Genomic DNA, 72,089 nt, shown 5'->3' on the forward strand with positions numbered 1-72,089 from the left:
CATGTATCGACATGAATGCATTTCAAAATCATAATAGTGAGAGAACCAAGTCAGACAAAACTATATGCCCTATGATACCATTTACATGAAGTTCAAAAACAGGCAAAACTAAACAATGTATTGTTGAGGGATATTTACATAGACAATAAAACAATACAAAAGATAGAATGACTGGACATCTCATTATTGGGTTGGCGTTTTTTGTTTTGTTTTTCAACCTGGGTAATGGATATTAATTTTATAAAGTATTCTTTAAACTCAATCCATTATATGTTTTATGCATGCTTCCCTATGTGTATGTACAAAGATAGACAAGGGGTGGGGGAGAGAGAGAGAGAGAAAGGCGTGGAGGGAGCAAGGAGGGGAGGGAGGGAGGAAGGAATGAAAAGGAGAGAGTGCAATAAGCAAAATCATGAAGGAGAGAGTATTGGAAATACCAAAGAAATAAATAACACGTAAAAAATAAAGAAAACGCGTGACTCCATTTCACAGGTCCTTTTATTTCTATGGGCTTTCTGGGTATTGCATGCAAATCTCCATGGTCTGCAAGCAATCACACATCACATGTGTGCTTTACACACATCACCATTCAGCCATTGCTGACTTTTCATTTGTCTGTCTGCCTGCTGTGTTCTTTAGTTTCGAAATCTCGTAATGGAAGACTCTATTCAATTTTGCATCCTCGGCACCTCGCATGGTGCCTGGCAAACAGAAGAATAAATATAATTAAATTTAAAAATGCATAAAAACTTTAAAAATGGACCAAAATAATGGGAGGAAATGTTGCCTTATTTTTAAACTCTAAATTAGTCCATGGGGAGTGTCCCACCCCACACCACCCACCGCACTCCCCACACACACTTATAATAGCCTCTCTTCAAGACACAATCTTAATTTATACATAACCAAACTAAAAGAAAACACAACTCTGAAAACGTGAAAAAACTATGCCCCCTCTTCTAGGTCTTATTATGTTCTTTTCAATGTTCAAACACAAATTGATTTGGCAACCCACGTTTTCTTAAAATTCCTAAGGGCGTTTATTTAACCGAACCACAATAGCATGCCACTTGCATATATTTGTATATTTGGATTCAGATAATGTTTTCCATTTACTTTTAAATGATCCCATATAATGTGCATTATTCAACTGTACCCCCACTGAATATAAATAATTTAATGTTCACATTTCTAATGCTTGCCAGCGGAAGCAATTTTTTCCCTCAAAATGTGTAAGACAGAGTAGGTTCTCATGCTTAATGCAAACAAAAATGGCCTGAAACTATTTATTTTTCATTTTAGAAATATTATTTCAACATAGACAGAACATAAACTCAGTACTTAACAGAAAATTAATATAATTTTAATGTCCTGTTATGATGATTTCTATTCTCCATTGCTTTTGCACTTACGAAGAGTTTGGAATAGACTTTCCATAAAATGTAAGTTCTCAATTTGATCCTAAAAACTATTCAAAGAATCGACCAGCATTATATAATAGCACAGATGTGACAGTCCAATTTTTTAAAGTTACAAAAAGAGACCAGAAATCACTGAAAAGAGGCAAAAATAATACTATTTTAGTTTTAAATTGCTGATTTTTCTTTTCCTTTTTTGATTTAGACAAAGTTTCCCATTCCATAAATAGTTGATTTTTACTACAATTCAGGAAGAAAGCTAGTTCCAAAATTCCTGATCCTTAAAATAGCTATATTTTATGCTTAAACATTAACATACATTACTAAAAGTTACAAAGAGCTGGTTAACATATGAAATTCACAAATATAACCTTTCTGATTTTCTTCTTCTTTACCAAGAAATCCTCTTATGTCACCAAGTCAGCCCCATTGCTAAATGGAAACAGTGTAAGTATTTTTACATCTTCACCCACTATTCCTAGCTGACTCAAGACCTTGTTACTAAAATGCTTATTTAAGAGAAATATTTCTGGTTAGAAATGGTGTAATAAAGTCCATCTTGAACTCTCCTCTACTTGGAAATCATTTCAAAAAACACAATAAAGGTGAAAAACAGAAACACTGCCTTCCTCTTTATGAGAATAAGAGATAGAAGATATTCAGAATCACAAGCAGTAGAAGCCACACAAGGCTGTGGAAAGAGACAGAGAAAATAACCCTGGCTGCAAATTCTAATATCCAGGAAAAATCAGTTCTCCATGGAAGGAGAAACCAGAAGTCCAAGACAAATATTTCTTGTTGGCAATAATGAGGAAAGTGTGCTATAGACTCATGGTAAGAGCTCCTCTGCAACCAGTCTAAATTCAACATTTAGAGAAAATGGTGTTGAATGAGAAATCACAGAGACAGCCATATTTGTAGGAAGCACCTCATGACTGAGGCAAACCAAGGATGAAACACGAATGCAGGGTGCAGCTGCCTAGCTTTTTGGGCAAAACAAAAAGGTTAAAGATAGTACTGGGAATCCTATTCAGTGGAAGGAAGGAAGGAAGGAAAGAAAGAAAGGAGAGAGGAAGGGACGGAGGCAGGGAGGGAGGGAAGGAAAGGCATATATTGGAATGAAGTAAAATAGTTTTTATTCATAATGACATGATCTTGCATGTAGAAAATTCTCTAGCATCTGCAGAAAAGCTACCAGAATAATAAATGGATTTAGAAGGTCACAGAATACATGGCTTATTTTAAAAATTAAATTAGGCTGGGCTCGATGGCTCAAGCCTGTAATTCCAGCACTTTGGGAGGCCAAGGTGGGCAGATAATGAGGTCAGGAGATCAAGACCATCCTGGCTAACACGGTGAAACCCCATCTCTACTGAAAATACAAAATAATTAGCCGGGCATGGTGGTGGGCACCTGCAGTCCCAGCTACTCAGGATGCTGAGGCAGGAGAATGGCGTGAACCCGGGAAGCAGAGCTTGCAGTGAGCCGAGATTGCGCCACTGCACTCCAGCCTGGGCAACAGAGCAAGACTCCATCTCAAAAAAAAAAAAAAAAAATTAAATTATACCAGTAACAAAAAGTTGGAAAACAAATTATTTTAAATGTCATTTACAATAGCAAGTAGTACTGAGAGACAGATTTAGCAAATTTATGCAACACCTGAACACTGAAAGTTTTTAAATATATATGTTGATGAGAGAAATTTATGAAGACCAATACACAGAGAGATATATCATTTCTATTATTTGAAAGTATTGGCATTGTTAAGCTGATAATTTCCTCTTACTTGATCTACTGATTCAATGAAATGCCAATCAATGTTTCATTAGGATTTTTTTTATATTGACAAGCTAACTCCAAAATTTACCTGCAAATGCCAAGGACCTAGAATAGCAAAGTAATTTAGATAAAGAACAACAAAATTAGAGCACATATGCTTCTTAAGTTCAAGATTTACTAGAAGGCAACAGTATCAATGTCATGTGTCACAGGCAGTAGGACAGACAGGGAAAACAATGATATAAGATAGAACCACACATCCATGGTCAATTGACTCAATGTGGAAATAATAAGCTTTTCAAGAAATGGTGTAAGAATAACTGAGTATTCTTTTAGGAATTTAAAAAAAACCCTTTTTTCACTATTTAGAAGGTTTTATCAAAATGTATCATAGACGTAAATGAAAAAGCTGAACTATTAAGCATCTAGGTGAAAACACATGAACAACTCTTCTTGAACTTGGTATAGAAAAGATTTTTCAGGGCTGGGCATGGTGGCTCATGCTTGTAATCCCAGCAATCTGGGAGGCCGAGGCAGGCAGATTACTTGAGGTCAGGAGTTTGAGAACAGCCTGGCCAACAATGATGAAACCCCATCTCTACAAAAAAATGCAAAAAAAAAAAAAAAATTAGCCTGGCCTGGTGGCATGCACCTGTAATCCCAGCTCCTTGGGAGGCTGAGGCAGGAGAATTGCTTGAACCCAGGAGGTGGAGGTTGCAAAAAAAAAAAAAAAAAAGAAAAGAAAAGAAAAGGTTGTTTAGATAGGACACAAAAAGCATGAATCATAATATTTTTAAAAATGGATGAAGTGGACTTTATCAAAATTCAAAATTATCTTTAAACAACATCATTAATAAAAGAAAAGATAAGCTGCATACTGGGAAAAAACATTACATAAAATATATATTCAGAATATATAAACAACTCAATTACAAAAGACAAGCAACTCAACAGACTACTGACAAAATATATGAACAAATACTTCACAGAAAAATAATACACACACACTCACACACACGGAGCCAATATGTATATAAACAAAAATACCATCATTATTAGTGATCAGAGCACTGCAAATTAAAGACACAATGAGATATCCCTACATGACCACGAGCATAAATAACATTTTCAAGCTTGACAATAACAAGCACTAAATATAAAGCAACTACAACCCTCCTACATTCTCAGGTGCAAAGTGAAACGACAACTTTTGAAAAACAGTGCAGCATATGAACCTAAACATGTAACCAAGAAAAAAAAAAATAGAAATAGCCTATAGACAAAGACGTGTCCACTGACACCATGCATTTTTATTCATAATAGCTCAGACAGGTAAATACCTCCATTGTAAAAATAAATAAATAAATAAGCTATTCCACTGGGATTATGAAATTTTTTAAAAATTTGCACAGTCTCATTATCCCTGTGCATTTGATTTTCTCCTCTGGGAGCCTGCAGCATTTACCTTGGAAGTGCCCCAAGCAGGTGACTAAGCCAGTTTCACTCACCTTTGGTTGACCTCACCTGGAAATGAAGGGGAAATTGTATTTTTCTCACATTCTAAGCACACCTGGTTGACCTATGATGCAATAATAATTACATAGTTGGGTTCTCTGCACCAGATAGCTCCTTCCATTGCAAAAACATTGCCATTCATGCATTTTCACCCCTCAGCTAGACCTCACATGAAGGTCTAAGAAAGAACAGTAGATTGTGTCAAAAATCATTGATTTCTGAGTTGTTGGTTTTTTTTTTTTAAATGCTAGTGTTTGGTGCCATCTAGTGGGTTCAATTTACTATTTAAGCCACACAAAAAAATCACCATAACAGAGGGAAGAGAGAGGATCCTTTTAAAATAAATGAAATCAAGAATTGCTTTTCAAAAATAAGTGTGGGCCGGGCGTGGTGGCTCATGCCTGTAATCTTAGCACTTTGGGAGGCCGAGGCGGGTGGGTCCCTTCAGGTCAGGAGTTCAAGAACAGCCTGGCCAACATGGTAAAACCCCGTATCTACTGAAAATACAAAAATTAGCCGGGATGTTGGCGGGCGCCTGTAGTCCCAGCTACTCAGGAGGCTGAGGCACGAGAATCGCTTGAACCCGGGAGGCGGAGGTTGGAGGGAGCCGAGATCACGCCACTGCACCCCAGCCTGGATGAGAGAGCGACACTCTGTCTCAAAAAATAAAAAACAAAAAACAAACAAAACAAAAAGTGTGGACTAGGGCTCAAAATTCTGATGCCTTTTTTTTTTTAATAATTAACTTTTGCTTGATGAATATGGGGGTGATATTCTTTTTTGAGGGTGATAAAAATGTTCAGGGAGATGGAGATGATGGTTGTACAATATTATGCATGCTGTGTACTAAATGCCACCGAATTCTATGCTTTGAAATAGTTAAATATATGTTAGAATAATAACATTCTAAGAAAACATGAATTTAAAGTGGGAGGCATGGTAGATAACATGACTGCCCACACATAATCTTTAAATCTGCCCAATATAGTCCAACATTGTTTCTTCAGATGGCTATACTTTATTTTACCTTGTATTTTATCTACTATGTCACTTTTTCCCCCACTTTCTCACCTCAGCTATTCAAACAGCCCCCTGCCCAGCCTTCTAGCACTCAATCCTGTCTCCCGGGATAAACGGCATCCCTCCTAAGCCATCCAAGACATGGTGTCACTGCACTTCTGAATGTTCCTGGATTTTCCCCAACTTTTCCCAATGGAAAAGCCCTGTAAGGGTCTCTATGGAAGTTTAGTAGGGTTAGGGGCTAGCACCAGCTGTCCCCACTGTTGTAAACCCTCTCATCCCTCTGGGTGGCAATTGGGGGGTGGGTGATGGTCTGTGGACCAGCTGTGGGGAGCTACCCCTGGAGTGCAGAACCTACGGATGCAGAGAAGAGGTACCTCCTTCTTGTACAGAACGGGTGTGCAGGGATGCCTGAAATGGGGAGAGGGCAGAGTGCCGGGAAGGAAACCCAGCACTCTTATGGGTTACACCGTAGGGATGGCAGGGAAGGAGGTGGGAAAGATGATTTCAGCAGGGGACAGGAGTTAGTGGGGGAGGCTTGCACCCTTCCACGATTCTGAGAGTGCACTCACACAGGCACATGCACTCACTCCCATGCACACACTCCCACTCATTCATGTACACACACTTGCATTCTCATGCCCTTTACACTTGCCCTTGCACACTAGCACACTCAGGTCCACACCCAATACACATACACAGTCATATACTGAAAAACACAGCCACACTCACACTCGTGCATCACAACCCTACACTTACACCATCACACGCACACTCATACACTTACATGTATGCACCCACATACACATGCATACTTTCACATGCTGTCATTCATAAACACTGACACAGCCACACAATGTCACAGTACACACACACTGTCACACTACACACACACTTTTACATGCTCTCACACTCATACCCACTGGCACACACTCATAAACACACCCACAAGCAGTCACACTCACACGCTCACCCTCCCACACACATGCACTGCACACTCACATACTGACATACTACATGCCTTCATAGTTTACACACACACTTCCATGCACATTCACTCCATACCTTTTTGCACACTCATACGCTCATTCATATTTCCATCATCACAACACTGACACACTTCTGCCTGTCCTCACACACCTACACACTTGCCACACACACACTGACAGTGTTCCATACACACTCATACATCCTGCGCATTCAGTCACTAACTTACCCTCATGACCCCCCCCCCACACACACACACACACACACGCAGGCTTTCAAATGCACTCATCCACAGACACATATTCTCATATGCGTACGCACTTGCACACACACCCTCGCACGCTTGTTCACACTCCCTCACATGCAGTCACACTAGCCATCACACTCGTGCTCACACACATACACACAGCCCCTTTGCACACACACTTCCCCCACCCGCTCACCCCAAGCCCACCTGACAGGTGACACACTTTACCTGCGGGCTGGGATGGCTGGTCCTCTGCCTGGGCTTCGAGGTTCCTTGGGGGCAGCGGCTCATGCTGGTTTTCCCACTACGGTGTCTTCTGTGGCTTCAGCGTTGCCTAGTGCAGGCTGCCATTCAACAAACGCATTGTCAACAGTCAACCAAAAGAAACCCATTGGCCACCATACGCTGAGGACTAACCCTGACGCAGATGCCCTCAATAGTCTAACTGATTCCATCGCCCCAGCCTTGGGGGAGAAGCACTGCTGCCTATACACTCCATTTACAGATGAGACTGGGAGAGGTTTAGGGAGTGGCCAAGTCCCCTGCCTACACAGCTGCCTCCCAATCTGTCTTCTCACCCTCCCCCTTCTCAGGCTAAAATCACACTCGATGTTTTTATGGGATCATTTGATCTGGACATTGTCAAAGAAAAAATTGCACCAGACAAGTTAAACCTTCAAGGAAGGACTCAGTCAGGACTACTGCGATACGGAAGAGAGGAGCTTAACTTTGTTGAAACAAAAGGCTGGAGAGTTTTTAAGTGCCGGGGTGAGATGCTGAGAAGGAACTGGAGACATCAGAAAGAGGTTAGGAAATGCTGTAAAGCTATCTGCGTTGGCTCATTGGAATTTTTCAAAACTAGGAATCTGCCCTTCTACAAAAACTGAGACACAGATGTATCATCTCCTTCAATAATTGCATTTTAAAGGGATGGCTCTGAAGTCTTGAGAAAGGCATTCCTGGGTTGCAAAACTAGGAAGAGGCTAGAAGAAAATTTGGGAGAAGATTTGCCTCTCAAAGAGGTAGAGAAAGAACTCACAATTGCAAGTTTCCTAAAATAAATCCTCCGTGAAAAAAGGAGGCCTGATGGATGGAACTGGAGGTCATTATGTTAAGTGAAATAAGCCAGGCACAGAAGAAAAATACTGCGTGTTCTCACTCACATGTGGGAGCTTAAAACCTGGATCTCATGGAGACAGAGAGTAGATTGGTGGCTACCAGAGGCTGGGAAGGGAGCAGAGAAGGGAGATAAAACTAGTTTGATTAATGGATGCAAATATCTTAAGTTTTTTTGGTTTTTTGTTTTGTTTTTTTGGAGACAGGATTCTGCTCTGTTGCCAGACTGAAGTACAGTGGTGCGATCATAGCTCACAGTAACCTTGAACTCCTGGGCTCAAGCAATCCTCCTACCTCAGCCTCCCCAGTAGCTAGGACCACAGGTGCATGCCACCATGCCAGGCTGGCTTTTGTGTTTTTTTTGTAGAGACAGGGTCTCACTAGGTTGCCCAGGCAGGTCTCGAGCTCCTGAGCTCAAGAAATCCTCCCGCTTTGCAAATATACACTTCGATAAGAGAAAAAAGACATAGTGTTCAATAGATCAGCAAGTGACTGTAGTTTACAATAATCTATTGTACATTTCTTTTCTTCTTCTTTTTTTTTTTATTTTTATTTTTGAGGCAGAGTCTCGCTCAGTCACCCAGGCTGGAGTGCAGTGGCATGATCTCCACTCACTGCAGCCTTGACTTCCCAAGCTCCAGAGATCCACCCACCTTAGCCTCTTGAGTATGGGACTACAGGTACACAACACAACACCTGGCTAATTTTTGTATTTTTGTAGAGACAGGGTTTCACCATGTTGGCCAGGCTAGTCTCAAACTCCTGGACTCAAGTGATCCACCCACCTTGTAGCAGGATGAGCCGCAGACAAAACCTCTCAGACCCCGAGTTGTAGAAGGAAGGGCTTTATTCAGCTGGGAGCATCGGCAAGCTACTGCCTTAAAATCCGAGCTCCCCGAGTGCACAATTTCTGTCCCTTTTAAGGACTCACAACATTGAAGATTTCACATGAAAGGGTCGTGATTGATTTGAGCAAGCGGGGGGTACGTGACAGGGGCTGCATGCACCGGTGGTCAGAGAGAAACAGAACAGGGCAGGGAGTTTCACAATGTTCTTCTATACAATGTCTGGAATCTATGAATAACATCGGTTTCTAAGTCATGAGTTGATTTTTAACTACTGGGTGTAGGCCAGGCAGGCCCAGGCCTGGTTTCAGGCCTGGCGCCGAGCTGCCTGTCTTTGGTTTTACTTCCTTGCTGTTTTTGCTTAAAACAGGTACTGAATATAAAACAATATAAAATAATATGAGAGGGTCTTTCTCTTCCTTCAACCTCGGCCTCCCAAAGTGCTGGGATTACAGGCCTGAGCCACCGCACCCAGCTATCTTGGTGTTTTCGACCTTAATAACGACCAAGTGCATCCTCGATATGGTCTCATCCCCCTTGCTGTAAGCACGTTAAAATGCTGTTATGACGTGCATTCAAGTGATCAAATGGTGCTAACATCAATGCCTTTGCCTGCAGAATTAATTCAGGGGTTTATTTGAAACTCAATAAAAAAGGCCTAATGTGCAACATTCGGCAGACAAGAAGCCATATGCAGACACTTTCTTTTAAAATAACAGGTCATTATTTGGTTCTTTCTCATGTGAGAGTCAGATGACTCAGAGCCAACATAAATTCCAAGTGGTATGCAGAAAACCAGTGCATAGCTGGAGAGGGGAATGAAGGTTAGTATCTGCAGTAAGGCTGAGTCGATGCGAACGGCCACACGGTCATGGATTCACAATGATCTGGGTCTCCATCATCCTGCAAACCAACACCTTGCACAGCCTTCAAACACCAGCTGGGAAACCAAAAGTAGCATGTGCAGTAGCAGGAGATCTGTTCACCCTCTTATTTCCTCTCGTCTCCATGCAGCAATCTGTGAACAGAGAGAGAAGCCTTTAAGCTCTGGGGTCTGCTGCTCTGCAGAGACAATTTGCATTTCTCTCACCACCCCTGGAATTCTTACTGGGAAACCCAGGGTACCTGGGAGCTCAGGCCATCCTGTGTCCTTTGGGATGTTAGGAGGAAGCAGAATAGCCAGCTCCCAAATGGAATACTGCAAAATGCTCACTTCTCAAGGGTCTGTTTTGGGTTTTGTTTTGTTTTTTTTTTTTTTGAGACAGGGTATCTGTCACACAATCTGGAGTGCAGTGGCGTGATCCCGGCTCACTGTAACCTCCACCTCCCAGGTTCAAGGGATTCTCCCACCTCAACCTCCCAAGTAGCTGGGACTACAGGCACACACCACCACACTCAGTTAATTTTTGTATTTTCATTTTTGGGGGTTTTTTGATAGAGACAGAGTTTCACCATGTTGGCCAGGCTGGTCTCAAACGCCTGACCTCAAGTGATCCGCCCACCTCAGCCTCCCAAAGTGCTGGGATTACAGGCATGAGCCACCGCGCCCGGCCTCCTTCAAGGGTCTGAATCCAGCCAGTGAGCTTGCCCTACATCATGCCTGCTTCATCCTATGCAATGGAGAGAGGCCGAGATTTTATTTTAATGAGAAAATCTATTGAATTGCATTACATTAAACTAAAATGGAGAGACACAAACATAAAAAATGAAATAAAAATCCAGAAATTGCAATAGTAGGTAACCCTCCAAAATGTGGCAAAGCTCTGTGTATATTAAAAGTGTACTGAGGTCGGGCGTGGTGGCTCACACCTGTAATCTCAGCACTTTGGGAGGCCAAGGCAGGTGGATTGCCTGAGCTCAGGGGTTCAAGACTAGCCTGGGCAAAACAGTGAAACCCCATCTTTACTGAAGTACAAAAAATTAGCCAGGCATGGCGGCATGCACCTGTAGTCTCAGCTACTCGGGAGGCTGAGACAGGAGAATTGCTTGAACCCAGGAGGCGGAGGTTGCAGTGAGCTGAGACCTCTCCATTGCACTCCAGCCTGGGCAACACAGCGAGAGTCCATCTCAAAAACAAAACAAAACAAAAAATATACTGAAACATGCAACATCCACCTTTTCATAATAGTTCCCATGGCCTACACAAGTGAGTATGAAATACTTAATATTTTGCTTGCCCTACATTCTCTTTTGCTGGAAGGGTGTTTCTGAATAAAAACTTTTTATTTTCCCGTTCTTTGCTTTTTCATTAATGCTATTTTCTTTGCCCCAAAGTTATAGAGTGGAAAAACTCCCAATCTCTTTTCCTTCTCTCTTGTATTTTCAGGTAGATGCATTCTATTACTATATTCTGTCTATCCGTTCATTCCATCTGTAATCTATCATCTATTCCATATATCTATCCACCATCTATCTATCTATTCCATCTATCATCTATCTACCTACCTATTATTGTCTATCTGTCTTTCTATCATCTATTCATTATCTATCTATTCTATCTACCTATCATTAATCTGTCATCTATTCCATCTAACATCTGTCTACCTATTGTCTATCTTTCTATCATCTATCGTCTATCTACATTTACCTATATTGTTCTCTCTGTCAATCATCTATCTATCCATCTATGTATATATGTATTTATGAATGTATGTGTGTAATTTTCTATCTTCTAGTTATCCATCTGTCTATCTATCCATCCATCCATCTATTTCTCTTATGTATACAGATAAATATATAATCTACATATCTTACATCTGTAACATGTTCTTTTTACTTTTATACATCAGTGACATTAACTAAATCCCACCTAATAAAAATTGTATTCTAAAATTTGGTGTAGTAGGAGGCTAAATAACCTGACCCTAGATCAAGTTACACATTGTGTGGCTGAAAATCACCTGGCTTTGTTAGACTTCATCTTTCTCCTACATAGGACTTGGTAGCCAGCCTAGAAAATCTCAAAGGTGCCTTACAACCTTTGAATGCATTGGTTCCATGGAAGCAGGAGGCTTAAGCTCTAGACCCATGGCTGTTGTAATTACACATAACTCAGGCATTGCCATAAGGGACCCTTAGGATGGCAGTACGACACTTGTTCCTCAGAATACCCTACATGCAAATTTGCTCTCCCAAGAGCCATATTTGACAAAGTGATAATCTTGGGAACATGGTCCACCCAAATGCCTCTGCCTGCAGTGGATTTCTGCAGACTTCAGACAATCTGGGCACCATCAAAGCCAAGCACTCCCTGGTGTAGTGTCTAATAGGGACCATGTAATTAGGGCATGTTTTACGTGAGATTCTGTTCAAGAGATGTAAGTACAAGAAAAAGACAGCTTTTCACGGCAGAGATAAGATAATTGAGCTGTCTGCCATAGTGACTCAAAACCATTGAAGGTTCTAGTCAAATTATTCCTCTGGTTTTGACTTTTTAAATGGCTCTTTCACTGTTATTGCCTCTGGCAACTACCATTACAATTGGAGGAAATTTTGTTCCGCCAAGAGGCTACTCCATTTACAGACTCAAGCCACACCAAAATAATGAAGCTCTCTTATAATCCCGGTATGTTTCCTGATCATTCCCATTTCCCTCTCTGGCTGTCCAGAAAGAGAATCTCTTCCAAGGTATCACTTTTATTTATAGCCAATATGAAGGTCTTGTAGAAAAACACTGACTTCCAAAAACAACAGACGCATGTTGGCAAGAGTACAGAGAGAAGGGAATGCTTATACACTGTTGGTGAGAAGTAAATTGTACAACCTCTATAGGAAACAGTATGTAGATTTCCCAAAGAACTAAAAATAGATCTACCCTTTGACCCAGCAACTCCACTAATGATTATCTATGCAAAGGAAAAGAAATTATCGAAAAAGATGCCTATGCTTACATTTTTATTGCACCTCAATTCACAATAGCAAAATTGTGGAATGAACCTAAGTGTTCATTGGATGAAGAAAATGTGGTATACACACACCAAGGAATACTATGCATCTATAAAAAAGAATGAAACTATATCTTTTGCAGCAACATAAATGGAGCTGCAGGTCAATATCCTAAGTGAGATAACTCACACAGAAAATCAAATACCACATGTCCTCGCTTATAAGTGGGAGCTAAAAATGGGTACACATGGACCTATAGAATGGAATAACAGGCACTGGACACCTTTAAAAGGGGGAAGGTGGGAGGGGATGAGGGTTGAAAAATTACCTATCTGGTATTATGTTCACTGTTTAGGGGACAGAAGGCCAATCCCCACCACTAGGCAACATATCCATGTAACAAACCTGCACCCTTATGCCCTGAATCTATTTGTTTTTTCGACATTGACTTCCATGGTCACTATTTGTGAAATCACTCCTCATGAACCAGGACTTGCATGTTTTTTTGTTTCTCAGGTGAACTGTCACCCCTACAACTCAGCTTGCAACCAGCCCTGGCCACCACCGGTTTCCCCACACTGAGCTGAATATTGGACATGCCCATCTTAGACATTCCAGCCCATTCTGAAATTCCACATCGATTCACCCGACAAAGTCTGAAGTTCCAGGGCAATTTATCTGGAAAAGCTCACCTGGAATCATGTGTCATTTCAACCAACAACTGTTGAAGAGGACGTGGCATCAAAACCAAGGTTATCAATTATTTATAAGGGCTGTGTGCTGGTTGGTCCAAGCATCTCTCCTTCATGCCATCACTCCTTTCAAGAGCTGCCTCTATTTTCTAATTTAGCACAGGAATTTAGATGCCCCTAAATAAGTAGGCATCCAGTATCTGCCCACACCAGTTTTTGTGAGAGTACATATGGAGACACTACCACCACCCCTGCTCTCCTACTGCATACCCCACCATGCCAAAGCATGGTGGCTCACACCTGTAATCCCAGTGCTTTGGGAGGCCAAAGAGGAGGAACACTTGAGGCCAGAAGTATGAGACCAGCCTGGGCAACATAGTGAGACCTCATTTCTATAAATAAGTAAAAAAAAAAACAAAAAAATAGGGGATAGTGGTGCACATGTGTGGTCCCAGTTACTCAGCAGGCTGAGGCTGGAAGATCACTTGAGCCCAGGAGTTTGAGGCTGCAGTGAGCTAGGATTATGCCACTGCACTCTAGCCTGGGCAACAGAGAGAGACCCCATCTCTAAAAAGAGGGAGAAGAAGGAAGGAGGAGGAAGAAGAGGAAGAGGAGGAGGAGGAGAAATACTGCTCTTTCTCAGGCCCAAGGTAAAAAGGTTTTTGGTCTCATGTTGACCAGAAAGACATTGATATTTAATTAAGCAATATAAAAAGGCTCATTGTTAGGATTAAAGAGTAAGTAAAATCAATATTGAGATAGGAGGATGGAGGACACCAACTGAGTTCCGATCCCAATGAAGAGGAGAAAAAGCTACAACTATCTAGGTGAAATATCTAATTATCCTAGAAGAAGCCTTTTGACAGCAACATAAAATTCATACCTATAGGTTTTTAATTCCTATGGATGCCGTAGCAAATAACAAAAACTCGGATGGCGTAAAGTAACAGATGTTTATTCTTTTCCAGTATTGGAGACCAGGAATCTGAGATCAAGGTGTGGGCAGGGCTGCGCTCCCCCTGGAGGTTCTAGGAGAGGATCCTTCCTGCCTCTTCCAGCTCCTGGTGGCTCCAGGTGTCCCTGGGCTTGTGGCCACATCACTACATTCTCTGCCTCCATCTCCACGTGACCTCTTCCTCTGTGTCTGTGTCTCCTCTTCTGTCTCTTAGAAGGACACTGGTCATTGGATTTAAAGGCCACCTGGGTAATTTATAGTGATCTAATCTCAAGAATCTTTCCTTAATTACATGCAAATACTCTTTATCCAAATTAGTTTGCATTCACAAATTCTGGAGCTTAGTACTTGGACATATATTTTGGGGGGTTGATGGTTGGAGGGGCTTTTATTCAACTCAGTACATCTTAATAAGGAATTAATGCCCCCCAACTTGCCTTACAAGTCATATATTAAAAACAATGTTGGCCTGGCGCAGTGGCTCATGCCTGTAATCTCAACACTTTGGGAAGCCAAGGGAGGAGGATCACTTGAGCCCAGGAGTTGGAGACCAGCCTGGATAACATAGGGAGACCCAGTTTCTACAAAATATTTAAAAATTAGCCAGGCATGATGGTGCATGCCTGTGGTCCTAGCTATTCAGGAAACTGAATGCCTCAGACATTATAACCAAATAATGCCTGGCAAATCGACAGGAATTTATGTGAAGCATAAGCCTTTAATTTTTTTAAAGAAAAGTAGATTGCTGTTTTTCCACATCATTTCAGAGTTGTTCTCTAGTTTTGCATGCCCTTTACTGCAGAACCATACAGATTTTGTTCTCCATTTCATACATCATTTGTTGAAATGCCCTTTAAAATGTAATGGAATATAGAGCTTTATGGGAAAAAATGCTGTAGAAAATAAATTATCTTCTCTCTTTGTATTGGGAACCAAAAGGTCTCACCTTATTAATGACCACAGAGACTCTCCTAAAGCAATTCTGGAAGTCAAAACAGCTGGAGTCTAGTTTAATGGGAACCCTCATTAATTAGACAAGAACACCAAGGCTATGACCACAGCAGCTGGTAGCAGCAGCCCTGCAGTGAAGTAGACTCTCAGAGGACACAAGGAAAGAGTGTATTGATAAGAAATCTACAGCAAAGGTGTAGCACATCATCATTTGATCTTGATACACTTGACTGTGGGCAAAGTACCTGTTATGTAAACCATGCTTTGTTAGTTAGGGCCATGATAAGCTGCTTAAGCTGATGAATGAACACCAAATCTCAATGGTTTTTTTTGGTTTTTTCTTTTGAGACAGAGTCTCACTCTGTCGCCCAGGCTGGAGTGCAGTGGGGTGATCTCAGCTCACTGCAAGCTCCGCCTCCCAGGTTCATGCCATTCTCCTGCCTCAGCCTCCCGAGTAGCTGGGACTACAGGCGCCCGCCACCATGCCCAGCTAATTTTTTTGTATTTTTAGTAGAGACGAGGTTTCACCATGTTAGCCAGGATGGTCTCAATCTCCTGACCTCATGATCCGCCCGCCTCAGCCTCCCAAAGTGCTGGGATTACAGGCGTGAGCCACCGCACCCAGCCCGTATTTTTTTTTCTAACAAATACCTGGTGTTAAGCCCAAAGTGTGTGTTTCTGGTTGGCTGGTGATGCTCTTTCAAGTCCTGAATCAGGGACCCAATAACTTTCAACATTGTGGCTCAGCTCTCTTCAACAGCTGCCTCCAAGTTCTCTTGAGATATTGGTATTTATCAGAGGAGAGGGGATGGAGAAGGTATATGCCTTTGCTAGAGCTGCCATAACAAAGGACTGTAGACTGAGGGGCTTAAACAACAGAAATTTATTTCCTTACAATCCTGGAGGTTGGAAGTCTGAGATCAAGGTGTGGGCAGGGCTGGTTCCTCCTGAGGCCTCTCTCCTTGGCTTGTAGACTCTGTGTTCTCCCTTTGTCCTCACACAGTCGTCTCTCTGTGTGTGTCTGTGTCCTCATCTCTTCTTATGAGGTGTCTTAGTCCATTTCAAGCTGCTATAACAGAACACCATAGACTGCAGGGCTTAAACAACAGACATTTATTCTCCCATTGTCCTGGAGGCTATCTATCTACCTATGTAGCATCTATCTACCCATCTATCTATCATCTGTGTATAATCTACCTATTATCTATCTATCTACTTATCATCTACCTATCATCTATCTATTTTTCTATCTATCATCTATCTACCATCTATGTATCTACCTATCATCTAGCCATCTGTCACCTATCTATCATCTATCACCTATCATCTATCTGTCTCACCTATCATTTATCTATGTATTTATGTATCATCATCACCCAGCTGTGAACTATCTATCATGTATGATCTATCTATCATCTATGTATCTACCTATCTGTTATTTTGGTGAAATATACATAATATAAAACTCACCATTTTAACCATTTTTAAGTGCACGGTTCAGTGGCATTAAGTGGATTCACACTGTTGTGCAACCATCACCACCACCTATCTCCAGAACTTTTTCAATATCCTCAGTGAGATTCTGTCCCCATTAAACACTAACTCCTCATGTTCCCTTCCCCCAGTGCCCAGTGCCCACCATTGTCTCTATGCATTGGATGACTCTAGAGACCTCATATGAATGGACTCATAGAGTATTCGTCTTTTTGAGCCTGGCTTATTTTACTTAGCATAATGTCCTCAAGGTTGATCTACATTGTAACACGTGTCAGAATTTCCTTCTTTGTTAGGGCTGAACAATGTCTCATTGTATGGATGGACCACACTTCGTTTATCCATTCCTCTGCTGATAGACACTTGGGTTGCTTCCACCTCTTGGCTACAGTGAATAACAATGTTACGGACATAGGTTTACAAGTATCTCTTTGAGACCCTGCTTTCAATTCTTTGGAGTATATACCCAGAAGTGGAATTGCTGGATCCTATGCTAACTCTGTGTTTAATTATTGGAGAAACCACCACACTGTTTTGCACAGGGGCTGCAGCATTGAGCATTTTCACCAACAATGCACAAAGATTCCCATTTCTCTACATCCTGGCTGACACCTGCTATTTTCTGGGTTTTGTGAATCGTAGCCATCCTAGTGGGTGTGAAGTGGTACAGCTTTTATTTAACACTGAAGGACACAGCACAGCAAGAGAGAGAAAAAGTGTGTGCGCAGGCCAGCATTGGGATACAGAGACACCCTTGTGCAAGATCCCAGGGTTCGTATTGATGCATGAATTGAACCACCTAAATATAGTGAAGCCATACTGACTTCACAAGTGGTTAGGCCAGTTGCAAGCCATCAGTAAAGAAATTGACCCTCAAGGGATTTCTTTCTTTTTGAGATGAAGTTTCCCAGGCTGTAGTGGCGTGGCATGATCTCGGCTCACTGCAACCTCTGCCTCCTGGGTTCAAGCAATTCTGCTGCCTCAGCCTCCTGAGTAGCTGGCACAACAAGTGCGTGCAACAACACCTGACTACTTTTTTTGTATTTTTAGTAGAGACGAGGTTTCACCATGTTGGCCAGGATGGTCTTGAACTCCTGACCTCAGGTGATCTGCTAGCCTTGGCCTCCCAAAGTGCTTGGATTACAGACGTGAGCCCCTGAGCCTGACCAAGGGATTTCTTAATTGTACATTTTAAAAGAACTTAAAGAATGTCATTGGATTGTTTGTAGCTGAAAGGATAAATGCTTCAGGGGATGGATATCCCATTCCCCATGATGTGCTTCTTTCACATTGCATGCCTGTATCGAAACATCTCATGTAAGGCTGGGCACGGTGGCTCATGCATGTAATTCTAGCACTTTGGGAGGCCAAGGCCAGCGGATCACTTGAGGCCAGGAGTTCGAGACCAGCCTGGCCAACATGGTGAAACCCCATTTCTACTAAAAATACAAGAATTAGCTTTACATGGTGGTGCACACCTGTAGTCCCAGCTACTCAGGAGGCTGAGGCAGGAGAATTGCTTGAACCCAGGAGTCAGTGGTTGTAGTGAGCTAAGACCACATTACTGCAGTCCAGCCTCGGTGACGGAGCCAGACTCTGTTTCATAAAAAACAAAAACAACTCAAGTACCCCATAAATACATACACCTACTATGTATCTACAAAGATTAAAAATTAAAATTAAAAATTTTAAAAAAGAAATCTTATCCCACCATGCAAAGCAAAGAACCACTCTATTCTACAATTACCAAGCCCAGTATGAGACTTTAAGCAACATCTCATAAAACCCACTGACCACGGGTCAAAGACCAGACCTCTAGTAGTTGCAAGAGATAGATAGAGCTTGTCCAGTTCAGCTATAAATCAATTTTATTTCCACAGAGGGTCACACAGCCCTTTCAAAAACAACCATATTGGATCAAACACAAAATTCGTAAAAAATATTCCTCCTGTTCCCCCAACCTCAAAATATATGTTGAAGGTCATATGGCCAGGGGCAATGCAGATTCAAAGCCACTATTGTGAGCTGCATTGACTATACCACCATGTAATTCATAATGTGTTGAAAATCAAATGCTCATGATAAGTGATCATTGATTAGGGCCCCTAGTTGTGAGTGTACCTATATTTTTTCATTCTATAAAAGCAAATATTAAATCAACATGAAGAGTAAATAATTACCCATGTTATATTGACAGGCTGAAATTGGTTTATATTCCATATGGAGTTCAGTTGATCCTTATTTTCATCCTTGACACTTGGGTTTATCCATTCTCCAAACCACCACTTTGGAAGAGCAAGTTAATATACAATTACTGCTAAAAAAGGTACATACCTCCAATTCTGTGTTGTGTTGACAATTCTACTTGTTTGTTCTGTCCTTCTGATTGGGAGTATTATTTTCCTAGGTCTGTTTTAACAAAGCACCGTAAACTGAGACACTGAGTGAGTCTGAATAAATGTGCATTCTCACATTTCTAGAGACCAGAAGTCTGAAATCAAGGTGCGGTCCGAGCCACACTCCCTCTGAAGGCTCAGCCTGGCCAACATGGTGAAACCCCATCTCTACTAAACATACAAAATTTATCTGGGCATGGTGGTGCGCACCTGTAGTCCAAGCTACTTGGGAGACTGAGACAGGAGAATCGCTTGAACCCAGGAGGCAGAGGTTGCAGGGAACAGATATCGTGCCACTGCACTCCAGCCTGGATGACTGAGCAAGACTCCATCTCAAAAACAAAAACAAAAACAAATACAAAAACAAAAACAAAAACAGAGACTGATGCTCGCAGATTGTGTATTCCAGACCACCAAGTTAATTCAGCATTGGCAGTGACATCATGTTCTTCCAAACAGCATCCCCTTTCTGCTTCTGGGTACTGAATTTTTGTAAATGGCAAATGAATTCCTTCATTAAGCCACAAACAGTGACATGACAGCTGCAAATTCAGCCATCTATAAGGTTTCCAGATAAAAGACACAACACCAATTAAATGTGAATTTCAGATAAATACTGAATAATTTTTTAGTATCCATATGCCCCCAGTATGACATGGGGCATACTGATACTCAAAAATCTGTTACTTGGCCAAGTGCAGTGGCTCACACCTGGAATCCTAGGACATTGGGAGGCTGAGGTGGGGGGATTGTTGATCCCAGGAGTACAAGACCAGCCTAGGCAACATGGTGAAACCCTGTCTCTACAAAAATACAAAAATTAGCTGAGCGAAATGGTGCACACCTGTAGTCCAACTACTCAGGAGGCCGAGGTGTGGGGATCGCCTGAGCCCGAAGAGGTAGAGGCTGCAGTGAGCCGTAATCACACCACTGTACTCCAGCCTGGGCCACAGAGTGAGACCCTGTCTCAAAAAATAAAAATAAAAAAGTAGAATAAATATAATTAAAATTTAAAACATTTTAAAATGTGTTATCTGAAATTTAAATTTATTACAATTTTTATTTGCTAAATGTGGCCACTCCAAGTGTATGGAGTATTTATTCTACCATGCAGTTTTTAACACCTGCATCTCTGCATCTGCTTCTGTTCCAGGACAGAGAAAAACTAACACATTTCTGCTGTATCTAAGAATAGGTAGATATACCTGTGTTTTGATTCTTTCTGATTTCAGTACTAAACATCCCTCATTATCATTCTCAGGGAAAAGATGAATGTAGAATCTCTGCTGAGCTAATATTTCCTGACACCCTGTTTATGTGCCTTGTGAATTGTGGGCATTGCCATGTGGGTTGTTTCATTTCATCTTCACAATCACCCTCCAAAAGTAAAAAACAAAGACTGCCTCACTCAAATGTCCACTGCCATCAGTGCCCCATGAGTATATATATGGTGCCAAGCTCTGCCATGATCTCTCCAGAGAAGAGGAGTAAAACCAAAGAAGTGAAGACGTGTCTGCCTGGAAGGGAACATCTGTGACACCTTCTTTTCCAAATGTTCTTAAAGTTTAAGCAGATTATTGTAAAGGAAATATGAAAAAGTTAGTACTTAAAAAAAAACCTCCTTGTATCAAAATGTCCCATTCCCAGCCTCTATTCAATTTCAATCCTTTAAATGTTTGTTTTCATATTTACAATCATGGTGCTATGTAATATTCTTACACTACAGTTTCAAGATTTGTCAATTTTGTGCCTTATGGTTATTGAGGATTTGGTCTTGAAACTGAGATTGCAGAATTATAAGAAATGTGAGAAATCTTGGCTGGGCGCGGTGGCTCATGCCTGTAATCCTAGCACTTTGTGAGGCTGAGGTAGGCAGATCGCTTGAGGTCAGGAGTTCAAAACCAGCCAGCCAACATGGTGCAACTCCGTCTCTATTAAAAAAAAAAAAAATTAGCCGGGCATGGTGGCGGGTGCCTGTAATCCCAGCTACTCGGGAGGCTGAGGCAGGACACTCACTTGAACCCAGGAGGCAGAGGTTGCAGTGAGCTGAGATCGCGCCATTGCACTCCAGCCTGGGCAACAACAGCAAAACTCCATCAAAAAAAAAAAAAGGAAAAGAAAAACAAATATGAGAAGTCTAACGTGACTGACTCCATCTTCCATCAGACCTCACAGGCTAAATTGTTTTGTTTTGTTTTGTTTTGTTTTGTTTTTGCTTATTCTAGTGTGGCAGCCAAGATAACTGCGTGAGGAAGTTAGTTTATAGTTAAAATTTGAAGCCAGGTGTGGTGCCACCCAGCACCTTGGGAGACCGAGGCAGGAGGATTGCTTGAGCCCAGGAGTTGGAGAACAGCCTCAGGAACATAGTGAAACCCCTTCTCAAAAAAAAATTTACAAAAATTAGCCAGGCATGGTGGTGTGCACCTGTAGTCCCAGCTACTCAGGAGGCTGAGGTGAGAGGATCGCTTGAGCCCAGGAAGTTGAGGCTGCAGTGAGCCAAGATCACACCACTGCACTCCAACCTGGACAACAGCAAGATTGTGTCTCAAAAAATAATAAATAAATAAATAAATAATAAATAATTGTGTATATATATTTATACACACACACAGAGAGTGAGAGAGAGAGAGTTAAACTCTGAGGCAAGGAAACTGACCCCACTCCTTGACTGCAGATTAAAGCCACATTCAGAAAACAAGGTTAGAATTACTGTAGGGGCTTGAACTTTGCTAAAGAATAGGCATAGTTAATCAATGACCTGCCATCACTTAGTGTGTTTTCATGTAAGTTGTTCACTGCACCAGAGTCATGTAACCAGGGATCGCAAGATGTATAACTTCCCAAACTACTCTTGTAGATAACATTACTATTGTAAAACCTAAACAATGGTCTTTGAAATATTTTTCAGATTTAGCATTTTGGCAGACCAAGAGATGCCACCTGGTCCTGAGATACCCTCTCCTGGGAACTAACTCACCTGCAGAAAGACAGTTTTAGACACCCCTGAGATTTCATCCATAGTCAATCAATTGTTGCAGTTCCCCAGCCTTCTGCCCACACAAGTACCATGAAAAACCATAGTTTCCAACTTTTTAGGGAGACAGATTTGAGAAACCTCTCCTATTCTCCTCAATTAGCTGTCCCTGCAATTATTAACCTCCCTCTTTGCTGCAACATCTGCTGTTCTCAGTGCATTGGGTTTTTGGGGGGCAGCAGGAAAGAAGAACCCCTCAGACTGTGACACTCTCCTGCCTGCCTTTCCATCCAATCACAAATGTCCTTTCCCTCCTACCACATTCTTGTAAACATTTAGGTCGCAATATTTGGTTTAAGAAATCATCAGTGTTTCCATTATAATGACCGTTGCAATGATATTCAAAGATGAACCAGTGACTACAATGATTATGTTTTCTTTCTTTCCTTTTTCCTGGAGTTAGTAATTGCCTTTTTATTTTTTGGAGGCAGGGTCTGTCACCCAAGCTAGAAGGCTGGAGTGCAGTGGTGCAATTATAGCTCACTGCAGCCTCAAACTCCTGAGCTCAAGTGATCCTCCCAGCTCAGCCTCTGGAGTTGCTGAGATGACAGGCATGAGCCACTGCACTGGGCTGCCTTCTTTTTATATAAAATTTACTTAGTGCCTGAAACTATTTTATCCCAGTGCTCCAAAAGGCCTACCATGTGCCCCTAAATTCATCAGTTTTTCTAACTCCCATACTTTTTGTCCATTCATTCCTGCTCTTTCTTCCTGGATGGCTCCGTCTAGCATCTCTTGAACCCCATCTCCAACATGAACTGTTTGCCTATGGAACCTGGTGAATGGCTGTCACCCTGGCCACCAAGTGCACTTCTCTCCTCCACCGGATCTCCTAACTTTCTGAATCCACGTCTTACTTGTTCTCAGTTTGCACCATCCTTTTTCTGAAGAACATCTTGTAGTAGCTGTCTAAGAAAAGGTGTCAACAAAAAGAGTCAAACTCTGTAAAATATTTGAAGAAATTTATTCTGAGCCAAATACGACTGATCATGGCCCATTACACAGCCCTCAGGAGGTCCTGAGAACATGTGCCCAAGGTGGTTGGGGTGCAGTTTGGTTTTATACATTTTAGGAAGGCATGAGACAGCAATCAAATACATTTGAGAAATACATTGGTTTGGTCCAGAAAAGAGACAAGTAGAAGTGGTGGGCGGGGGCGGGGGCGGGGGGGTGGAGGAAAGGGGGTTCCAGGCTGTGGGTGAATTTAAACATTTTCTGGTTGACAGCTGGTTGAGTTTATCTGAAGACCTGGGATCACAGAAAGGAATGTCTGGGTTGTGATAAGAGGTGGTGGAGACCAAAGTTTTACTATGCAGATGAAGCTTTTAGCTAGCAGGCTTCAAAGACAAGAGAGAATAGGTTGTAAAATGTTTCCTCCCTCCTGAGTAGCCGGGTCTGGACCTGTGCGCCTCTGCGCCTAAGAGGGTCGGGGCGGTAGGTCGCGGTGAGAGGTCGTCCTGGGTGCCACCCGAGGGGCGCCTCGGACGCGGAGGGGGTGTGAGCACCTCCCCAGGGCCGCGCCTGCCCACGGTGGCGGGGCACGCCCAAGTCTCTGGCTCCTGGGCTGGGTCGCGGCAGGGGCGGAGCGCGTGCGAAGGCGACGCCCCCAGCCCCTAGGCCTCGCCCAGGCGGCTTCCGCCCGCCTCTTCAACGCGCACGCTGCTACGGAGCTGCAGGAGGCAGCGGGCGCGAGACTGGGAATACGCAGGGCCCCCGCTTGGCTCTACAAGCCCGGGCCGCGGCCCCCGCCTTCCCCGCCGCCTCCCGGCGCTCCGTGCCCGACCCCCGAGGCCGGCGGCTGCTGCTACCTGGGGCCGTTGCTGCTCGTGCCGTGAGCGACGCCCAGCCATTGTCCCCGCCGCTCCGTCAGCCGCGCCGGGCCGCGCGCGCACCGGAAGGCTCATTGGCGTCTTGCGGGCTCCGGGCCGGGTGGGCAGGATGGCCTCCACAAGCCGCATGGCGCGCATGGGGAGCCTCCGTCGATGCCGCCGCGCCGCCCTCCGAGGCTGCGTCGCCGGAAGCCCGGCTCCCCGAGCGCTCCGGCCCGGCCCGGCGCCCCGGACCTGAGTGCGTCCCCATGGAGGCGCCCGGGCTGGCCCAGGCGGCCGTGGCAGAGGAGACCCCGGACTGGGCGCCCGAGCTCTGCCCCAGCTCCGAGGCGCGGTCGCCGGAGCCGCCTGCCAACCGCCTTCAGGACTTCGACACGCTGGTCACCGTGGGTGAGTGAGTGCGCGCGGGGACTCGGCCCACAGCGGCGCGCGGCGCGGCCGGGACGCTGTCGTAGGACAAAGGGCCCCGGGTGCCGGCCTCCTGGGGAGGGCCCTGCCCCGCCGCTGCGGCTCGGGATCCCAGCGCGGGGCTGCCCCTGCGCCCTGGGTCTCCCTGGGGGGCGCTCGGAGAAGTAGAGCGCACCCCCCAGCCCCGGCGAGTCCCCCGACCGACCGGGTGCCTTCCCTGGAACGCCGACAGCTCCTGTCGGGGACCACCCTCCACCCCTAGCACACACAGCACTCTGGGGCCTGGGCCATCCGACGTCACCAAACTTCCTGTGGGTCACCTCGCCTGGGGTAACTCGTGCGCTCTCCCAGGCAGCGGCCCCAGGGACACGGGCGCGGGGTCCCTCGGGCCAGCCTCCCAGTGTGCCCAGCGGCAGGGTCCTCGGCGGGGAATGTACAGATTTCTCCAGGGGCTGCAGGAGCAGCTGGGCTCCGGGGTACAGGTGTTCCGTGGCTTTGTGGGGATGAAGACGGCGGAGTTGGGGACGGATCCTAACATGTCCTGACACCGCCTGTGCGCTTCGTCTTGTGCGTCTGAAATGGGTAATTCTTGTATTGGACGCTTTATCTCGTTTCCTTTGTCCTCTTTGAACTTAACTCCCAATGGGCAGCTTGACAGAGAGGTTTCGAGTTCTCGGTGCGCTTGGATCCGGACCACGCGCTGGTTTATGGGGCAGCCCTGAGTGGGTCAGAATATCCCAGCCCAACGTGGGCGCTGGATTTAAACAGTTGTCAGTGGTCAGCCTGTGCTTTCTTAGGGGGGTGTGTTGCTGGGACAGGACTTCTCAGGCTCTCTAACTCCTGTTTGTCCTCTCATTTTGGACAGGAGGAAGCTAGGCTGGGAAGCCCAATGGCTCAGGGTTATAGCTTCTGGCTTAGGAAGACCAGCAGCCATAGCCCAGGAGCCTTCAGGCCTGCTGAGGAAGAGGGGACTTTGCTTCCTTCAGTGACCTTTTTGGCACCTAGGCCTTGAGGAAGGGGTCATGAGGAAACCCTGATTTTGGAAGGATAGTGGGAAGAGGGCCCTCTCTTTTTCTCCTGTCCCTCCCTTTCTCCTATCCCATTCTCTCTCTCTCTCTCTCTTTCTCTTTTTGTCTCTCTCCCTCTTTCTGTGTCTTTATGCATTACTCTCTGTATTAGTCGTTTTTACGCTGCTGATAAAGACATACCCTAGACTTGGAAGAAAAGGAGGTTGAATTTCTTTTTTTTCTGAGACGGAGTCTTGCTCCTGTCGCCCAGGCTGAAGTGCAGTGGCGCGATCTAGGCTCACTGCAACCTCTGCCTCCCGGGTTGAAGCAATTCTCCTGCCTCAGCCTCCTGAGTAGCTGGGATTACAGGTGCGTGCCCCAACTCCTGGCTAATTTTTGTACTGTTAGTGGAGACGGGGCTTCACCATGTTGGCCAGGCTGGTCTGGAACTCCTGACCTCAGGTGATCCACCCACCTCAGCCTCCCAAAGTGTTGAGATTACAGGTGTAAGCCACCACGCCCGGCCAGGAGGTTTAATTTGACTTACAGTTCCACATGGCTGGGTAGGTCCCATAATCATGGCAGAGGGCAAAAGGTACTTCTTACATGGTGGCAGCAAGAGAGAATGAGGAGGAAGCAACAGCAGAAACCCCTGAAAACCCATCAGATCTCGTGAGACTTATTCACTATCATGAGAATAGCACGGGAAAGACCCGCCCCTATGATTGCAGTTACCTCGCCCTGAGTCCCTCCCGCAACACGTGGGTATTCTGGGAGATACAATTCAAGTTGACATTTCAGTGGGGACACAGTCAAACCGTATAATTCCACCCCGGCCCCTCCAAATCTCATGTCCTCACATTTCAAAACTAACTGTGCCTTCCCAACAGTTCCCCCAAAGTCTTAACTCATTTCAGCATTAACCTAAACGTCCACAGTCAGACAAGGCAAGTCCCTTCCACCTATGAGCCTGTAAAATCAAAAGCAAGCTAGTTACTTCTTAGATACAATGGGGATACAGGTATTGGGTAAATACAGCCATTCCAAATGGGAGAAATAGGCCAAAACAAAGGGGTTATAGGGCCCGTGCAAGTCCAAAATCCAGTGGGGCAGTCAGATCTTTAAGCTCCAAAATGATCTCCTTTGACTACAGGTCTCACATCAGGTGCAAGAGGTGGATTCCTATGGTCTTGGGCAGCTCTGTGCCTGTGGCTTTGCAGGGTACAACATCCCTCCCTGCTGCTTTCACAGGCTGACGTTGAGTGTCTGTTGTGTTTCCAGGCCTATGGTGCATGCTGTTGGTGGAGCTACCTTTCTGGGGTTTGGACGACAGTGGCTCTCTTCTCACAGCTCTACTAGGCAGTGCCCCAGTAGGGACTCTGTGTGGGGGCTCCAACCCCACATTTCCCTTCTGCACTGCCCTAGCAGAGGTTCTCCATGGGGGCCTCACCCCTGCCACAGACTTTTGCCTGGACATCCAGGCATTTCCATACATCTTCTGAAATCTAGGCGGAGGTGCTCAAACCTCAATTCTTGACTTCTGTGCATCTGCAGGCTCAACACCACATGGAAGCTGCCCAGGCTTGGGGCTTCCACCCTCTGAAGCCACAGCCTGAGCTCTGCGTTGGCTCCTTTCAGTCACAGATGGAGCAGCTGGAACCCAGGGTACCAAGTCCCTAGGCTGCACACAGCACAGAGACCCTGGGCCCAGCCCACAAAACCACTTTTTTCTCCTGGGCCTGTGATGGGAGGGGCTGCTGTGAAGGTCTGTGACATGGCCTGGAGACATTAGACTCCTTCCTACTTATGCAAATTTCTGCAGCTGGCTTGAATTTATCCCCCCAAAAATGGATTTTGCTTTTCTACTGGATCATCGGGCTGCAGATTTTCAAACTTTTATGCTCTGTATCCCTTTTAAAACAGAATGCTTTCAACAGCACCCAAGTCACATTTTGAATGATTTGCTGCTTAGAAATTTCTTCCGCTACATATTCTAAGTCATCTCTCTCAAGTTCAAAGTTCCACAAATCTCTCGGGCAGAGGCAAAATGCCGCCAGTCTCTTTGCTAAAACGTAATAAGAGTCACCTTTGCTCCAGTTCCCAAGAAGTTGCTCATCTCTATCTGAGACCACCTCAGCCTAGACCTTATTGTCATGTCACTATCAGCGTTTTGGCCAAAGCCGTTCAACAAGTCTCTAGGAAGTTGCAAGCATTCCCACATTTTCCTACCTTCTTCTAAGGCCTCCAAACTGTTCCAACCTCTGCCTATTACCCAATTCCAAAGTCGCTGTGACATTGTTGGGTATCTTTTCAGCAATGCCCCACTCCCGGTACCAATTTACTGTATTAGTCTGTTTTTACGCTGCTGATACAGACATACCCAAGACTGGGAAGAAAAGGAGCTTTAATTTGACTGACAGTTCCACAGGCTGAGGAAGTCTCGTAATTATGGCGGAGGGCGAAAGGCACTTCATACATGGTGGCAGCAAGAGAAAATGAGGAGGAAGCAAAAGCAGAAACCCTGATAAACCCATGAGATCTCATGAGACTTATTCACTATCACCAGAATAGCACAGGAAAGACCAGCCACCATGATTCAGGTACTTCCCCTGGGTCCCTCTCACAGCATGAGGGAATTCTGGGAGATAAAATTCAAGTTGAGATTTCAGTGGGGACATGGCCAAACAATATCATTTTCTGTTTCTCTATTTCTGTCTTTCCCCGTCTCATTTTTTTTCTTTTCTTTTTTTTTGAATGAATCATTGAAAATGACATTTGCAATTATTTTGGGATATACTTAATGACACACTATTAAATGCAAAAAGGAAGACAAAATACACTTTTTCAAGCAAGGCTTTCCATTCCATTCATTTATTTATTCATCCCGGAGTGCTGGGATTAAAGGCACGAGCCACCACTCCTGGCGCAAGGATTCCGTGTATATATATAGAAATACACGTGTACAGTGAAAGGAAAAAAAAATGGACAAGAAGGAAGTCGAGACCCCTGCAGCCGTTATTTTTTGGGCAATAGGGAATTCGGTGGTTCTTTTGGCCTTTGGTTTTCTGAGCTAGATTTAACCATGCTGAAAGGCTCTTGATACACGAAGTTGCCAGGCCGCAGGATTCTCAGAGTTAAAACCAGCATTGAATGGGAATGTTTGAAAGCCTCACTGCAGAGCCAAGCCTCCCATGTGCAATTTGCATTTTCCCTGTGGAAGCCTGCGGTTCCCTGTAGGAAGCCGCCTCCCTTCTCCTTGAAGTCTCCTAGGTCTCAGTTTCTGCATCCACCCAATGGGGATGACAGCGAGGCGGTCAGAAGTCGCAGCTGGGGCCAAGCGGGGAGGCAGCCAGTGGCGCGGGCTCTGCAAGGCATCAGTCGCGGGCCGGCGCGAACGTGGAGCCCTTTCAGACGCTCGGGCAGCACTAGACGGTCGGGCGGTGGGTTATCTCAGTTGGTGAGCGCGTGGTGCTGATACCGCCATGGTCACGGGCTTGATCCCCACACCGGCCCTAGTCCCAGTATTTGTTGGTTTGTTTCTTTGTTTTTTCCCCATGAACTGTTTCTGCAACTCTTTTTCAAAATGCGCCTTTCAGGTTCTGTAAGCCCCGTGCGGGCAGGAGCGACTTGCGGGATCTCTTGGACTCGGCCCAGAGGTTGTCGAGGACAGCCTGGCAGGGAGGAGCGGGAGAAACCCGGCCAGCGCTGGGGCGGTGGCTCCTCCCCGGAGTCCCCGCGGCTGGGGCAAAGCGGAAGGCAGCCAGAGGCGCGCGGGCTTGGCGAGGAATCGCTCGTGGACGGGCGCAAACGTGGAGCCCTTTTATACGCTCCAGGGGCACCATGGCGTCAGGCGGCCGGTTAGCTCAGTTGGTTAGAGCGTGGTGCTGATAACACTGAGGTCGCGGGCTCGACTCCCGCACCAGCCACGGCGTTAGCTTTTTTTTTTTTTTTTTCCCCGCCGCCACCCCGCCATGAACTCTTTCTACAACGGTTTGTGAAAAATGCGCCTTTCGGGTACTGTGAGCGGCGTGCGGGTAGGAGCGAATTGCAGGACCTCTTGGTCTCCCCACCCAGAGGTTGTCGAGGGCAGCCTGCTGGGGAGAGCGGGAGGTACCAGGCATGCGCTGGGGCGGTGTCTCCGCACCCGAGTCCCTGCACCCTCCGCCACCTGCAGGGCACTCAGGACATCCAAAGCGATCCACATCTCCGGCCCTCAGCCCCCACCCCTGCCGCCCCCGCGCTTCCTGAGGCTGTGGCTCCCCTGGAGGAATCGCCCAGTGAAGACGGGTGCTCCCAGATGTCACCGCCTCGTGTTCCCTTGGCCGCCTTGCGGGGAAGTCTTAGGGTTGAAAATCCAGGTCTGCAATGAATGCATTCCACAGATGGTATGTAGGGCTACTGCATGCCCAGCACCGTTCTAGGCGGGGAGCAAAACGGTAAGTGAGACACAAATCCCAAGCCACGTGGAGAAAGTGACCAGCCAGTAGATGCCTGCCATGTTTTTAGAGAGGCGTTCTGGTTGTGGAAGCCTCTGGAAACCTTCTCTTGCTCTTCCCCCCCACCCCCCGTTTCTTCTCAGAGACATCTTAGGCTTCACATTTCTTCCTCTTGGTTCTGCATTTTGCAGCCAGAGCAAGTGGATGAGTTTCTCGCTGGTGGTTCAAGTTTCCGGGGTGGTGAGGTGTGCTCCGTTGAACGAAGCCAGTTGTGTAGGGTCAGTGTCATCTTCTGTCACGATCCAGCAGGGGGCTCCACCTGCTTTTGAAAACTCTCCAGTGGAAACATCTACTAACTCTGACCTAAATCAGTAGCTGCTCAAAATCTACGGACTACTGGCTTAAAACCTTGGTAAGTGCCCAGGGTGTAGTAAAAGTTCTCAATAAACGCCAGCTGATGGCGCTGCTGCTACTATCAGCAACGTTAGGAGAGCCTGGGTCGGCTGACACCTGAGATAGAAACCTGTACGCAACAAGTTGGATGTCACATCTTGCAGTAGTCGTGCCGGGTTAGATGCAGGGACAGAGCACGGAGGAGTCGGTGGAGGTTGCTGCCCTCAAGTTTCCTGAACTTGAAGGGGTTTAGAATGTGCCACGGTGGCGTGAAAATTATTTTGAGCAGAAGGCATTTGAATTCCTGAAATTTCTTGTCTGCTGAAAAGCAGAGCTTCCCAAAAGATCTCAAAAGAACTCAGTTGTCATAAATCCCTTCTTGGGAAGGAACTAGGAAAGATTGACTCGGGCCAGGCGCAGTGGTTCACGCCTGTAATTCCAGCACTTTGGGAGGCCTAGGCAAGTGGATCATCTGAGCCCAGGAGTTGGAGACCAGCCCGGGCAACATGGTGAGATCCTCTCTCTATTAAAAAAAAAAAAAAAAAAAAAAAACGAAAACTAGCTGGGCATGGTAGCGCATGCCTGTAGTCCGAGCTACTCCAGAGGCTGAGGTGGAAGGATCACCTGAGCCCGGGAAGTCGAGGTTGTAGCGAGCTGAGATGGCGCCACTGCACTCCAGCCTGGGCAACAGAGTGAGACCCTGTCTAAAAATTTAAAAAAAAAAATGTGGTAAGATACCCATCGTATGAAATTCACCATTAAAAAATAGCAGGGAGCATCGTGAATGCGACGTATTGATGAGGATGATGGTGATGTTCCAGAACCTTCTCTGACACCAGCCTGCCCCCCTCCCCCCCCCCCCCGCAGCCTTACCTTTCCTGGCTTCATGGTGCTCTCCATATTGTGCTGCAAATGCCGGTTTCCTCCTTCTCGCCAGCTAGACCCGTGGTACCCCACAGGGAGGGAATGGCGACTCACCCACCAGGCGCTTAATAAGTGTTTGTTGGCCAGTGGACCTCCTACGCTCCCTGGGGAGGGGGACTGGGACTGGGACGTGTGTACACACCTGCAGCTACAAGACTCGGTGGGGAGGGTGCACAGAGCCTCGACCCTGTAAGAGAGGCGATCGGGCTGAGGAAGACGGGGCACTGGGGCTGGATGGATGGGACGGACATGTGGAGAGGGTGGGTTCGTTGATTTGTTCACCCGTTCATTTATTGGTTTCTGTGCATCCATCCATCTTTCACGCCTTGAGCGTGCGTTCTGGGCAGGGCCTGGAATGGGCACCGAATGAGTAACATATCGTCTCTCCCTTCAAGGTACACGCAGCCTGGGTGGGTGAGGGGAGAGACGGTAGGGTGACACGGGAACAGTTTGGGGGTTGGGAAGCGCTCTTGTTAAAAATGCAAACTTTGGGTCCCCTCTCAGATTTATAAACCTAAACGTTTGCTGGTGGACCTAGGACTCCGCGTATCCAGGCAGGATCCTCCGCCGATTGGGGTGCACGATGACGTCAGAACACGTGGATAACGTGATAACTTGTGGGCCGGGGGCTTTGGAACCTCAAAGAATGTGATAACTTTTGGGTCAGGGGCTTTGGAACCTCAAAGACCTCCGCCTGGGAGATCGGGGACAGCTCCCGGAGGAGGTGACATGTGAGTGTTAAACACATCCGTGACAGGCAATGAGAAAATAAGGTGGGTCCGCTGTGCTGATCGGCCCTAGGGGCCGCGGCGGCTGTCCCGGCCGGGCAGCGTCGCCTTCCGAGGTGTCTTGGCCTGCGGGGCGCTCGTAGCCCGCCGCTTTCCCAGGTGAGGCACGTCGTCGCCCAGCGACCCAGGTTGGAGTCCCCGCTTCAGCCGCCGTGGCGGATGCGGCGGCCAGGCTTCTCCGGGCCAGGGCAGCGTTGCACGTGTGGCCCCGCTGGGCCCCGAGCAGCTGCGGCAGGTCCTGAAGCGGGTGACGAAGGCGCAGCTGCTGCCGCCGCGGCCCATCAGGCCGCCCTCCAGCGGGACCCTGGCGCCGAGCCCCCCGTGCCCGCCACGCCTGCTGCCGCCCCAGGTGAGGCTCCGGGAGGGACGTGGGGAAACTGAGGCCCGGAGGGGGCCGAGGCCCCGCGGCGGGGTCAGCTGCTTGGCCGGGGTGGCCAGTATCCGGCCCCAGTCAAGACTCAGGGTGTCCCGAAGCCGAGCCCCTTAGGGACGGCGTTCGGCCCCCACCTGCCACCACCCTGGCGTTTTCACCCCAGGAGCCTCACTTGAGGAGCCGATGCTCACGCTGGGCCCTCTGCCTGGGACGCCGTCGTGCCCTCTCTGCCTCCACAGCCCTGCCCGGGGCTCCCCTGTGCTGCCTAGCTCTTCTTACACGCCTTTGACCACTCGTTCAGCCTCTGTGGGGCACCCAGAGACGGGGTTGCCCGCACTCCCACCTAAGTGCAGGAGGTGCGGCCTTCAACACACTCGAAGAACGAACATCAGGCAGGTTCTGGGAGGGACAGGGGGCCGCTTTAGAGTGGGTGGTCCCGTAGGCCAGACGCTGCCCCTGAGACCTGAATGAATCAAAAGGAACCAACTGAGCTTTTCAGGTCTCAGGCACAGCAAGTGCCACGGCCCAGCATTTTCTTCTCTTCATTGCTGCTTCTCAGCATTTTCTCTCTCTCTCTCTCTGTCTCTGTCTCTGTTTTTGCATACAGATACTATGCTTTTGGGTTGGGTACTCTCATTGTCCTTCCAGGGGTCCTACACCGCGTCTGTAAAATTCCATCTCATTTCATTGCTGGCGCTGTAAATAAAATTAGTCTTTTCCCAAAATTGCCAAAAGAAGAGGGCTTTTTCCACTAGAAGAGATGCGTTAGCGAATAGAATCAGCGATCTTCACTCCTGAGTTTTTTCGACTTCACTCGTGATTTTAGCTGCCTGGGGTTGTTGTATCCAGTTGATCATCAAGAGTGGAGAGTTGTCTTGCTAAGGTTTAGGAAGGCAAGTATGATTCTGCCCAAATGCCACACTGTCTAGAGGTGTGACCTGCGGTAACTCGACCTTTTTGGACTGTGGTCTGGGTCCGAAGGCTGCAAGACGCCATCCCGGGATAGCCATCTGCAGAGCCTCTGCTCTGTGCCGGGCAGTGTTCTGGGTTGCTTACCTCGCAGTAGTGTTTTTGTACCAGCATTTTGCAGGGAAGTTGAGTGGCTTTGTCCAAGATCCCTCAGGTGTGGCTGCTCTCCAGAGCCCTCATTCTCCCCAGCACACCCTGCTGAATGTGGCCACAGCTTTTTGGGTTTGGAGTGGAGTCAAAAAATGACATACTTTTCATAAAGTAAAAGCAAACTTAGTCTAGATCAGGCAGCATGATGGGACTTATTCTGTAGCTAATCTGATGGAGATGTATAAATTCTACCTCCAATAATGTACCTTTGTAGCACATTCTGCTAATACTTTTTCAGCCCCAGCTGTGTCGTGGAAGCCACGAAGTCAAACCGGATGTGTACTTTGCCCCTCAGTAGCTGATGAACTAACAGGAGATAAAACATGACCCAGATACCTTCTAATCAAGGCCTGAAAGCTAGTGATGAAGAACTAAATGTAGTTAGAGAAAGGGAGATTGTTTCTGGCCGAGGAAATCACAAGCAGCTTTGTTGAAGAAGTGGTATCTGAACTAGATTGGAAAGGGTGAGTCTGAGTTGAAAATGCAGAAGAGGAGAGGCAGGTTCTGGAGCAGGTGGTGGGGTGCATTTCAACAACCACAGCAGACTGCCCAGTGGTTCGCTGTGGGGGATGGTGTGGATCAGAAGCACAGACCAGTGGACACACTTGGGTCAGATGGAGGCCCCTGTCTCTCCCCATCTTCCCTCTTCCCACCCCCCAGAAATGTCCAGTTCCATCCAACATGCCAACCCCTTTTCATGCATCCATGCATGTACACATTTTTCTTTGTACTCAGAATGCCCTACCTGGCAAAAATTCCCAGCCTTCAAAATGCCCCTCAGAGATCACTGCTTCTGGGCTGTTCTGCCTCTTTATTGCACCTGTTGTACCATGATGACATTTTTCCCGTCTGCCTCACCTGTCTGCATTCCTTAGGGAAACTTGTCTGCCTTCGAAATCGTCAGTGGAGCTTTTGAAAGGGCAGATCGGGTCTCCGACCCAGGAGATCGATTCAGCAGGTCTGCGGGGACTAAGGCATGGCAGGGAAACTGCCCACCATCTCAAGGGTGAGGCTAGGAGTTGGCTAGTGTGTATGTATTCCATCCAGAAATATTTAGTAAATGTTCGCCGAATGAAATAAACACACACAAGAAAGCATGAAGCGTAATACCCACGGGGTAAGCCAGTCAGGATAGAGGATGAATACATTATTAGGCCGGTTTTGCTGCTGTGGTTATCCTGAAACAATAGGGTTTAGGTTGTGTGTCTGTGTGTATATGTATTTTGTTGTTGTTTTGGGGTTTTGTTGAGACAAGGTGTTGCATTCTCACCCAGGCTGGACTGATCACGGCTCACTACAGCCTCAAACTCCCAGATTCAAACGATCCTTCCCCCTCAGCCTCCCGAGTATCTGGGGCTACAGGCATGTACCATCAAGCCTAATTTTAAAATGTTTTGTAGGCGGGGCTCGGTGGCTCACCCCTGGAATCCCAGCACTTTGGGAGGCGGAGGCGGGTGGATCACCTGAGATCAGGAGTTTGAGGCCAGTCTGGCCAATGTGATGAAACCCCGTCTCTACTAAAAATACAAAAATTAGCCAGTCACGGTGGCGCATGCCTGCAATCCTAGCTACTAGCGAGGCCAAGTCCGGAAAATCGCTTGAACTCGGGAGGCAGAGGTTTCGGGGAGCCAAGAATGCACCACTGCAGTCCAGCCTAGGCAACAGTGAGACTCTTTTTGTTTTGGGTTTTTGTTTGTTTTTTAATGTTTTGTAGGGACAGGGTCTTGCTCTGTTGCCCAGGCTGGCCCTGAACTCCTGGCCTCAAGCAATCCTCCCGCCTCAGCATCCCAAAGCACTGCTACTACAGGTGTGATTTGTGTTTGGCCCTTAGAGAGGTATTCTATGTGATTGGTAGTAAAATGAAACAGACATCGTTCTTGAAGGATATGCACAGTCAATCTAGTTGTCATTTGATTTGCAAGTAGCCCAGGAATGGGGACTCCCAGGGTTGTGGTGCCACCTCGGTACACTTGACCTCTGTTATTTGTACTAGTGTATAACAAGAGACAGACGAGAGACACACTCCAGCGTGATCTCAGTGAGGGTCTTTATTCTGTCCTGTTTGACATTTTTATTGACTTTCTACTGTTTGAGGGTCACACCAGAAGGTTGAGTCCAAAGAGGGCCAGTTGGTGGTCCCAAATAAGTGGTTCTCAACCGAGGGCAGTTTTGCCCCACAAGGGGCACTTGGCAATATCTTGTCAGTACTTGGGATCACTACTGGCATCTAGTGGGTAGAGGCAGAGATGCTGCTGGGCATCCTCCAGCCACCCATGTCAAAGGATTATGTTCTCAAATGTTGGTTGTGAAATCGTGCTCTGGATGACGAGGTTTGCCTCTTTTTCTCCCTGGAGGAAAATGCTCATTATTTCTGCTCTGTGAGGGCAGGAGCCTTGTTTCTTTTGCTTCCTGACCTTCTCCCCTAAGCTGTATGAGAACTGTTTCTCTGACACCTGTAGCAGTGTCTCATGCACATGGTCAGTGCTCAATAAATATTTGTGGGATGTTGTCGAAGGTAGTTCTCCCCTTTGGTAGGTGTTTTGCTATTACAGACAGTGCTGCCTTGAACCTCATAGAACGTAACATCTTTATGGCCATCTAAGTTTTTTTAATTTTGGAATCCAGGAAGTAGAATTACTGGGTCAAAAAGCACATGTATTTGAAATTTTGTTAGATATATTTGTAAAAAGTTGTTGAGGATATTCAGTCCGGCCGGGCACGGTGGCTCACGCCTGTAATTCCAGCACTTCGGGAGGCTGAGTGGGGCAGATCACTTGAGGTCAGGAGTTTGAGACCAGCCTGGACAACATGGTGAAACCCTATCTCTACTAAAAATACAAAAATTAACCAGGCGTAGTAGCACGTGTCTGTAATCCCAGCTACCCGGGAGGCTAAGGCAGGAGAATCACTTGTACCTGGGAAGCGCAGGTTGCAGTGAGCTGAGATCATGCCATTGCACTCCAGCCTGGACAACAGAGCAAGACCTTCTCTCAAAAAAAAAAAAGAAAAGAAAAAGATATTCAGCCCTACTCCTAGATACATGCCCCTGGAGAAACTCACACATGTACACACATACATCCGTGGAGATTCAGAGCAGACCTTAGAGCAGAAGGTTGGAAAGTACCCATCCATCAATAGGAGATTGGTAAACTCATACTGCAGAGAAAATCAACCCCTGAGAGCTACACATGTCAATGAGGGTAAAATTCACAAAGCAAAATGGAGTAAAGAAACCTGAAAAAAGCCCTATCAAGTTGCAGGAGATGATATCATTTCCATAAAGTTTTAAAGCATTTCAGAACTGAACTGTATATTTTTAGAAATATCTGCATATGCCATGTAAATATTTAAAAAGCATAAGAATGCTGAACAGCACATTCAGGACAGGGTGAAGAAACGGGCATGCAGGTTGGGCAGGAGGATCCTGGGTAACATTGTTCTTTATGGCTTTTTTGTGGCTTCTAGAATTTCATTAGAAACTTTTTTAAAAACGTGGTCCCACATTATGAATTACATCTGATTTTAGAGTACTAAAAACTCCAAGCAAAAACACATGGGTGAAACTGTTAAGAAGGCTCTTATTATCTCTTAATTCATCATGAAATCAACTTAGTGGATTATGACTAGTATTTTTTTTAAAGTGATGTAGATTAGGGTCAGTGCGGTAGCTCACACCTGTAATCCCAGCACTTTGGGAGGTCGAGGCGGGCGGGTCACTTGAGGTCAGGAGTTTGACACCAGCCTGTCCAACATGGTGAAACCCCGTCTCTACAGAAAATACAAAAATTAGCCAGGCATGGTGGCGTGTGCCTGTAATCCCAGCTATACAGGAGGCAGAAGCAGGAAAATCACTCGAACCTGGGAGGCGGAGGTTGCCGTGAGCTGAGATCGCGCCACTGCACTCCAGCCTGGGCGACAGAGTGAGACCGTCTCCAAAAAACAAAAAAAAAAGGTGATGTAGAAATGAAGAATAGATACAATCAGCAGGCATTTACATAGGAATGCTAAGTAGTTCCATCAACTTTTCATTTATGTATGCAAATATTTATATACATGCATACTAGGTCATAATGTAAAATGTGTCACCGTGGTCTGTTTTTGTTTTTTGTTTGTTTTTGAGACTGAGTCTAGCTCTGTCACCCAGGCTGGAGTGCAGTGGCAGGATCTCGGCTCACTGCAGCCTCTCCGCCTCCCAGGCTCAAACAATTCTCCTGCCTCAGCCTCCCAAGTAGCTGGGAGTACAGGAATGTGCCACCACACCTGGCTAACTTTTGTATTTTTAGTATAGATGGGGTTTCACCATGTTGACCAAGCTGGTCTGGAACTCCTGGCCTTAAGTGATTCGGCCTCCCACAGTGCTGGGATTACAGGCGTGAGCCACCGTGCCCGGCCATTTTGTTTGTTTTTTGAGATGGAGTCTCGCTCTGTCACCCAGGCTGGAGTGCAGTGGCGCGATCTTGGCTCACTGCATCCTCGTCCTCCCAGGTTCAAGCGATTCTCATGCCTCAGCCTCCAAAGTAGCTGAGATTACAGGTGTGCACCACCACACCCTGCTAAGTTTTGTATCCTTAGTAGAGAAGGGGTTTCACCATGTTGGCCTGGCTGGTCTTGAACTCCTGACCTCAAGTGATCTGCCCACCTTGGCCTCCCGAAGTGCTGGGATTACAGGTGTGAGCCACCGCGCCCGGCCTGTATCACTGTGGTTTCTGGTCAGAAAGGTCTGAAAAACAGTTAATACAAACACGTTACATAAATTGTATATGTAAGACGTAATTTAGAAAAAATGTCAGTAGTGGATTTATTATGAGAGCAAAATTGCAGACATGTTGATAAGCACAATGCTTCTTTTCCCTTTCTTGTCTTTCTGTAGGAAAGCAGCTAGAAGCCATTTGTGTCAAGGTAACGCCTGGAGAAACAAAAGGTCAGGAACGGCCAACGTCCCTACTGGCCACAGTCCAGCCCCAATCTGCAAGACAGAGCCAGCCGCCCCGGGGGAATTCCCGCCTGGTGGGACTCCACGTCACCAGCCCCCAGCTGCTCAGGGTACAGCCCCTCGTGAGAACCGAGCCACAGTCATGTTTCCTACATCGGCCTCCTGCTCAGGGGTTTGTACAGAGACCACTGCCAGCCCTCTAGGTGGTCCCTGCAAAGAGAGTCCCAGCCCCCAAGGCTCCAAATGGACAGGGCACCATGTTGACCCCTTTGTCGGCCTCCAGTTCGCCGACTGTAACATGTTTCATCCAGTTCAGGACGTTTATTTATTTCCAACTTGCATACAAAACATACAGAGAAACTAAAACCATCGTTAAAAGTGAAGACACGTTGAGACAGGTATCTCGACCTGCCAAGTATAAAGCTAAAGCTAAGTTCATAAAAAGGGATGATTTGGCCGACGGCCATCTGCCAGATTCTGATGATTATTCAGAACTCAGTGTGGAAGAAGATCAGAGGGAGAGGCAGGTGCTCTTTGACTTATCAAGCTGCTCCCTGAGGCCCAAAAGCTTCAAGTGTCAGACTTGTAAAAAGTCATATATAGGGAAGTGGGGACTGGCCCAGCATTTTAAACTTAATCCAGGCCATGGCCAGCTGGACCCTGAGATGGTGCTGTCTGAGAAAGCCAATGGGAGCACCCTCCGGGGGTGCGCAGAGGAAAGGACGCTCAGCCTGACCTTCCCGGGGCTGTCCATGCCAGCGGCTCCGCGTGAGGGAGGGGCCCGCTCCTGCTTGGTGAGAGAGTCAGCACGCGGTGGCCTGCAGGTAATGTTTGCATCTGGGTGTCGTTTTCGGCCATTCTCACACTGTTATAAAGAAATACTTGAGACCAGGTATTTTATAAAGAAAAGAGGTTTAGTTGGCTCACAGTTCCACAGGCTGTACAGGAAGCATGGTGCTGGCATCTGCTCAGCTTCTGGGGATGCTTCAGAATCAGTCACGGTGAAGGCAGAGTGGGAGCAGGCATGTCACATGGCCACAGCAGGGACAAGGGGCCGGGGTAGGTGCTGCACACTTTTTTTTTTCTTTTTTTTTTTTTTTGAGACGGAGTCTCGCTCTGTAGCCCAGGCTGGAGTACAGTGGCGTGATCTCGGCTCACTGCAAGCTCCGCCTCCTGGTTTCACGCCATTCTCCTGCCTCAGCCTCCCGAGTAGCTGGGACTACAGGCGCCCGCCACCACGCCTGGCAATTTTTTCTATTTTTAGTAGATACGGGGTTTCATCGTGTTAGCCAGGATGGTCTCGATCTCCTGACCTCATGATCCACCCACCTCAGCCTTCCAAAGTGCTGGGATTACAGGCGTGAGCCACCGTGCCCGGCAGGTGCCACACACTTTTAAACAACCAGCTATCATGAGAACAGCACCAAGGGGATGGTGCTAAACCAGTGAGAGATTGGGTGGGGACAGATTCAAACCGTATCAGTCCTTATTCCTGCCTCTGCCTGCCCATCATCCTTCAGTTGACCTTTACAATGTCTGATGGGGACTCAGGCGAAGGCTCAGGCAGAACCAGAATCATTCTAGTGGAGGATCTGAGACCCCTCATGTTGTCTGCACTGCTGCCGAACAGGCTGGAAGATGCATGTCTGTGTGTCGGCATGATTTAGTGAGCAAATCTGATGGGAACGCAGCCGTTTCTTTAGGTTTGGTCAGTAAAACCAATGGCAGTGCACTCTTGGCTGACGCTGCCATTACAGAGGGTGATGTTGAGAAAGGCAGTCCCTGGGGATGCTTCTGGTGCGTCAATAGCCTCTGGCTGCTTAGCGTGTCCTCTCCCTCCTGCCCCTTCTGAAACTCCCGATAAAGCAGGTGTGAGTCACTGTAAGTTTGCATTATCACATCAAAAATTTTTTTCCAACATATTTTATTGTAGTAAAATATACATAGCATAACATTTACCATCTTAGCCATATGTAAGTGTGTGGTTCAGGGGCGCTAAATACATTCACGATGTGGTACAGCCATCACCCCCACACATCTCCAGGACTCTTTTCATCTTGTACAACTAAAACTCTGAGCTTCAAGTTGGGGTAAGCGGGGTGGGGTGGGGGGGACTAAAACTGTCCCCATGAACACCAACTCTCCATTCCCTTTTTCCCCAACCCTGGCAGCCACTGTTCTACTTTCTCTCTCTATGATTTTGACTACGCTACTTTCTTCACAGAAGTGGAATCACAGAATATTTGTCTTTCTGTGACTGGCTTATTTCACCTAGCACAGCATCCTCAAGGTTCATGTTGTAGAAAGCGTCTGAATGTCCTTTAAGGCGGAGTAAAATTTCACTGTGCATACCACATTTTGCTTATTCATTCATCTCTCAGTGGACACTTGGTTTTAGCTATTATGAATAATGCTGCTGTGAACACGGGTGTTCAATTACCTCCTTGAGACCCTCCTTTCAATTTTTTGGGGTATATATCCAGAAGTAGGATTGCTAGATTTTAAGTGGAATTTTCATTTTCTTTAGTTCCTTTTCAGACTGTTCATTGTTTGTTAGTATTTAGAAATGCAGCTGATTTTTGTGTGTTGACTTTTTTTTTCAGTCTCACTCTGTCGCCCAGGCTGGAGTACAGTGGCGCAGTCTGAGTTCACTACAACCTCCACCTCCCAGGTTCAAGTGATTCTCCTGCCTCAACCTCCCGAGTAGCTGGGACTACAGTCACGTACCACCAGTAATTTTCTATATTTTTAGCGGAAACGGGGTTTCACCACGTTGGCCAGGCTGGTCTTGAACTCTTGACCTCAAGTGATCCATTCACCTTGGCCTCCCAAAGTGCTGGGATTACAGGTGTGAGCCACCACACCTGGCCTGTGTATTTACCTTGTATGCTACTACATTGCTGATTTCATTTATTAGTTTTTTTTTTTAATTCTTTTTTAAAAAAGAAAAAAGAGAGTCTCGCTCTCTTGCTCTGTCGCCCAGGCTGGAGTGCAGTGGCACAATCTTGGCTCACTGCAACCTCTGCCTTCAGGGTTCAAGTGATTCTTGTGCCTCAGCCTCCCAAGTAGCTGGGACCACAGGTGCCCACCACCATGCCTGGTTAATTTTTGTATTTTTTTATAGAGATGGGGTTTTGCCAGGTTTTGCCATGTTGGTGAGGCTGGTCTCGAACTCCTGACCTCAAGTGATCTGCACACCTCTGCCTCCCAAAGTGCTGGGATTATAGGCACAAGCCACCATGCCTGGCCTCATTTATTAGTTCTAACGTGTGTGTGTGCACACACGCTCTTTAGGCATTTCTACTTATAAGATCCTATCTGCAAATAGAGATAATTTTACTTCTTTCTTTTCAATTTTGATGCCTTTTATTTCTTTTTCTTGCCTAAGTGTGCCGGTTAGAACTTCTAGCACTGTGTTGTATAGAAGTAATGAATGCAGACATCCTTGTCTCGTTCCTAATTTTAGAGGAAAAGCTTTCAGTTTTCACCATTGAGTGTGATGTGGCTTTTTATTATGTTGAGGTAGTTTTCTCTATTCTTAGTTTGCTGAGTGTTTTTAATCATGAAAGCGTGTTGAATTTTGTCAGTGCTTTTTCTCCATTAACTGAAAAAATCATACATTTTTGGAAATGGAAATGCAGCCACAAATAATGGCCAGCCTGGGCTCTCCTGGTGCCCACTTGCCCTAGCCGGCCTCTTACACCCCGGGCTCTGCTCCGCTCTGAGGCTGCAGCCCAGACTGCCTGTGCCCCACACTTCCCATGGATGCAGGGTCAGTGCGCCCCTCTGGAGCTGACAGCCCAGCCTGTGCCCAGGGCCTTTCTGCCTTCCCTTCCCGCCCTGTCCTGAGAGCTCACCATGCCCTCTGTGGCCCCGACCCCAAGGCTTGTTTGTTTCTTGGCCTGCTCCTCCCTGCCCTGCGCCATACGGAACACACAGTAGGTGCTCACTGGGGAGTGAAGGAAACACCCACCACTGAGTGGCTGCTCAGGGGCTGAGAACTGAAACTTTGTTTAGGTTTTCTTCTGTATTTTCCTTGCCTCAGGGTTAAACTTTTTTCTTAATCTTTATCTTCACAAAGGTTGAAAAAGATCATCTAGCAAAGCCTTTTTTCCCAGCTACATATAAGGAATTTGAAAGTCGCATAAAATGGTTAAGAAAATGTGCCAAGATTACCTCAGTAATTCTGGTCTGTGTTCTCAGGAGACCCTGGAAATAAACAATGGTAAGGTACAATCTCCCATGGCAGAAAGAGTTTCACTCAGAGTTAGCCAAAACAAGGGCCAGGCGCAGTGGCTTACACTTGTAATCCCAGCACTCTGGGAGGCTGAGGCAGGTGTATCACTTGAGGTCAGGGGTTCAAGACCAGCCTGGCCAACATGACAAAACCCTAATACAAAAATTAGCCGGGCATGGTGGTACATGCCTCTAATTCCAGTTATTCAGGAGGCTGAGGCACAAGAATTCATTTGAACCTGGGAGGCGAAGGTTGCAGTGAGCTGAGATTGTACCACTGCACTCCAGCATATGCGACAGAACGAGACTCTGTCTCAAAAAAAAAGTCCATGAATGAAGGAGAATGTTTTTAGTAATGATATTTTCCTAGTCAGCCTCATTTTAGCTTTTTCCCATCGAGTGAAATTTTTTTTTCTTAAAGCAATAAATGCGACCGGTCACGGTGGCTCATGTCTGTAATCGCAGCACTTTGGGAGGCCAAGGCCGGGTGGATCACAAGGTCAGGAGATCAAGACCATCCTCCTGGCTAACGAGGTGAAACTCTGTCTCTACTAAAAAAAATACAAAAAATTAGCCGGGCATGGTGGCATGTACCTGTAGTCCCAGCTACTCAGGAGGCTGAGGCAGGAAAATCGCTTGAACCCAGGAAGTGGAGGTTGCAGTGAGCCAAGATCATACCACTGCACTCCAGCCTGGGCGACAGAGGGAGACTCCGTCTCAAAAAGAAAAAAAAGCAATAAATGCTCTTCCAGAAAACTCAAAAATGAAGATAAGCTAAAAGAAAATGGAAAGCACCAGAATACCAGAATCTTTCCACTCACTGATGATCAGAGTTAATACCTCAGGTACCCTTTTCGTCTTTCTGCTTTTGAGACAAGGTTTCACTCTGACTCTCAGGCTGAAGTACAGCGGTGCAAATACAGCTCACCGTGGCCTCAATTTCCCAGGCTCAAGCAATCCTCCCTTCTGGGCCTCCCAAAGTGCTGGAATTATCAATAGGCATGAACCACTACACCCAGCCCTGTTTTCTTCTTTACGTGGGTTTTTGGGGATGGGTTATATAGGAGCCATTTCATTATTGTTTGTGGTTTTTCTGACACAATTCTCATTTCAGTGTCACTGTTATCATCAAACTGCTTTTAGCTACATTGGATTTTTTTGGGGTTTTTTGCATAGAGTCTCGCTCTGTCGCCCAGGCTGGAGTGCAGTGGTGCAATCTCGGCTCACTGCAACCTCGGCCTCCCGAGTTCAAGCGATTCTCCCGCCTCAGCCTCCCCAGTAGCTGGGATTACAGGCACCCGCTACCATGCCTGGCTAATTTTTGTATTTTTAGTAGAGATGGGGTTTCACCATGTTGTCCAGGCTGGTCTTGAACTCCTGATCTCAACTGATCCACTTGCCTTGGCCTCCCAAAGTGCTGGGAAAACAGGTGTGAGCCACTGCGCCCAGCCCCTGCTGCGCTTTAAGCAGAGAGAAAAACACTGTAGTCATAAGAGCTATTAAATACAGTACATAATTTTAAAACATTTTTGAAACACAGAAAACACATACTTTTTTGATCTCAGGAAGGAGCAGGAGTTAGTAGGGGAGGCTTGCACCCATCCATGCTTCTGAGCGTGCACTCACACATGCATGCACACTGCCACTCATTCACATACACACACACTTGCACTCATGCCTTTTACACTGTGCACATTCAGATCCACACCATGTACACTCATACACTGGCACACCCACACATGCATCACACGCCTACACTCGCACTGTCACATGCACATACACTTAAGCACGTTCACACCCTCATGGTTACACTCACACGCACAGCCTCACATATGCACACTCACTTATACACTCATTCAACACTCATACATACACATTTACATGCTCTCATTTATACACACTGATACATCCACACACCATCACACTACACACACTTTTACATGCTTTCACACATACCCATTGGATATGGACACACCCACAAGCACTCATTCCCACACACGCTTGCACTGCACACACTGACACACTACATGCCTTCATAGTTGACACACACTTCCATGCACATTCACTCCACACCTTTTTGCACACTCATTCACACTCCCATCACAACACTGACACACTTCTGCCTGTCCTCACACGCCTACACACTTGCCACACACAGTGTTCCATGCACACTCACACATCCTGCACATTCAGTCACTAACTTGCCCTCATGACCACACACACACACACACACACAGGCTTTCAAATGCACTCATCCACAGACACATATTCTCATATGCGTACGCACTTGCACACACACCCTCGCACGCTTGTTCACACTCCCTCACATGCAGTCACACTAGCCATCACACTCGTGCTCACACACATACACACTCACAGCCCCTTTGCACACACACTTCCCCCACCCGCTCACCCCAAGCCCACCTGACAGGTGACACACTTTACCTGCGGGCTGGGATGGCTGGTCCTCTGCCTGGGCTTCGAGGTTCCTTGGGGGCAGCGGCTCATGCTGGTTTTCCCACTACGGTGTCTTCTGTGGCTTCAGCGTTGCCTAGTGCAGGCTGCCGTTCAACAAACGCATTGTCAACAGTCAACCAAAAGAAACCCATTGGCCACCATACCCTGAGGACTAACCCTGACGCAGATGCCCTCAATAGTCTAACTGATTCCATCGCCCCAGCCTTGGGGGAGAAGCACTGCTGCCTATACACTCCATTTACAGATGAGACTGGGAGAGGTTTAGGGAGTGGCCAAGTCCCCTGCCTACACAGCTGCCTCCCAATCTGTCTTCTCACCCTCCCCCTTCTCAGGCTAAAATCACACTCGATGTTTTTATGGGATCATTTGATCTGGACATTGTCAAAGAAAAAATTGCACCAGACAAGTTAAACCTTCAAGGAAGGACTCAGTCAGGACTACTGCAATACGGAAGAGAGGAGCTTAACTTTGTTGAAACAAAAGGCTGGAGAGTTTTTAAGTGCCGGGGTGAGATGCTGAGAAGGAACTGGAGACATCAGAAAGAGGTTAGGAAATGCTGTAAAGCTATCTGCGTTGGCTCATTGGAATTTTTCAAAACTAGGAATCTGCCCTTCTACAAAAACTGAGACACAGATGTATCATCTCCTTCAATAATTGCATTTTAAAGGGATGGCTCTGAAGTCTTGAGAAAGGCATTCCTGGGTTGCAAAACTAGGAAGAGGCTAGAAGAAAATTTGGGAGAAGATTTGCCTCTCAAAGAGGTAGAGAAAGAACTCACAATTGCAAGTTTCCTAAAATAAATCCTCCGTGAAAAAAGGAGGCCTGATGGATGGAACTGGAGGTCATTATGTTAAGTGAAATAAGCCAGGCACAGAAGAAAAATACTGCGTGTTCTCACTCACATGTGGGAGCTTAAAACCTGGATCTCATGGAGATAGAGAGTAGATTGGTAGCTACCAGAGGCTGGGAAGGGACATAAAAATAGTTTGATTAATGGGTACAAATAAGTAGGGGTTTTTGTTTTTTTGGAGACAGAATTCTGCTCTGTTGCCCAGACTGGAGTACAGTGATACAATCGTACCTCAGAGTAACCTGGAACTCCTGAGCTCAAGTGATCCTACCACCTCAGCCTCCCCAGTAGCTGGGACTACAGGTGCGTGCCACCATGCCAGGCCGATTTTTGTATTTTTTGTAGAGACAGGGTCTCACTAGATTGCCCAGGCTGGTCTCGAACTCCTGGGCTCAAGCAATCCTCCCGCCTTGCAAATACAGAGTTTGATAAAAGAAATAAGACCCACTGTTCAGTAAATCAGCAGGGTGACTGTAGTTTACAGTTATCTATTGTACATTTCAAAATAGCTAAAGATAAGAATTTAAATGTTTCTAGCTTAACGAAAAGGCAAATATGTAGGGTGATGAATATCTTGATCACAATGATGTGATCTTTACAAATTGTGAGTGTATTGAGTAATCACATGTACCCCCAACATATGTGCATCAATTATGTATCAAAAAAAGTAAAACTAAAAAATAGACAAGGAGGTCGGGAGGAAAACTGTGTAACACTCAGTCAAGCTGAGGGAAACGTGAAGGCCGTCTTAGTCAACAGATTTGCCCTTTTCCCTTTAATCTGCTAATTATCAATTGATATGGTTTGGCTCTGTGTCTCCACCCAGATCTCACCTTGAATTGTAATAATCCTCACATGTGGTGGAAGGGAACTGGTGGGAGCTAATTGAATTATGGGGGTGGGTTTTCCCCATGCTGTTCTTGTGATAAGTGAATGAGTCTCAGAAGATGGTTTTATAAAGGGCAGTTCCCCTGCACATATTCTCCTGCCTACCACCATGTAAGACGTGACTTTGCTCCCCCTTTGCCTTCTGCCGTGATTGTGAGGCCTCCCCAGCCATGTGGAACTGTGGATCCATTCAACCTCTTTCCTTTATAAATTACCCAGTATTAGGTATGTGTTTATTAGCAGCATTGAGAACAGACTAATACATCAGTAACTCCCTTTGAGGACATTTTAGCTGTTTGGAAATGTCTGCTCCTATCTTGTTTTTTTTTGTTTTTGTTTTTTTGGGACAAGGTATCGCTCTGTCACCCAGGCTGGAGTGCAGTGGCACGATCTTGAAACTCTCAATATAAATGCCTAAGGTGCAACACTTGGCAGATAAGAAGCCATATGCAGACACATTCTTTTAAAATAACACATCATTATTTGGTTCTTTCTCATGTGAGAGTCGGATGACTCAGAGCCAACATAAATTCCAAGTGGTATGCAGAAAACCAGTGCATAGCTGGAGAGGGTAATGAAGGTTAGTATCTGCAGTAAGGCTGAGTCGATGCAAACGGCCACACGGTCATGGATTCACAATGATCTGGGTCTCCATCATCCTGCAATCCAACACCTTGCACAGCCTTCAAACACCAGCTGGGAATTCAAAAGTGGCATGTGCGGTAGCAGGAGATCTGTTCACCCTCTATTTCCTCTCATCCCCATGGAGCAATCTGGTGCAATCACAGCTCACAGCAACCTCAAACTCCTGGACTCAAGTGATCCTACCTCCTCAGCCTCCCTAGTAACTGGGACTACAGGTGTGTGCCACCCTGCCAGGCTGATTTTTGTAGAAACAGAGTCTCACTAGGTTGCCCAGGCTAGTCTCCAACTCCTGGGCTCAAGCAATCCTCCCGCCTTGCAAATACAGAGTTTGATAAAAGACCTCCTGAGGTCCTACAGAGAGAAGTCTTTAAGCTCCAGGGCAGAGACAATTTGCATTTTTCTCACCACCCAGGGAATGCTAACTGGGCAGCCCAGGGTACCCAGGAGCTCAGGCCATCCAGTGTCCTTTGAGATGTTAGGAGGAAGCAGAACAGCCAGCTGCCAAATGAAACACGGCAAAATGCTCACCCTTCAAGGGTCTGCTTTTGTTTTGTTTTTGTTTTTTGAGACAGTCTCACTCTGTCGCCCAGGCTGGAGTGCGGTGGTGCGATTTTGGCTCACTGCCACCACGACCTACTGGGTTCAAGCAATTCTCCTACCTCAGCCTTCCAAGTAGCTGGGACTACAGGCACGCACCACCACAGTCGGTTAATTTTTGTTTTTCGTTTTTTTGGTAGAGACGGGGTTTCACCATGTTGGCCAGGCTGGTCTCAAACTCCTGACCTCAAGTGATCTGCCTGCCTCAGCCTCCTAAAGTGCTGGGATTACAGGCATGAGCCACCGCGCCCGGCCTCCTTCAAGGGTCTGAATCCAGCCAGTGTCCTACGTCATACCTGCTTCAGCCTATGCAATGGAGAGAGCCTGAGATTTTATTTCAATAAGAAAATCTACCGAGTTGCATTACATCAAACTAAAAGGGAGAAACACAAATATAAAAAATAAAAATCCAGAAATTCCAATACTAGGCAACCCTCCAAAATGTGGCAAAGCTCTGTGTATATTAAAAATGTATTGAGTCCGGGCACGGCGGCTCACACCTGTAATCTCTGCACTTTGGGAGGTTGAGGCAGGTGATCACTTGAGGTTAGGAGTTCAAGACCAGCCTGGACAACATGGTGAAACCCCATCTCTATTAAAAAGAAAAAAAAAATTAGCCGGGCATGGCGGCAGGAGACTATAATCCCAGCTATTTGGGAGATTGAACCCAGAAAGCGGAGGTTGCAGTGAGCCAAGATCACTTCACTGCACTCCACCCTGGGCGACAGAGTGAGACTCTGTCTCAAAAAAAAAAAAAAAAGAGAAAAAGAAAAAAAAGCATTGAAACATGCGACATCCCCCTTTTTGTAATAGTTCCCATAGCCTACACAAATGCATATGAAATGCTTAATATTTTGCTTGCACTATTCTTTTCTGCTGGAAGGGTGGTTCTGACTAAAAAATTTTACTTTCCCATTCTTTGCTTTTTCATTAATGCTATTTTCTTTGCCCCAGGGTTATAGAGTGGAAAGTCCCACAATCTTTTTCTTCTCTATTTTCAGGTAGATGCATTTTATTACTATATTCTATCTATCCATTTATTCCATCTATCTATTCCATTTATCATCTACCTACCTATTATTATCTATCATCTATGTATTCCATCTACCTGTCATTGATCTATCTATCATCTACCAATCTACATTTTTGTCTTGTAGAAAAACGTTGACCTCTTGGCGAGAATGCAAAGAAGGGAACGCTTGCTTATACACTGTTGGTGAGAATGTAAAATTGTACAATCTCTATAGAAAACAGTATGTAGATTTCTCAGAGAACTAAAAATAGATCTACCCTTTGACCCAGCAACTCCAGTAATGGTTATCTACCCAAAGGAAAGAAATTATCAGAATAGACACCTACACTTATATTTTTATTACAGCACAATTCACAATAGCAAAATCATGGAATGAACCTGAGTGTTCACTGGATGAAGAAAATGTGGTATACACACACCAAGGAATACTATGCATCTATAAAAAAGAATGAAACTATATCTTTTGCAGCAACATAAATGGAGCTGCAGGTCAATATCCTAAGTGAAATAACTCACACAGAAAATCAAATGCCACATGTCCTCGCTTATAAGTGGGAGTTAAAAAAAATGGGTACACATGGACCTATAGAATGACATTAACAGACACAGGACACCTTAAAAAGGGGGAAGGTGGGAGGGGATGAGGGTGGAAAAATTACCTATCTGGTATTATGTTCACTGTTTGGGGGATAGAAGGCCAATCCCCACCACTAGGCAATATATCCACGTAACAAACCTGCACCCTTATGCCCTGAATCTATTTGTTTTTCAACATTGACTTCCATGGTCACTATTTGTGAAATCACTCCTCATGAACCAGGACTTGCATGTTTTTTTGTTTCTCAGGTGAACTGTCACCCCTACAACTCAGCTTGCAACCAGCCCTGGCCACCACCGGTTTCCCCACACTGAGCTGAATATCGGACATGCCCATCTTAGACATTCCAGCCCATTCTGAAATTCCACATTGATTCACCCGACAAAGTCTGAAGTTCCAGGGCAATTTATCTGGAAAAGCTCACTTGGAATCACGTGTCATTTCAACCAACAACTGTTGAAGAGGACGTGGCATTAAAACCAAGGGTATCAATTATTTATAAGGGCTGTGTGCTGGTTGGTCCAAGCATCTCTCCTTCGTGCCATCACTCCTTTCAAGAGCTGCCTCTGTTTTCTAATTTAGCACAGGAATTTAGATGCCCCTAAATAAGTAGGCATCCAGTATCCGCCCACACCAGTTTTTGTGAGAGTACATATGGAGACACTGCCACCACCCCTGCTCTCCTACTGCATACCCCACCATGCCAAAGCATGGTGGCTCACACCTGTAATCCCAGTGCTTTGGGAGGCCAAAGAGGAGGAACACTTGAGATCAGAGGTCTGAGACGAGCCTGGGCAACATAGTGAGACCTCATTTCTACAAATAAGTTAAAATATATATATGTAGGGCATAGTGGCACACACCTGTGGTTTCAGCTTTTCAGCAAGCTGAGGCCGGAAGATCACTTGAGCCCAGGAGTTTGAGGATGCAGTGAGCTAGGATTATGCCACTGCACTGTAGCCTGGGCAGCAGAGAGACCCCATCTCTAAAAAGACGAGGAGGAGGGAAAATACTGCTCCTTCTCAGACCCAAAGTAAAAAGGTTTCTGGTCTCACACTGACCAGAAAAACATTGATATTTACTTAAGCAATATTAAAAGGGTCACTGCTTTAGAACAGGATTAAAGAGAAAGTAAAATCAACATTGAGATAGGACGACGGAGGACATCAACTGAGTTCCGATCCCAATGAAGACGAGAAAAGGCTACAACTATCTAGGTTAAATATCTACTTGTCCTAGAAAAAGCCTTTGGCAACAACATAAAATTCATACCTCTTAGTTTTTAAATTCCTATGGATGCTGAAGCAAATAACCACAATTTGGGTTGCTGAAAGTAACAGAAGTTTATTCTTTTCCAGTATTGGAAAGCAGGAATCTGAGATCAAGTTGTGGGCAGGGCTGGACTCCCCCTGGAGGCTCTAGGGGGGATTCCTTCCTGCCTCTTCCAGTTTTTGGTGGTTCCAGGTGACGCTGTCATAGGACAAAGGGCCCCGGGTGCCGACCTCCTTAGCCGCAGCGGGGCAGGGCCCTCCACAGGAGGTCGGCACCCGGGGCCCTTTGTCCTATGACAGCGTCACCTGGAGCCACCAAGAACTCCGCGCAGGGCTACCCCTGCGTCCTGGGTCTCCCCGGGGGGCGCTCGAGGAGGTGGAGCTTCCCCCACAGCCCCGGGGAGTCTCCCCGACCGGCCAGGTGCCTTCCCTGGAAGGCTGACGGCTCCTCTAGGAGGCCGCCCTCCTCCACTAGCACACACCACCCCCAGGCCTGGGCCGCCCAATGTCACAAAACCTCCTGTGGGTCACCTCGCCTGGGGAACCTCGTGCGCCCTCCCAGGCAGCGACCGCAGGGACACGGGCCTCCATTTGCCCAGCGGCAGGGTCCTAGGCATGGAATGTACACATTGCTCCCAGTTCGCCCGCCCGCTCCGGCTCGGAGCCCGAGAGCCGCCTACTCTCATTTCAAACCGAATAGGGACGCTGAGAATAACTACGACCAGCACCGCGAAGGCGCCCCTCTCGTGGGTTAGAGGTCGACGCCCCCGCTCCGCAAGCCCCCAGCACCTGCCCGGGGACCCCCGGTGGCCTCAGGCCTCCAGGCCCGCCCCGGAGCCCCCTATTGGCCCCTAGGCCCACCCCGAGGCCTGTGGCGCAGCTCTGCCGACGGGGAGGGCCTGCAGGCCGCAAGGCTGCACGAATGCCCCCGCCCGCCGCCCCGACCACCGTCCTGAGGCCAGTGGGGCCTCTCATCCGACTGCGAGGGCTGCGCGGCTCCGCGGCTGCGTTTCCCGGCCCCAGCGGGAAGGCAACGGCGGAGCGGACTCCGAGCCCAGCCGAGCTGTGAGGGCCGATGGGAGGCGAGCCCGCCCCTCGGGCGCGCCCATGGCTTAGGCGAGAGCCGCGGCACCCGATGCGGGCGCTACTGAGGGGTGTCTGGCTGCGGGTTCGGCGGTGGCGCCTCTCCAGCAAGAGCCCTTGGTCCATTGTGCGCTTCTCTCTTTTTTTGGAGACGGAGTCTTGCTGTGTCGCCCAGGCTGGAGTGCAGTGGCGCGATCTCGGCTCACTGCAAGCTCTGCCTCCCGGGTTCATGCCATTCTCCTGCCTCAACCTCCCGAGTAGCTGGGACCATAGGCGCCCGCCACCATGCCCGGCTAATTTTTTGTAGTTTTAGTAGAGACGGGGTTTCACCGTGTTAGCCAGGATGGTCTCGATCTCCTGACCTTGTGATCCGCCCGCCTCGGCCTCCCAAAGTGCTGGGATTACAGGCGTGAGCCACCGCGCCCTGCCTATCGTGCGCTTCTCAGGGCGGCTTCTGCCTCCAGGACCCAGCGGCAGCTGCGGCGGACGTCAGCCGCATAACACGTTCCCGCACAATGGCCCGCCGTTTCCGCCACCGCCATTGGCCCGCCCCGGCCTGGTGCTGTGCATGTCATGGCGTCGGAAGGAAGTACGCCAATGGGGTAAAGGGGTCAGACGGCATTGACAGCCTCTGCGATGGCCCTGAGGCGGGACTAGGAGGACGTTCCCGGTAGCGATTGGACAGGATCTTGCGTAAGGGCGCCTGCGACACTGGGAGTAACGAGCAACTGGATTGGCTGCCTCCACCGCAAAGTGGGTGGGTCTTGCATCCTCGGGCCTAACGATTGGTCTTTCCAAGTGCGGGAAGCGGCAAGCATATGGTCTGGAAACATTTGGTATCGAGACGCTGCCAGCCATAACGTCCGTCTCCCGGGCCGGAGAAGCCCGTGACCGCCGCATACCCATGGTCTCTTGCTTCTCCTCGGGCATCTCTGGCCACGTCCGCCCCAGCCCCCGAAAGGCCCGGCTCTTGGCCGCGCTGCCCTGGTGCGGCGGTGAGGGGAGGGGACCGGGGCCTCGGGGCGGGTGGCGGCCGTAGTGCGAGAGCCCTGTGCCTTGCGCTCTGACAGGCTGAGCTGCGTGAGGGAGGCCAAGCCCCCGCGAGCCGCAGCCCCTGCCTTGCTAGTTCTCCAACACGCGAGAAAGGTAGATGAGAACTGGTGCGGGGATAGGTTTGGGTGGGGTTCACTTGGCACCACCCAATTTCTAAATCGTCATATTTTCTGAGTAGTTCTACCAACAAAGGTCAAGCTGGAGCCAAGTGCTGTAATCCCAGCACTTTGGGAGGCCCAGGCGAGAGGATACATTGAGGCCAAGAGTTCGAGACCAGCCTGGGCAACATAGCAAGACTGTCTCTACAAAAAGTTTTTGATTTTTTTTTTTTTTTTTTTTTTTTTTTTTTTTTGAGACGGAGTCCCCCTCTGTCACCCAGGCTAGAGTGCAGTGGCACAATCTCGGCTCACTGCAACCTCCGCCTCCCGGGTTCAAGCGATTCTCCTGCCTCAGCCTCCCGAGTACCTGGGACTACAGGCGCCCTCCACCACGCCTGGTGAATTTTTGTATATATAGCAGAGACGGGGTTTCACCATGTTGGCCAGGCTGGTCTTTAACTCCTGACCTCAAGTGATCCGCCTGCCTCGGCCTCCCAAAGTGCTGGGATTACAGGCATGAGCCACCGCACCCAGCCACAAAAAGTTTTAAAATTACCTGGGCATGGTGGTGCGTGCTGGTAGAACCGACTACTTGGGAGACTGAGACGGGAGGATTGCTTGAGGCCAGGAATGTGAGACCAGCCTGGGCAACATAAGGAGACTCTGTATCTAGAAAACATATATATATATTAGCTAGGTGTAGTGGTGTACGCCTGTGGTCCCAGCCACTCAGGAGGCTGAGGTAGGAGGCTCGCTTGAGCCCAGGAGGTCAAGGCTGCAGTGAGCTATGATCGCACCACTGCACTCTTTGCTGGGCCAGAGCGAGACCCTGTCTTCAAGAAAATAAAAGGACACAGCCAGACACAGAGGGATGACCATGTGAGGACACAGGGAGGATCGCTTCAGCCTGGGAAGTGGAGGCTGCAGTGAGCTATGATCACGCCACTGCACTTCCCAGGCTCAAGCGATCCTCCCGCCTCAGCCTCCCGAGTAGGCGGGGCCACAGGTTTGTGCCACCATTCCGGGCTGATTATTTGTAGAAATGAAGACTTCCTATGGTGCTCAGGCTGGTCTTAAACTCCTGAGCTCCCATGATCCTCCTGCCTTGGCCTCCCAAAGTGCTGGTATTATAGGCATGAGCAACTATGCCTGGACCAATTCTTAACTGGTGACTTGACTTGTTTATTAGTTAATCTGTCTCACTCAGCTTCCTTCAAATGCTGAGCCTCCGTCCTCTTGCTAAGCTCTTGTAAGAAGGTTGTGTACCATGTCAACCTGTTCTAAATATTTGATGAAAGTTCTAGAATTCACATCCCCACCAACTTTCTTTTATTCTTTAAAAAAATTTTTTAAGAGACACAGTCTTGCTCTGTTGCCTGGGCTGGAGTGTGGTGATGCAGTCATAGCTCACTGTAGCCTTGACCTCCTGGGCTCAGGTGATCCTCCTACCTCAGTCTCCCAAGTAGCTGGGACCACAAGTGTGCATAACCACACCCAGCCAATTTTTGTTTGTTTACTTTTTGTAGCAGAGAGGTCTCGATCTCCTGGCTTCACATGATCCTCCCGCCTCAGCTTCCCAAAGCACTAGTATTACAGGCATGAGCCACCGTGTGTGGCCACCACTGACTTTCTGAACCCCAAGTGTATTAGCCACCATAACAGACACCTTTTGTCTGATACATCCTGTGGATCATATTCCTTTTTCATATATAATTTTACCTTTTATTTTAGATTTGAGTGGTACCAGTACAGGTTTGTTTCATGGGTATATCATGTGACACTGAGGTTTGGAATATAGATGATCCCATCACCCAGGTACTGAGCATAGCACCCCACAGGTAGTGTTTCAGCCCTGGCCCCTCCATCTCTCCACCCTCTAGTATTTCCCAGTATCTACTGTTCCCAACTTTATATCCATGTATAGATTATGTTTCTTAGAGTTCTCTAAATAATGGGGCAGGGAAGGTAGTGTGAATGACGCAAAGGTGTGGCAAATTGATTCTGCAAAATTAACCTTTTTTGAATAAAATATTCAATTTTCTGAAGCGAGCAGGCTACTTTCTCAAGCAAAATTTCATTTGAATCCTCCACCCCCAGCCTGCAGAGAGAGAGGGAGGGAGGGAGACCTCTTAAGAGTTTTATTTGTTCTCTTGCAGTCTTATGACTTACTTCTTAATGAAAACCGTTATTGTTTTCTAAGAGAAAAAAAAAAGAATGAATGCAATGTTCGAAATGGGATTATGTAGAATTTTCAGGAGCATAAAGAGAAATTGAAGAATTATGAAAACAAAGGCCAGAAAAGCAAACAGTGTTCTTCCTCTACGTAGCAGCCAGATGGCGTTTTAGGCAAATACACCGCAAACTGCACAGCCAGGTCCCCATCTCAAAGGGCTTTCCACGGAGCAAAAGCAGTTTCGATCGTATCGTCATCACCACCATCAACTTTTTTTTTCCACTCACATGATGTATGCCAATATCATTATTCTCGTTATTTGTATAACCATCATCATCATCAATGTCTCGTGAATTTTTGCGTGTTATTTTTAACATAGCATGTAAACAGCACCTCCCCACAAAAAAACTAGCTCAGGATAAACATCTCTAAGAGTATTTCATAGGAGCTGATAGTTTGACCAACAAAAAAATGTTTTCTTTTCCCAAAATAAAGTTCTGTGGTTTGTCTCAGGGAAAGTTTTTTGTTTGTTTATTTGTTGGATTTTTGGTTTGGTTTGGTTTTGTCTCATTTGTGGGTTTGGTGGTTGGTGGTTGAGTTTGTTTCTGGCTTAAAGGGCACCCTTGATGAAGAAGTGTTTATGTTTTCAGATATGTAGGCTTTAGTAAACTAGCTCACTCTGAGAAATCTAAAGTTTCAATTGCTCTGTGAACACCACTGAAAGAATCCACCTCCCTTCTCAAACCACATTCTCAAGGGCAGACTTGGGGATGCTAGAACTCTCCTCCCCTCTCCCCTCCCCCTCTCGCCTCCCCTCCTCCCCTCCCGAGGCTCTGTTGCCCAACCTCCGCCTCCCGGGTTCAAGCCGTTCTCCCTGCCTCAGCGTCCCCAGTAGCTGGGATTACAGGCGCCCACCACAATGCCCAGCTAATTTTTGTATTTTTAGTAGAAATGCAGTTTTGCCATGTTGGCCAAGCTGGTCTCGAACTCCTGACCTTAGGTGATCCACCCACCTCGGCTTCCCAAAGTGCTGGGATTATAGGCGTGAGCCACTGTGCCCAGCCTAGAACCATTTTCAACAACAAAAGAGTCAACACATTCGGCCTCCCAAAGTGCTGGGATCATAGGCGTGAGCCCCTGTGCCCAGCCTAGAACCATTTTCAACAACAGAAGACGCAACACATTCAGCCTCCCAGAGTGCTGGGATTATAGGTGTGAGCCACTGTGCCCAGCCTAGAACCATTTTCAACAACAAAAGACTCAACACATTCATGCTTCCATGCAACATGACAAGTCCACTTCGACATGGTGCCTTTATTTACCTTTGATTATTCTTCACCATACACCCATCTTACTTTGTGGAGTCTTCACAATAATGAACCACCCAAGACTCATATGGCCAGAACTGAAACCTGAGACTGTCAACGAGAACAAAGTGTCCCGATACTTATTTCTGCTTGGACTGTTATTCAAGATATTCAATATATTCAATAAATATTCAATATTCAACAAAATATTCAATGCTGTTCAAAATACTCAATAACAGTTACAGGAACTGTCCAAGGAGAAGGACCCTGGTCTCAATGGCAAGATAATGTCCTGGGTCAGGCATTGCCAGCGTGAACCATGAGATTGGGAGTCCCAGTCTGGGGTGTGGCATCCAGAGAGCTTAGGTCTGGGACAGAGGCTGTTTGACCTACCACTGCAGAGGTGTGGCCATATTTTAAGCCCAAGAATGTCCCAAGAAATATTGTAAAGCCAAGAATTGTGTACATACCGGCTGATCAGCCTTGTTTCTGCTCAAAGCCATCTTATGAGTGTTTGGTAGTAGAATCCTCCATTCAAACAATCTAACCCGAAACAAATGGAGACATTGAATGATTCCAAGTCAACAACTGGCTCTCGATTTCAGGGGAAAGAAACGGCCATATTTCAACTCATTCTGAGCATATCCTTTTAAGGTAGAGAAAGAGGCAGAAAAAAATAGTATGTACTTCCTGACACAGCAATGCTCTCTCATTCCATAGAATGTTGTAGCAGCCCCCTCAAGACTGATAATGGCCTGCAGAATGAATACCAAGGACACTCACAGGATATAGGGGGTCTTCTTGAAGCTTTACAGTTCTAACCTGCCGTTCCTCTGGCACATTGCCCCAGTGGGAACAGGCTTTTTCGTGGAATAAAAAAGTAACCAGGAATTCCCCAATTATACTAGGTTGGTGCAAAAGTGATTGCGGGTGTGTGTGTGTGTGTGTGTGTGTGTGTGTGTGTGTGTGTGTGTGTGTGTGTAAAATGGAGTCCCGCTCTGTTGCCCAGGCTGGAGTGCAGTGCCATAATTTCGGCTCACTGCAGCCTCTGCCTCCTCGGCTCAAGCGATTCTCATGCCTCGGCCCCCCAAGTAGCTGGCACCACAGGCATGCACCACCGTGCCCAGCTATTTTTTGTATTTTTAGTACAGATGAGGTTTCACCATGTTGACCAGGCTGGTCTCGAACTCCTGACCCCAAGTGATCCGCCCACCTTGGCTTCCCAAATCTCTGAGATTACAGGCATGAGCCACTGCGCCCAGTCTGGCCATTACTTTTAATGGCAAAAACTGCAATTATGTTTGCACCAAGCCTACATTTCGGTCTACGCAAATCCTCCAGCAACTATACTTCAGAACCACATGGAAAAAATACACAGCTTTTCAGGGAAGTAGAACCATTGGTGCTTGTAACTATCTGTAAAAGCCACTTCCTCCTCAGCCGTGGGATGCAGGAGGCATGTTCTTCCTGCTGGGTCATGGGGATGTAGCCTCTGCCACATTCTGAGATCAAATTCCAAGATTCATCTGGGGGTCCTCAGTCATCACTGCCTAGTGTAAAACTCCAGCTCCAATGAACAACTTGAAAGTGGAAGAATCAGATACATGCGCCACTACTCCCAGGGTAGAATCAAATCCAACATCTTCTGGCAAACTCAAAGCATGGATGCTAAACACAGAAATACACTCCTGATGGGAATGTTTCCACACACGTCTGTGTGAGGAGACCACCAAACAGGCTTTGTGTGAGCAGTAAAGCTTTTTAATCACCTGGGTGCAGGCAGGCTGAGTCTGAAAAGAGTCAGCGAAGGGAGACAGGGGTGGGGCTGTTTTATAGGATTTGGGTAGGTAGTGGAAAATCACAGTCAAAGGGGGTTGTTCTCTGGCTGGCAGGGGTGGGGGTCACAAGGTGCTCAGTGGGGGATCTTTTGAGCCAGGATGAGCCAGGAGAAGGAATTTCACAAGGTAATGTCATCAGTTAAGGCAGGAACATTTTCACTTCTTTTGTGATTCTTCAGTTACTTCAGGCCATCTGGATGTATAAGTGCAGGTCACAGGGGATATGATGGCTTAGCTTGGGCTCAGAGGCCTGACAGATGTAAATTAACTCGGCTGCAGTGAAAAGCAGTTTGGAGAGTTCTCAAGGAACTCAGAACTACCATTCGACCCAGCAATCCCATTACTGTTTATATACCCAAGGACAAATACATTCTTCTAACATAAAGACACCTGCACGCACATGTTCATTGCAGCTCTATTCACAATAGCAAAGACACGGAATCAACCCCGGTGCCCATCCATGTGGAGTAGATAAGGAAAATGTGGTACATATACACCATGGAATACTACACGGCCATAAGAAGAATAAAATCATGTCCTTTGTAGCAACAAAGATGCAGCTGGAGGCCATTATTCTAAGCAAATTAATTCAGGAACCAAATATGGGGCATATTCTCACTTATAAAGTGGGAAGTAAACATTGGGTACTCATGGACATAAAGATGGGAACCATAGACACTGGGGACTACTAGAGGGGAGAGGAAGGAAGGGGACAGGGCTGGAAAAGTGCCTCTTGGGTACTATGCTCACTACCTGAATGATGGGATTCATACAGGAGCTAGAAAGAAATTATTCAGGCAGATAGTGAGGGTAAAAGAGTCCTTGGCAGAATTTCTCTTTTAACAAAAAGCAGCTCCAAAATCATTTCTAACAAAGAGCAGCCTGAAAAACCATGCTGCAGACATAGATAAGCAAGCTGGAAGCTTGCACAGGTGAATACCGGCAGCTGTGCCAATAGAAAAGGGCTACCTGGGAGCCAGGCACGTTCAACATGGGGGCTCCATCTTCCCTTTTGTCACCGCGTGTACCTTAAAGGAACAGGCAACATAGTGCCAACCAGGTAGAGAATCCATCTGCATAATAAAAGATTAGGGTGAAGGTGGCCAGGTTTTGGTGCCCTATGCAAATGGCATGCCCAGCCCTAACCAGTTTTTTTGTGCCCTATGCAAATGACACACCTGGTCCAACCAATCTCTTGCACCCTATGTAAATCAGACACCACCTCATCAAGCTCATCTATAAAACCCATTGCATTTTGTTGCAGACCAGAAAACCCACTCGGAACCTCCTCTCTGCAGGAGAGAGCTCTTCTTGTTCCTTCACCTATTAAACCTCCGCCCTTAACCTCACTTCTTGTACGTCCACATCCTTGATTTCCTCAGCTGGAGACAACAAACCTCAGGTATCACCCTAGATGAACAACCTGCTTCAGAATCGTTCCTACACCAAACCTCAGCATCACGCATTATATCCATGTAACAAACCCACACATGTGCCCCCTGAATCTATAATAAAAGTTGACATTTTTTTAAAAAAAGAAATACTCTCTAAAGGACATATATTGTATGATTTCACGTATATCAGCACCTCTAGAGTAGGCAAATTCATGGAGTCAGAAAGTAGAATGGTGGTTACTAGGGGCTGGGGGAGTAGAGAATGGGGAGTTAATGTTTAACGGGGACAGAGTTTCAGGTGGGAAGATGAAGAATTTCCAGAGGTGGATGGTGGTGACAGATGCACAATATGAGTGCACTTAATGCCACTCAACTGTACACTTGCAAATAGCTAAAATGGTCAGTTTTGTCTTATGTATACTTTGCCACACAATTTTTTTTTGAGATGGTGTCTTTCTATGTGGGCCAGGCAGGTCTTGAACTCCTGGGCTCAGACAATCTTCCCACCTTAGCCTCCCGAAGTGTTGAGATTACAGGCGTGAGCCACAATTTCTAAAACGACACACAGCGTTTGCCACAATTTCTAAAACGACACACAGCGTTTGCCACAATTTCTAAAACGACACACAGTGTTTGCCACAATTTCTAAAATGACGTATAGAGACTTGTTATCTTTATAAAGGAAGAGCAGTGAAGGGCATGCAGACTAGAAAGAGAGCCATTTCAGAGGCTCATCTCTGACCCCTGGTTTCCAGGCACCTGTCCCTGTGACCCATCGCAGCCCATGTGCTGCACACCTCTCCCAGGATTGCATTATTTGTCCTTTTTCTCCAAAACTGCCAAAGTTAATATTTTGTCATAAGCAGCCCTATTTGTGAACCACGCAGCAATGCTCTGGAGGAAAAACATACAAACTTACTTTCTCTGGTGACTGGAAGAAGCCCTTTCATCAGAAACTGGGTTGAAAGTGTTGGATGAAAACGAAAACCCCGATCTCACTGGAGCTGGTGCGTGGCAGCTCGAGCCTGTGGTTAGTGAAGCCCCAGGGCTCCCTCCTCCGCAGGCTGATAGCGCATCGGCGGCTGGGGCTGATAATGAACCCTCCGGGTACTGTATCTCTCCCAGGAACTCTCTCACTGCGAGTGAGAAAGCAGAAACAGGTGTGGTTTTCCTTAATAATGCCTCAGGATGAGAAAGCAGAAACAGGTGTGGTTTTCCTTAATAATGCCTCAGGATGAGAAAGCAGAAACAGGTGTGGTTTTCCTTAATAATGCCTCAGGATGAGAAAACAGAAACAGGTGTGGTTTTCCTTAATAATTCCTCAGGAAGAGAAAGCAGAAACGTGTGGTTTTCCTTAATAATTCCTCAGGACTCGCAGGCAGACCAAACAATTAGCCTACATGTGAAATAAACATGAAGTTTCCCTATCAGGAACCAATCTAAATGCCCGGATATTTACATGATGCCAGCCCAATACAGCCCAAGGGTGATCAGAAACCCATCCCATTCCAGGGAGCTTCAGAACATGACAAACCAGTACTTCAAGGGTGAACGATTAAAAGGTTTGAGAATGTACCGAAGTTGGTGTAAGAAAAAAAAAAGGGAGAGACAGAGACAGAGACAGGGTCTGGCTCTGTCATCCAGGTTGGGGTGCAGTGGTGCAATCGCAGCTCACTGCAGCCTCAAACTCCTGAGCTCAAGCAATTCACCTGCCTCAGCCTCTCTAATAGCTGGGGCTACAGGTGCGTGCCACCACGCTCAGCTAATTTTTAATATTTTGTAGAGATGGGGGTCTCACAATGTTGCCCAGGCTGGTCCTGAACTCCTCAGCCTCCTGAGTAGCTGAGACTACAGGCGTGTGCCACCATATGCAGCTATTTTTTAAAATTTTCTGTAGACATGGGGTTTCAATGTGTTACCCAGTCTGGTCTCAAACTCCTGGGCTCAAGCAATTGCCTCACCTCAGCCTCCCAAGTATCTGAGACTATAGGTGTGTGCAAACACACTCAGCTAATTTTTTATTTTTTGTAGACACGGAGTCTCGCTGTGTTGCCTAGGCTGGTATCAAACTCCTAGGCTCAAGCGCTCCTCCTGCATCAGCTTCTCAAAGTCCTGGGATTACAGGCATGAGCTACCGCACTCAGCCTCATTTTCTTTCTCTGCTTTTTGCAGAAAAAAGACAATTAGAATTACGTTAGGAAAAAAGCCAAGGAAACCTGATCCATGTTTAACACGGGAGACACTTTTTTTTTTCTTTTCTTTTTTTTTTTTTTTTTTGAGATGGAGTCTCACTCTGTCGTCCAGGCTGGAGTGCAGTGGCGTGATCTTGGCTCACTGTAACCTCCACCTCCCAGGTCCAGGCGATTCTCCTGCCTAAGCCTCTCAAGTAGCTGGGATTAAGGCACATGCCATCGCGCCTGGCTAATTTTTGTATTTTTAGTAGAGATGGGGTTTCACCATGTTGGCTGGTCTCGAACCCCTGACCTCAGGTGATCCGCCTGCCTCAGCCTCCCAAAGTGTTGGGATTATAGGCATGAGCCACCGCACCCAACCAACACTTTTATTTCAAAGACAAATAAAATTTGAGTTAGGAGGAATAAGTTCAAGGGATCCATTGTATAACATGGGGACTATAGTTCACAACAATGTATTGCATACTTGAAAATCACTGAGAGCAGATTTTAAATATTCTCATCACACACATAAAAGATAAATATATAAGGTGATACATGTTAATTAGTTCAATTTAGCCACTCTGCAATGTGCACGTATTTCAAAACATCATATTGCACATCATAAATATATGCAATTTTTGTCAATTTTAAAAAATATAAAAAGAGGCCGGGCATGGTGGCTCACACCTGTAATCCCGGCACTTTGGGAGGCCGAGGTGGGTGGATCATCTGAGGTCAGGGGTTGGAGACCAGTCTGGCCAACATGGTGAAACCCCATCTCTACTAAAAATACAAAAATCAGCCAGGTGTGGTGGCACGTGCCTGTAATCCCAGCTACTTGGGAGGCTGAGGCAGGAGAATTGCTTGAACCTGGGAGGTGGAGGTTGCAGTGAGCCGAGATGGTGCCACTGCACTCCAGCCTTGGTGACAGAGTGAGACTCCATCTCAATAAATAAATAAATAAAAATCCATCCTGCCAAATCCTTTTTTAAGAATTTTGTTGTTTCCATTGACATACAATAACTGTCCATATTCCTGGTATACACAGTGATATTTCAATATATATAATGTATAGTGGTCACAGCAGGGTAATTGGCATATTCATCATCTCACACCTGTACCATTTCTTTGTGTTGGCAACATTTAATATCCTCTCGGCTACTTGAAACTGTATATTATTGTTGCCTAGAGTCATCCTACAGTGCTATAGAACACTAGAACTTATTCCCACTCTCTACCTGTAACTTTGTATCCTTTAACAAATCTTACTTTTAAGTAGGCAGTTGGGTTCACAGTTTCATGCAAAACTCATGCCTGCAAATGATGTACAACAGTCTCCCATGTGAAAAGGCAGCTAAAAATGATAAAGTTCAGGCTTTGCTTCTGGTACTTAGTGATTTGTATTTTGTAGCTTGCCCACTTCCCAAAACTCATGATCCATGAGTCGACCAAGAGTATTTTCAGACCAGTAGTTACCATTTTAGGGAGACCAAAAAAAAAAAAAATGCTTTTTTGAGAAGAAGAATATTACCTTAGTTGTACAATACTGGGGCAAAGTGATTTTGATGAAATCTGTAGTCAAACAATGACTTGCATTGATAGAGCTTGCTACAGACAGGATTTATGTTACCCCCAAATCAAAATTGAACCCCCCAGGTGATGGTGTTAGGAGGTGAGGCCTTTGGAACGTGATGAAGTCAGGAGCCTCATGAATGGCACTAGTGCCCTTATAAAAGGGACCTCAGAGAGCTCTCTCACCCTTTCCACCATGTGAGGACACGGCGAGAAGGTGCCAAGTCTATGAACCAGGAAGCCCTCACCAGACAATGAACCTGCCACACCTTGATCCTGGACTCCAGAGCTGTGAGCAGTAAATGTCTTTTGTTTAACCCCTTTCCCATTTGCCCCGAGAATACTCTTGTCTCTAATCCCAATGCAACAGAAATGTATATGATTTTACATTAGGATTAGACACAAGTTCTGTTTAGAAATAACTCCAAGAACAATTTTTGTATTTTATTTTCACATTGAAAATCAATTAGATTTCCTTCAGCCTCAAAGAGCGAGCGTGTTTATGTAAAATTAAATGAGTGCAGGCAGCAAGCTGTACCTTTTTTTTTCTAAACGGGAAATGGGTTAAAAGCCATTCACTGTATGGTATTTTGTCATAGCAGTCCAAATGAACTAAGTCAGAGCTCCAATGGGGTACCCCAGAGGACAGGAAACATTGGTGTCATCTTGCTACTGTTCTGATGTTCTTTTTGTAAAGGAGGACGGAAGGAAACACTCCATGAATTCTATCTGGGCCAGACCTTTTATCTTTTTTTTTATTTTTATTTTTTTTAAGACGGAGTTTTGCTCTTGTTGCCCAGGCTGGAGTGCAGTGGTGCAATCTTGGCTCATTGCAACCTCCGCCTCCGGGGCTCAAGAGATTCTCCTGCCTCAGTCTCCCAAGTAGCTCGCATTACAGGTGTGCACTACCACACCCAGCTAGTTTTTGTATTATTAGTAGAGACGGGGTTTCGCCATATTGGCCAGGCTGGTCTCGAACTCCAGGCCAGGCTGGCCTCAAGTGATCCATCCACCTCGGCCTCCCAAAGTGCTGGGATTACAGGTGTGAGACACTGCACCCAGCCCCAGATAATTTTTCTTATTATTTATTTATTTATTTATTTACTTGAGACAGAGTCTCCTTCTGTCGCCCAGGCTGGAATGTGGAGTGCAGTGGCGCGATCTCGACTCACTGCAACCTTCACCTCCTGGGTTGAAGCGATTCTCCCACTTCAGCCTTCTGAGTAGCTGGGATTACAGGCGTGTACCACCACACCCGGCTACTTTTAGTATTTTTAGTAGAGATGGGGTTTCACCATGTTGTCCAGGCTGGTCTCGAACTCCTGACCTCAGGTGATCTGCCCACTTCGGTCTCCCAAAGTGCTGGGATTACAGGCGTAAGCCACTGCGCCCAGCCCCAGCTAATTTTTTTATTTTTTGTAGAGACGGGGTCTCGCTCTGTTGCCCAGGATGGTCTCAAACTCCTGGGCTAAAGAAATGCTCCCACTTCAGCTTCCCAAAGTGCTGGAATTATGGGTGTGAGCCACTGCGCCCAGCAGGAAGCACTTCTTGGGTGTCAAATGTGTTTACCCCAAGTGACTTTCCTGAGGCTGCCGTAATACAGTACCACAACCTGAGTAGCTTAAAACAACCGGAATTGATCGTCTCCTGGTCCTGGAGGCCAGGAGTCTGAAATCAAGGAATGTCGGGGCTGCGCTCCCTCCGAAGGCTCTAGGGGAGGCTCTAGGGGAGTCTCTGGGGGAAGCTCTAGGGGAGTCTCTGGGGGAAGCTCTAGGGGAGGCTCTAGGGGAGTCTCTGGGGGAAGCTCTAGGGGAGGGTCTGGGGGAGGCTCTAGGGGAGGCTCTGGGGGAGTCTCTGGGGGAAGCTCTAGGGGAGGCTCTGGGGGAGGCTCTAGGGAAGGCTCTAGGGGAGGCTCCGGGGGAGGCTCTGGGGGAGGCTCTGGGGGAGTCTCTGGGGGAAGCTCTAGGGGAGGCTCTGGGGGAGTCTCTGGGGGAAGCTCTAGGGGAGTCTCTGGGGGAGGCTCTAGGGAAGGCTCTAGGGGAGGCTCTGGGGGAGGCTCTGGGGGAGGCTCTGGGGGAAGCTCTAGGGGAGGGTCTGGGGGAGGCTCTAGGGGAGGCTCTGGGGGAGGTTCCTTCCTGCCTCTCCCAGCTCCTGGGGGCTCCAGGCATCCCTGGGCTTATGACCGCATCGCTCCAGTCTCTGCCTCCATCTGTACGTGGCCTTCTCCTCTGTGTCTGTGTCTCTTTCATCTGTTAGAAGGACACCTGTCATTGGATGCAGGACTCTCCCTAACCCAGGATAAGCTCCTTTTGGAATCCTTAACGAATAGTATCTGTAAAGACTCTATTTCCAAATCAGATCCCATTCACAGGTTCTGTGAATTTAAAGGGGTTGGGATCCTCAAGTGGAGGATCCTTCCTGCCTCTCCAGCTCCTGGGGGCTCCCGGTGTCCCTGGGCTTGCTGCCTCGTCACTCCAGTCCCTGCCTTCTCATGTGGCCTCCTTCTCTGTGCCTGTCTCCTCTTCTGTCTCTTAAAAGGATACTTGTCAGGGGACTCAGGGCCCACCCTAATCCAGGATGAGCTCATCTTGAGATCCTTAACCTACATCTGCATCACTTACTTCACACACATCCTTCAGTACATCTGTGAAGACCGGATTTCCAAATAAGGTCCCATTCACAGGTACTGGGGGTTCAGCTTTCAACATATGTTAGTTGGGCATATGATTCAACCCTCAACAAAGGAATGTGAATCCATGGTAAACTCTTCTGTGCTTTCAAACATTTATCTAGCCCCTTCACTATACAGGCTTTCCCTTTCTGCAAATTTATTTTTACAAATAATAGCCATAGCTGTGATTGTTGAAGCACTCATGATGTGCCATCCACTTCTTAAGTTCTTTGCAAACTACAATCATATAATTGCCACCCAAATCCTACCAGGAAAGTACTACTGTATTTTATAAATGTGGAAACAAAAGTTTGGAGACATTAAGACAAGTCTAATATTTCACAGCTAAAACATGGTGGGTTTCCACTCCAAAGTATATCTCCAAGAGAAATGAAAACATGTGCTCACGTGTGCTCACGTAAACTCTCAAACACACATTCACAGCAGCAGTATTCATGGTAGCCTAAAGGTGGTAAGAACCTCAAATGGCCTGTCAGCAAATGAATGTGTAAACTAAATGTGGTCCATCCATATCACGGAATATTCTTCAGCCCTAAAAAGGACTGAAGCTCTGACACAGGCCACCACATGAGTGAACCTTGAAGGCAATTTGCTAAGTGATGGAAGCCAGTCATAAAACGCTGCGTTCTGTATGATCCCATGTAAAGGATAATTCAAAACAAGGAAGTCTATAAAGATGGAAAGTAGATTTGTGGTTGCTTAGGGATGGGGGCAGGGGGTGTTAAGGTGGTTATAGCTAAAGGGTACAAAGTGTCTTACCAAAGAAATCAAATGCTCGGCCGGGAGCGGTGGCTCACGCCTGTAATCCCAGCACTTCGGGAGGCCTAGGCAGGTGATCACCTGAGGTCAGGAGTTCGAGACCAGCCTGGGCAACATGGTGAAATCCTGTCTCTACTAAAAATACAAAAATTAGCTGGGTGTGGTGACGCGTGCCTTAATCTCAGCTACCCAGGAGACTGAGGCAGGAGAATCGCTGGAACCCTGGAGGCAGAGACTGCAGTGAGCTGATATCACACCACTGCGGTCCAGCCTGGCAACAGAGCGAGACTCTGTCTCAAAAAAAAAAAAAAAGAAAAAGAAATCAAATGCTCTAAAACTGATAGTGGTGATGGTTGCACAACTCTGAATATACTACGAAACACTGAATTGCATGCATTAAGTGGGTAAATGATATCATATGTAAGCTGTATCTCAATAAAGTTGTTAAAAAAATAGTTTCTACCCAAAGGAAAATAAATCATTCTACCAAAAACACACACGGACACATATGTTCATCACAGCACTATTCACAATAGCAAAGACATGGAATCAATCCAGGTGCCCATCCACGGCAGACTGGATAAAGAAAATATGGTACCTCTACACCAAGGAATACTACACAGCCATAAAAAGAACAAAATCATGTCCTTTGCAGTAACATGGATGGAGCTGGAGGCCATCATCCTAAGGAAATTAAGGCGGGAACAGAAAGTCAAATAGCACATCTTCTCATTTACAAGTGGGAGCTAAACATTGAGTACCCATGGACATAAAGATGGGAACAATAGACTCTGGGGACTGCTAGAGGGGAGAGGAAGGAAGGGGGACAAGGGCTGGAAAGGTACTTATCAGGTACTAGGCTCACTACCTGGGTGACAGGTCCATTAGGAGCCCAAACCTCAGCATCATGCAATATACCCAGGTCAGAAACCTGCACATGTACCCCTGAGTCTAAAATAAACATGTAAAAAATTAAAAATTAAATAATTTTAATTTAACTTAAATTTTTAAAAACTTGGCCAGGCACAGTGGCTTATGCCTGTAATCCCAGCACTTTGGGAGGCCGAGGTGGGCAGATCACTTGAAGCCAGGATTTCGAGACCAACCTGGCTAACATGGTAAAACCCTGTCTCTATGAAAAATACAAAAATTAGCCTAACTTGGTGGTACACGCCTATAATCCCAGCTACTCAGGTGGCTGAAGGAGGAGAATCTCTTGACCCCAAGAAGTGGAGGTTGCAGTGAGCCAAGATTGCAGCACTGCACTCCAGCCTGGGCAACAGAGTGAGACTCTATCTCAAAAAGTAAAAATAAAAATAAAAAATTAGCTGGACATGGTGGTGTGTGCTTTTCATCCCAGCTACTTGAGACCATGCCACTGCACTCCAGCCTGGGTGACACAGAGAGACCCTGTCTCAAATCAATCAATCAATCAATAAATAAAATTAGGAAGACCCATAAGAGCATTACTCCACCAAAAACCAAAAATACTTCAAATGAAAAATAGCATGTAATTTTACCTAATGTGGAAAAGACAATGATTTGAAATGCATTGAAGTTTTGTTTTAATAAAATAATGATGAAGTAGTGGGTTGAAGATTCAAGGCCAGACTCACACCTGCGTACCTTCTCATCCTCTGAACACAATAAAGACACATTCTCTCCGTTGTATAGCGCCTTTTATAATCCATTGCACACCAAAAACTTTATCATCATTTCCCTGTTGCAGTTTCAATTTCTTCCCAGGTACTTTTCACAGCCCGTCTGTATCTTCTCTTCGTTAAACTTCTTCTTCCTATCTATAGATCTGTTTCACACAGAACTAACATCTGTGACCCAAATGGCACACTGCTATTTATTTAAATCTAAGATCGCAGATGTGGAAGAAATCATGAATAATCTAGTCCAGGTGTCCTGAGTCGTAGGTTAAAAAACATCTCAAGTGGAATCAACCCAAATGACCATCAGTGGATGAAGAAAAACACAACGTGGTCCATCCACACAAGGGAACATGATGCAACCCTAGAGAGGAATGCGGCTCGGATACAGGTTACAGTGTGGGTGCACCTGAATACCACCACACTCAGCGAAACAAGTCAGACGCAAAAGACCACGTGCTATATGATGCCATTTATATAAAGTGTCCCAAATAGGCAAATCCACAAAGACAGAAAATACATGGTCATTAGAGGCTGGGGAGGCGGAATGGGAAGTGACTGCTAGTGGGGACAGGGTCCCGTTTTGGAAGGATGAAAATGTTCTGGAACTAGATAGAGACGTGGTTGTGAACATACTAAATCTCACTGAGCTGTACACTTTAAAATGGTGAATTTCGCCAGGTGCAGCGGCTCTCGCCTGTCATCCCAGCACTTTGGGAGTCCAAGGTGGGTGGATCACCCGAGGTCAGGAGTTCGAGACCAGCCTGACCAACGTGGTGAAACCCCGTCTCTACTGAAAATACAAAAACTAGCCGGACATGGTGGTGGGCGCCTGTAATTCCAGGTACTCAGGAGGCTGAGGCAGGAGAATTGCTTGAACCCAGGAGGCAGAGGTTGCAGTGAGCTGAGATTGCACCACTGCACTCCAGTCTGGGCAACAGAGTGAGACTCTGTCTCAAAAATAAATAAATAATAAAAATAACAAAATGTTGAGTTTTATGTTCTATAAATTTCCTCTCCATAGAGAAAAAAATAGTCTTCTCCTAAGTCTCAAAACCTACGGTGGGCATCACTTCAGTTACCCCAAAAGTTAAGAGCCAGGGCCAGGCGCAGTGGCTCATGCCTGTAATCCCAGCATTTTGGGAGGCCAAGGGAAAAGGATCACTAGAGCCCAGGGGCTCAAGACAAGTGGGGCAACACAGCATGACCCCAACCTTACAAAAAATAAAAAACTAAGTGGGTATGGTGGAGCACACCTGCGGTCCCAGGAACTCAGGAGGCTAAGCTGGGAGGATCGCTTCAGCCCAGGAAGCCAAGGCTGCAGTGAACCACGATTGCACAACTGCACTCCAGCCTGGGCAACAGAGCAAGACCTCATCTCCAAAAAAAGTTTAATTTAAAAAGAAAGTTAAGAGCAGAGACAATCCTGTCCTCCCCATCCCCGCATTGTCCAACACTCAACAGACAAACAGATACCAGTCTTCCTTTATATTTTTTTTCTTTTTTGAGACAGAGTCTCACTCTGTTTCCCAGGCTGGAGTGCAGTGGTGCAATCTCAGCTCACTGCAACCGCCGCCTCCTGGGTTCAAGCAATTCTCCTGCTTCACCCTCCCAAGTAGATGGGATTACAGGCATGTGCCACCACACCCGGCTAATTTTTGTATTTTTAGTAGAGATGGGGTTTCACCATGTTGGCCAGGCTGGTCTCAAGCTCCTGACCTCAAGTGATGCGCCCACCTTGGCCTCTCAAAGTGCTGGGATGACAGGCCTGAGCCACCGTGCCCAGCCCTTCCTTTATATTTTCGCATGGCTTCATCTTAAAAGATTTATCTGTGCACCTCTTTGGGGAAATTTTTGCAAACAAATATTTCTGTCTGGCCACTGGGAATTTGAAAGACGTTTAAATCTTATTGACTTTACAATCTTTCGTGGGTTTCCTAGAAGACAACACAGAAACCTGATGGACGTAGAAGGGAAGGGTAATATAGAATTAGCAGAAAGTTTATCAATTAAGATCCATACTTATTTATAAGATAATAACATTGGCGTCATCATGAAAAAAGTGCAGGTAAGTGGCACACCAATTATATCCCAGCTAGAAGTAACAATCAATGGTGTGAAAAGATAATTCTACTTATCATGTGATCAGAAACACCTGGAAGTACCTCAAGCATATAGAGCTTCCAGTGCTGGGTGACCAGGGGAGAAAACCATGAGTTTTCAAACCTGTCCCAGCACATCCCTGAAGTTTTCACTTACTTTTTTTTTTTTTTCTTTTAAGACAAAGTCTAGCTCTGTTGCCCAGGCTGGAGTGCAGAGGCGCTATCTCAGCTCACTGCAAGCTCCGCCTCCCGGGTTCAGGCCATTCTCCTGCCTCAGCTTCCCGAGTAGCTGGGACTACAGGCGCCCATCACCACGCCCGGCTAATTTTTTTGGATTTTTAGTAGAGACGGGGTTTCATCGTGTTAGCCAGGATGGTCTCGATCTCCTGACCTCGTGATCCGCCCACCTCGGCCTCCCAAAGTGCTGGGATTACAGGCATGAGCCACCGTGCCCAGCCAGTTTTCACTTACTTTTTTTTGGCGGGGGCGGGATTGGGGGCAGGGTCTCCGTCTGTTGCCCAGGCTGGAGTGCAGTGGCATAATCATAACTCACTGCAGCCTCAAACACCCAGTCACAAGTAATCCTCCCACCTCCCAGCCTCCCAAGTAGCTGGGACCACAGGCATGCACCACCGTACCTGGCTAATTTCAAATTTTTGGTAAAGACAGGGTCTCACTATGTTGTCCAAACTGGTCTCAAACTCCTGGGCTCAAGGAATCCTCTGCCCTCAGCCTCCCAGAGAGCTAAGGTTATGGGCATGAGCCACTGTGCCCTGACTTCCACTTACTTACTTTGGAAACAAGCTGCATCCCACTAGAGAAGTCCCAGCATCTGCAGGTGCTGTATAGGATGACGATGAAGTTCTTCCTACTCCATCAAGACCATCAGCCAAAGGAAAGGGAACACATTGCTCCAGGCTGGAGTAGGTGTTACGGACTGAACCATGTCCCTTCAAAATTCATATGGGGAAACCCTAACCCTAATGTGGCTGTATTTGGAGATAGAGTCTATCAGCAGATAATAAAGACTCAATGAGCTCATAGGA

General features: G+C 46.6%; 1 long non-coding RNA gene, 1 other non-coding gene and 1 pseudogene across 2 annotated transcripts; all 3 read left to right on the top strand.

Annotated features, from left to right (window-relative positions):
* Positions 1-12,653: 12,653 nt before the first annotated feature.
* Positions 12,654-21,882, top strand: LOC129530064 (uncharacterized). The gene is made up of 3 exons (XR_010132499.1): positions 12,654-12,669; positions 13,329-14,708; positions 19,385-21,882. It is a non-coding gene; the product is annotated as an uncharacterized lncRNA (long non-coding RNA).
* Positions 21,883-24,411: 2,529 nt separating this feature from the next.
* LOC129530059 (zinc finger protein 839-like) lies at positions 24,412-50,371 on the top strand (annotated as a pseudogene).
* Positions 29,431-29,504, top strand: TRNAI-GAU (transfer RNA isoleucine (anticodon GAU)). Its single transcript has one exon. It is a non-coding gene; the product is annotated as a tRNA-Ile (tRNA).
* Positions 50,372-72,089: the final 21,718 nt, after the last annotated feature.

The sequence above is a fragment of the Gorilla gorilla genome, chromosome X (genome assembly GCF_029281585.2).
Source record: "Gorilla gorilla gorilla isolate KB3781 chromosome X, NHGRI_mGorGor1-v2.1_pri, whole genome shotgun sequence".
Classification (NCBI taxonomy): Eukaryota; Metazoa; Chordata; class Mammalia; order Primates; family Hominidae; genus Gorilla; species Gorilla gorilla.